This window comes from Oryctolagus cuniculus, chromosome 5, assembly GCF_964237555.1.
Source record: "Oryctolagus cuniculus chromosome 5, mOryCun1.1, whole genome shotgun sequence".
NCBI classification, from domain to species: domain Eukaryota; kingdom Metazoa; phylum Chordata; class Mammalia; order Lagomorpha; family Leporidae; genus Oryctolagus; species Oryctolagus cuniculus.
In genome coordinates, this window is record NC_091436.1 from 82,139,421 (window position 1) to 82,211,509 (window position 72,089).

Genomic DNA, 72,089 nt, shown 5'->3' on the forward strand with positions numbered 1-72,089 from the left:
GTCTCATTCTCAGTTACAGATGAATCAGACACATTTTGAGCAGCTTTAAGATTTGCTTTTCATCCGAAGCCAAGTAGGCAAATGGCAGTGAATTCACAAGCTTTTCCAAATGATCTCATAGGCTGCTCTGGCTCCACTTTGGGGCCGTTTGCACTCTGCGATGCTGTTATCTTAAACACGCCCCGCCTGCTTGTGTCCGAGTGGGGGGCAAGGCGCGGCGCTCCACTTTCTAGAAGGCAAGTTTGAGCCCCTTCACATGTGCCCACGGCAGCTGGGAATCAGAGAAGGAGAACAAAAAGCGCACATGAAAGAGCTGGAGCCAGAAAGGTGGGCCTGGCGGAGGCTGGGGGAGGGGAGCGAGCCTCCAAGATGGATGCTCTTGTCCTTAGATCCTTGGCAGGAGTTTTGTCACCTCCCCAGGCACCGGACACCTTCTCATTAAGTCGCCCAGGCTGAAAACAAGTGACCCAAGCTCCCCTTCCATCCATTTGAGCTTGGCCTTGACAGCGAGTGGCCTTTCAATTATTGATATGAAATTCTGTCATTGCATGGAGCAGCCCGGCCCAGGGCTCGGGTGCTCAGGGCGACTGGGCGGCGCCACTCAGGTGCCTGCGATTTCCCCACTGAAGTTTGCCCTTCCCTGTTCTTTAGTCTCTGCCTTTTGTTTCAAGTCTTTGTGCCTTGGTGCTAAGGAGCCCTTTCATCTCATCTCAGGAACCTGAAGCTGTGCTATTGAATTACATTTCTTCGCTTACTATTTATGTTTGATGCAAAAAATAAGAAACTGGGTAGACGCAGAAGATGCTGTCACTTACTTCAGAAAATATGTGTCGATCATCCCTGCGCCCCATCCATATTTCACACTTCTCAAAGGCGATGCTTCTGTGTAGACTCTTGAGCTTGGCTCCGTGGGGTGATCTTAAAATCCAGGAGCAGCTTTCCCTGCCCAAAGGCCTCTGCCTTTTGACTTGAGACAAGTGAGCGACGGAGGAGGGGGCCAGGCCTCTTGGAAATTGTCCCCACCACCTAGGACTAGCTGATGGCTATAATACACTTTCCTATTAAGACCTCTTCCCAAGGTCATGCTGATTCTGTAGTAGCAGCTGCAAGAAATACACTTAATTATTTTGTGGTGCGTGTCACTGGACTAAAAAAAAAAAAAACCTTCATATCAAAGAAAATATTGGAGGTAGAACAGTTTTTTAATTCAAGCCAGGTGAATTTCCAAGATATTTGGCTGATTTATTGCACCATGGGTATGCCTGTCTTTACATTGTTTTACCCTGTCGTAAGATATCAGACATCTATTTATCACCGTTATGTCCTTCATGTTATTAAAAATAATCAGGTTTATGAGTTACCTCCTTCCCCAACTGCCAAGGACATGCTCCAAAACTTCGGGTTTGCTCTTCTGATGAGCTGGAGAGAGAAATATCATTACCCTCGCTTTACAGATAGAGAAATCTGAAACCCAGGGAGGCTGTTTTGCCTAAAGGTGAAAGTGTTGTTTTAATCCTAGACTTTTATTTTTATCTCTTCAGATTTCTTCCTGAGGGTGGTAATGAGCTCAGAGGATTCATCAGGACGAGACCTTGTCTGAAGGCTTGTTTATAAAATTATTTCAATAAAATCTACAATCAGATTGGCTGGGGCGGGTCTTCAACCCGAGTTGCTTCCCTAATGAGCGCAGGCTCATCAGGGCGGCAAAGCCTCGTTACCAGCCGGCGGCTCCCACACTTTGTCAAGACTGGGCGGCGGGGGCTGGTGGAAACTTATTAGTAATACAGAGCAAGGCCTTAGGAGCTTTATACTAGGATCTGGGTTCTTTCTTCATTTGTTTAATTATTTAAGAAGTGAGGGTGGAAAATGTTTGTGGAGCAGCTAATAATGTGACTTCACAGAGGGACGGCATTGGCACATCCTGCTCATTAGCTCCCAAGTCCACTTGAAGTTGGACTTGCCTCATCTCGCCGCTGTCCCTAATTTCCCTTCCTTCTGGGGGCTCTATTTCACCCTCCCCCCGGTTTCTTCCTCTCTCCCCTCCCCCATCCACGTACTTACCCTACACAGAAAAGTGACTTTTCAAAGTCACAAGGAATCCACACAGAGAATGTGTACATTTTAAAGCCCAGGGTTTCTGGGTCACCAGGACCCTGGGTGCCACCCAGTGTATCCAGGTACCATATGGGTGTAACATAGGAACTTAGGATATTGATAGCAGGCCAGCGCCGCTGGCTGCATGAGCGATTTGTGAGGCTTAATCGTCAGGAGGGCTTTATCACTCAAAGGTGGGAAAGTGCTTTTCGGCCCTAAAGATCCACCGTTGTACAGAATACACACACACACACGCCCTGCCTCAAGTTCACTTCATTGTCTCGTGTCTGCTGCAATGGAATGAAGGCACATCAAGTTACACTTTACCATCACCATCGACTGCCTGGCCTAACTGCCCAACGGAAGCTCAGCTCCTCGTGATTGTCATTCAGACATTCTGCTTCCTGTCTGAAAACTGCATTTGGCTGAGATGGAGAGGTAGTTCACCTCTATTTGATTTGTGCCGCTTTAATTAACACTCTAGTTTTCCAATAAACTTCTGATTTGCAGATGGTAAAGCATTACATGTTCATCGGTTCAGTGTCAAGAATGTAGACAAATGGTAAGCAAAAAGTATCAGGAAGAAATTTACATTATCCACAATTACATCACCCGGTTAATGGGAGCAAACGTTTGCTCTAGGCTCTTCCACGCATAAAAGATATCTTTTTTTTCCTATTTAAGATTAGTATGAATGCACAGTTTAGAACCTACTTTCCTTTCCCATTCAACTTTTTTTTCTATTGTTGTCTCATGTCATTAGTCTTTGGAAAATATTTTTATCAGCTGTTCAAATCCTACTGTATGATGTACCATGGTTTATGTATTCAGCTCTATAATGTTGGGCATTTAAGTTGCTCTACTTTGTACTTATCACAAAGAATTCTGTAATGCACAACCCTTTACAGCAATTTTTGCCTACCTATCTATTTTTGAAAGGATAGATTTTTTCAAATGGAACTAATGAGTCTAAGCCTGTTAACATTTTGAAAATCTTTCATATCTGTTTTCAACTTGCTTTCTAAAATCATCACAATGTATTACAGTAACCATCATTCTGAATCTCTGATACACTATTTTTTTAATCTTACCAATTGGTTAGATGTTTAGCTGGTAAATGGCATCTTATTGCTATTAATTTTTATTCCTTTGATAATGAGCTGTTTAATAGCTCCATTGAAGTGCAAGTTATATACCATCTAATCACAATTCAAAGATTTTTAGTAAATTTATAGAGTTATAAAATCATCACCAATATTAAAACAATTTTAGGACATTGTCATTTTAGAATGATTTCCATGATCCCACAAAATTCCCTTGAGCCCAGTGATCATTCAGTCCCCTGTTACTCCAATCCTTGGGCAGCTAGTAATCTGCTTTCTCTCTGTATAAGATTTCTCTTTTGGACATTTCATAGAGAAGGAATAATATATAGCATTTGGCATCTACTTTTTTTTTCCTTTAGCGCATTCTTGAGGTTCTCCCATGTTTTAGATGTTGTAATAGCATGTATTCATATGTAATTTATATTTTATTGCTGAATAGTATTCACTAGAATGGAGGTATGCCTTTTGTTTCTCTTTCACCAGGTAATGGGGATTTGGATTTTGTTCTTTTGGGGGCTATTATAAACAATGTGGCTATGATTGTAGCATGATATGCTACATTGGCATACAAGTTTTCGTGTGGATATGTATTTTCCATTCTCTTGGTAGATTCCTAGGAGTGGAACAGCTGGGCTCTCTAGCTTTTAAAATGTTCATCAACTGGTGATTGGATAAACAAAATTTGGAAGATTTCACACTTCACTTTTTTTCCTGGATAGTTTACAAAACATGGAAACTCCTCGTTTTCTGAAACTTTGAAGAATTCCTCAGTAAACCACACGGCCCTGGAAATTTTTTGATGAGATATTTTTGATGACTTTGTCAATTCCTTCTCAAAATTATCAATCTGTTCATAAACACATTTAATTTAACCAGTTTTAGCAGTTTTGTCTAGAAAATCACCCACCTCATCAATATTTTCAAATTATTGACATGGAATGTTATTCCATTTAAATCACCTCTGTAATATGTTCATATTCCCCCTTCTCATGTCTAATATTATATGTCTGTAATTTCTGAGTTTCCAGATTGATAGATGAAAAGTATTTCCATTTTTAAGCCTAAAAATTTAAGCACACTTGGATTTGTAAATTACATTTTATTTCCTGTCATAATTACTGTATTTGCCTTTTATTAGTTCTATTACTTTTTATTCTTCCATTTCTCCCTTTTTAGTCACATGCTTATTCATTTGCATTGTCTCTGGTTTAATAATGAGATGTAGGTCCCTTAGCACACCTCTGTGTGATGTTCTGGCTACAATTCAAAAATGATTATAAATAACATGATTTGAATTATTTTCTAAATAGTTTGTGACTAGGGTTTTGTTTTTCTTTTTGATGCAAACAATTTTTTTCACTTACAAGTGGTTGTTTTTTTATAATTTCAATCAGCTTTTCCAATTTTTTTCTAGTTTTGTTGCAATTTGGAAAAAAGTTTTCTCTGTGGCCTTAAATTATTTTTATTACTTAGTGTTTCAAATAATATCTCAAGAAAGGATTGCTATTTGTTGTGCTAGGGAAAAAATTTCAACATTTGCCTATTAATGAACTTTAATAATTATAGTATTTACACTTTGGTATCCTTTTTATTTCTTTATTGATTGTCAAATCTGGTGCTAAGGTGTCTTATAACAATTTTTTCTCTGTCATTTCCTCCTTTTATTTGTCAATTTTTTTTAGATTTTATTTATTTGAGAAGTACAGTTACAGACAGCGAGAGGTGAGAGGGAGAGACAGAAAGAAATCATCCATCTGCTGGTTCACTCCCCAAATGGCCGCAATGGCCAATCTGATCTGAAGCCAGGAGCCAGGAGCTTCTTCCAGGTCTCCCATGTGAGTGCAGGGATCCAAGCACTTGGGCCATCTTCTACTGCTTTCCCAGGCTATAGTAGAGAGCTGGATCAGAAAAGAAGCATCCAGGACTCGAACCGGTGCCCAAAAGGGTTGCCAGCACCACAGGGAGAGGCTTAGCTCATTATACCACAGCGCCGGCCCCCTGTTTCTTATATTTAGTATTGTGCTTTCATCACATGACTTTCACCACTGTCAAATCCTGGTTCTGCATTGTACCTTCTTTCAACATGAAATGCCAAGTATTACATTATGTAAATTCTTCATCTGATTATTACTGCCATTCTTTTCTGTTTGTTTGCATTTGCTTGAAAAATATTTGGCTGTCATTTTATACATTTGATTATATAGAAAGGACTTCAGTATTTATTGGTGTTTTTCCTGATTTCAAAGTGAATGCACATTCACCAAGAAATTCCAGCTCCCGGAGAAAAGCACACACGTATCTGGGACCCAGAGTGTTGGCCTTCCCTTCCCCCTTTCTTTTTATGCTTTCCTGGATGTGCTCAAAGAAGAGGGGACACGCCTCCATCAGGTGCTGCAGATCTCAGTCCAATTAAACCCTAAACTATGCCATTCCCCAGACTGGATCATAGAGGGCCAAAGTTCTCAGGAAATCAGCCCTCGTTTCTGTTTCATTTCTTGAAATCAAAAACAGCAAATTGCATTCCTCTCTTGTCTACAGTGGAGGCACAGAAATAAAGTGATTGGCTTGCCAGGGATTTTGAAGCAAGAATGACTTGCACTTGCTATGGCCGAGGGGACAAAGCCAGGAGGTCAGGGAAGGTGACTCCTGTGGCCACCGCTGAGAAACAAAACCGGAGCTCCAGCAAGGGCCCGGGGAGTGTGTGGCTGTGCGTGTGTGTTTGCACGCAGGGGCTGAGCCAGGAGGTCACCGCGGTGGAGAGGGTTGGCAGCAGCCCCAAGGTCTGCTGAGGGGAAGCAGACTGTCAACAGCTGAGTCCACTTCCTTCCAGACGTCTCTGGAGGCCACAGAAATGTTGGGTCTGAGAGCTGCCTCGAGTCATGTTCTGGCGGGAAAGTGAAATCCAGAGCTCGAGCGAAAAACGCGTCTTCTGCCAAAGGCTCTGAAAATAGGCTCAGCGAGGGAAAGTTCGAGAAATGAATGCCTTTAACATAAAAGGAGAAAAGCCTAAGTGGCTATGTAACTGCTCTCATCAAGTCCATGAAGGCTTGCTTTTTCTTTCTTTTTTTTTTAAATGGTGGGGGCACTTTTTGTCAATGCTTATTTATTTTATTCTCACATACTTAAAAGGCAGAGCAGAGAAAGAGAGAGAGAGAGAGAGGTCTTCCATCTACTGGTTCACTTCCCAAATGCTCACAACAGCCATGGCTGGATCAGGCCAAGCCAGGAGCCCAGAACTCCATCCAGGTTTTCTATGTGGGTGACAGGGGCCCAAGCATTTGAGCCATCACCTGCAGCTTTCCAGGATACAATGGCAGGAATCTGGAGCAGAATTGGAGTAGCCAAGACTCAAACCCAGCACTTTGTCCAAGGCAAGGACAGAAGACGGGAGAACTTATGAATGTAGACGCATTCTCAGTTTTTGCCTCATGCCTTTCCAAGAGTGACTTAGATCAGCAGGCAGGTGCCCTCCATTGTGTAGTCAGGTAATGGGGACATGAAGCAACATCTGAGCAGTAAGTTGATCTATATAAAGAAGGGCTTAAGAGATGAGCAAAGGAGAGAGACGGAAAAGCTGAGTGTCGGTGCTTGAGAGCTTGAAATTTGACACGGAAAAAGGGAGAAATCCTTCAGCAGCTGTGGCCACATAGGTGGAAAAAGCTGCCAGTGATAGTGGTAGGCAATGAGGGCTTCTGTGCTTTCTTGAGGGGAAAATCAAAGCCTTGGGCTATGCCTCATAATTCCCATTTCATTTCCAGATTGCAGGTGCTGGGAGTGACCCTCATTAGGAGGAAGACCTTGAGGTGATACCTTGGGAAGAAGAGTAGGATTGGCTGGTAGTGAGGAAGGGGAGGAGCATTTTGTGTTCAGCTTAAGGGAAGCCCATGATGGGTTTGCACAGCTCATGTGGAACCAGAAAAGAAAACAAGTGCAGGTATGCCAAAACACGGGACAGTTTCCTCCAGAAGTTAAACACCGAGTTATCTGAAAGAAGGAACTTGGTGTTTGCATAATAGCATGTTTTAGCAGCACTATCCCCAATAGCTAAAATGTGAAAACAAACCAAATGTGCACCTGCCGATGCCTGGGTAAGCACACTGTGGCTGCTACCATGGAATATTATTGATCCTTCACAAGGAATGAGCTTCTCAGGCATGCCGCAGCATGAATGAACCTTGAAAACATTATGCTCAGTCAAAACCAAGGACAAATATGGTGTGATTCCACTGACACGAGGGTCCTAGAATGGGCAAATTTGTAGAGATAAGAAGTATGACAGAGATGGTCGGGCTGGGGCGGAGGGTGAGTGGGGAGTTATTGTTTAAGGAGTACCAAGTTTCTGGTTGGCAGAATGCAAAAGCCGGGGAGATAGATGGTAGTGATGGTTCCCCGACATTGTAAATGCATTTATGTTACTGAATCATGCCCTTGAAATTGCTAACATGAGAATTGTTATGAAAGTTTGACGGCAATTTTCCAAACCACCTGTGATGTACAGTTACTGATGCTAAACTGTGGAGTGGAGATTTGCCTTGTGCCCCCTCACTCCGCAGACATGTCCTGCTCAGAAGGGAGGACTATCAAAATGTTGTTCTAAGTCTGATCAATAGCTAGGCGGCAAAGAAACTTGGGCCGGTGCCAAGCGCCAGGTTAGCGTGTGAACTCTCGAATCAGAGAGGAGGTGTTAACTTCAGGAGCCAGGCGAAGAAGAATCAGGGGGATTTGTGATTATTGGATGGAGAGAGAGGTGTTGAGGAAACTGAACAGTTTTCACAATTTTTGCTTTTTCTTCTCCCTTGCAAAATATTTGCTACAGTGTTTAGTTTCTGTTTTTTGACAAGCCAAGTGTTTCCACCTTAATATGACCTAACATTACCTTCCTCAATTGCTGCCATAAATAGAACTCATCAGCCTCAAAGTCTGTAAATGTCAACCTCAGCCAATAAACAATACTCAACATATGGAAAGAAGTGGGCTGTCATGACTCGGGCAGAGTGGCTGCTCTTCTGAATGGAAAAAACATTCCCCGTTTTGATCTTGACCGAGAGCAGCACTGAATGCAACCCTGAGGTCTGTAAATAAACATTTCGTCGGGGTATGCAGCGTTTCCTATTGCATCATATACGCTCTGACAAAGAGCAAACGTCAGACTCTCAGCTGATCAATATAAAAGCCCATTTCCAACTGTTTTTCAGGATTTCCTGAGTCTTACCTTTTATGTTTCCATAGCCTCAATGTTCCACTAGTGTTTTCAAAACCTCAAGTTAAATCTTGAGTCAAAAATCCAAAGCCAAGTACATATGTATACACAGGCTCAAAATGATCCGCTGCTGTTCTCTGCAAGCCTTAGTTAGTTTCAAGGTGTTTTGTTATCAAAGAGGCTCTGGTTCTTCTTAACCACAAATTAACTTGCTTACCCTCCTTACTCACCCACCATCACACAGCTGCCGGGACTTCAGAGACTGGGAAAAGGGGGCCGCCCTTTAAATGATGAGGAGAGAGGTCTCAGCTCCAGCTAGGTCACAGCTGAAGAGATCGGCCTGATTAGGTGCGACAGGCAGACGTTGGTCAGCCCCACAGAGGCGGAAAGACAGAGAGAGAGGCGATGACAAGATGGTTGAGCTGATACCAGAGGTGAGATTTAATAAGCTCCACCTTGGTTTTCGGTGGCCCACGTATTACGTGTCAGAGAGCACTTCAAAAAGTCCCTGGAAAGTTTAATTGAAAGATACATTTATCTGGGTAGAAAAAATATGTGAAATCCATAATTAATCTGCATTTTCATGATATGCGTTTTCCAAGGGCTTTTTGCAAATTCCCTCCACTAGAAGGGAAGTTCTGCCTGCTTTCAGACTAGTCGGCACTGGCAGCCAGACACAGGTGATATTCCTCCTGAGACCATCTCCTGGCAACCACTGATCCATGTGGAACTTTCAGGGCCTTAAAGGAAAAATGCTTGAACTTGTCCGCCTCAAGCACACGCGCATTCATGCAATCATTGCACAACTTCAACCAAGCTGTATCGAGTGCTTCCTACTATGCCTGGCGTTGTAGAAAGTGCTAGCGTGGGGCAGTGAAGACAGGGCTGTCAAGGAGCTGTGACCTTTGTGGAGGAAACAACAGCAATAGAATAACAGGCGTGGACATCTGGCCTACCAGGGACACTGCTTCAAGTGGCGGTGTCCCGTACTGGAATGCCTAGCTTTGATATCTGGTTCCGATCCTCTTTCCAGCTTCTTGTTAATGCAGGCTCTGGGAGGAAGCAGTGATGATGGCTCACATAGCTGGGTCCCTGCCACCCACATGGGAAACCTGGATTGAGTTCCTGGCTTCAGCCTGGCCCAGGCCTGGCTATTGCAGGCATTTTGCTTGCTTGTTGTCCCCCAAGTAAAAAAAATTTAATTTTTAATTAATAGGATAAAAAGCAAGATACTTAGTATTGTGATAGTAAAATGAAAAGAAAATGCAAGAGTGAGGAAGTAAAAGAGAAACTGCAGTCCAGTTTCTTTCAGGATATTCAAGGATGGCCTGGGAGGAGGGTAGCATTTGATTTTCATCATGCAGGATGAGAAAGAACCAGCCAGTCTCCCCCAAGAAGACAAGCATTCCAGAGAAAGTCAAGTGCAAGGGCCAGGGGGCACACACTCAGTGTGGAGAACAGACGGTGGAGTAGACAGAGGGGGTAACCAGATGGGTTTGCAGAGCTAGCAGAAGCTCAATCTCACGGGGCCCTGTGGACAATGGTGACGGGTGGTTGGAAGCCACGAAAGAGTTGACATGATTTGATTCACTTGGGCTGCTGTGAGGGGCATGGGTGTAAAAGTGCAAGTAGATTAGTTAGGAAGCTACAGGGACTGTCCTGCTACTGATAATGCTGACTTGGACCAGGAAAGTGGTTCTCAAAGTGAGGCTCCTGGCCCAGCAGCGGCACCCAGCAACTTATTAGAAAGGCAGATTCTCAGGCCCTACACCAGACCCACTGAGTCACAAACTCTGAGCATGAGGCCCAGTGGAATGTAGACTAACAACTCCTGCAGGTGGGTCTCATGAGCACTGAAATTTGAGGACCTCTGGATTAGGCATATGGAAGAATAGAAGGGCAGACATGAACTCCAGTGAACGTAAATTTTGAAGGTAGAACTAGGTCGGGTGTTGAATCTGAAGGTGAGCCTACAGGGTCACCACCAATCCATAGCTGTAGATTGCTGCTTACCCAGCCATGAGAGGATGGGATAACATACACTAACTCTAGGTACATGTAAGCATCCATATTGGGACTCCCAGAAATACGAAGAAGGAACATAATGGAAATTCTCCTTGCTGTCTAGCATCTAACCCTCCTTCTTCATTGAGGGTATCACCTAATATGTGGATCCTAGTGGGAGACACAGCCTCATTTCCCTCTATGAAAGTTATGGAGTTGGAGGGCAGCATAATGGTATAGTGGGTTAAGCCACCGCCAGCAATGCTGGCATGCCATACAGGCCTTGGTTCAAGTCCCAGCTGCTCTACTTCCAATGCAGCTCCCTAGTAATGTGCCTGGGAAACAGTAGAAGATGGCTCAAGTACTTGGGGAGGCCCAGATGAAACTTCTGGCTCCTGCCTTTGGTCTGACCCAGCCCTGGCTATTGTGGCCATTTGGGGAGTTAACCAGAAGATGGAAGATCAATATCTGTGTGTGTGTGTATGTGTGTGTGTAAGTGTAACTCTGCCTTTCAAATAGAAGATGGGGCTGGCACTGTGGCATATTGGGTAAAGCAGCTGCCTGAAGTGCCAGCATCCCATATGGGTGCCGGTTCAAGTCCCGGCTATTCTACTTCCGATCCAACTCTCTGCTGTGGCCTAGGAAAGCAGTAGAAGATGGCCCAAGTCCTTGGGCCCCTGCACCTACATGGGAGACCTGGAGGAAGCTCCTGGCTCCTGGCTTCGGATCGACACAGATCTGGCTGTTGTAGTCAATTAGGGAGTGAACCAGCATATGTAAGACCCCTCTCCCTCTCCCTCTCCCTCTCCCTCTCCCTCTCCCTCTCCCTCTCCCTCTCCCTCTCCCTCTCCCTCTCCCTCTCCCTCTCCCTCTCCCTCTCCCCCCTCCCCCTCTCCCCCTCTCCCCCTCTCCCCCTCCCTCTCCCTTTCGCTCCCTCCCTCCCTCCCTCTCGTTCTTTCTCTTTGTGTAACTCTGACTTTCAAATAAATAAATAAATCTTTTTAAAAAATGAAAAAAAAGAAGAAAAGAAAGTTACAAGAGGGCTGACTTCTCTCTTAACTCACCTCAGTCCAGGATTTGGGAAGATGACCTAGGCTCAGCCAATCAGATGTGCACTGAGACTGGCTTTCGAAGAAGTTCATTCATGGCTGTGACACTGGAGTCAGGGGTTCGTTGGGCAGGAAGGATGACATGAACTTGGCTGTTGTCTCAGCTGATTTTTCCCACCCTTTCCATCCATTTATCAGCAACAAGAAATGCCTCTAATAAACTCCTTTTCTGTCCAAGTCAACTCGAGTTTTCATCTAAGTTCTCTGACTGTGTGTTCACGGAGTTCAGATATCTTAGCATCTCGGCACTGATCTTAACATGGTCAGATTTGTCCTCAAAGCCTGCAGCAGCCAGAAATATTTGGGCTGCAGATGGCTGAAGGCAACAGCGTCAGGCAGTTGCTTCCATGGACTTGTGTCTCTGTGTGTAAGTATGCAGTCAACAGGCGGCTGAGACTTTAAATAACAGATTCCATCGCCTTTCTCAAATCTTTTGATGCCATCTCTTCATCCTTCAGCCTGCTGCCCTCTCTCACTGGAGATGCTATAAGGGACTCCTGATGATCTCTGGCTTGCTGCCCTGCAGGGGGTCATCTTGGAGCAATGCCCTGGTTTTGCCACGCCCCGAGCAAACAACATTCATAGAATGTTCCAAATAAAAACTATTTAGCTAGGCATTCAACATTCTCATGTCTATGTTTCTAACTTGCCTTCCTATAGTTTCCAATGCACATTGTATCCTCAAATAAGTTGGCCTAGTCATTGTGCCCTGGACATGTGTCAAGTATTCCCACTCTCCTCTCCTCTCTTTTCCCTCCAAATCCTGCCCATCCCTCAAGACACACTTCTAGTCTCTCAATTGGGAAAAACCTCCTGGAGCTCCCTGATGCACAAGGAGCTCTCCTTCCTCCAAACTTTTAAATCCTTTACATCTGTGCTGGTCATCAGAAGTTCATTGTACACTGCCTGGCTTGACTCATTTCCTTCTCTTGCGTTTTTGCTTTATGGCATCAAGCAGATTATAATCCCATATAAAGGAGATGGCACACTCAACACAGGGATTCCCTGCTGTGAATTCCTGACCTCAGTCACATCCTGACTGGATCATGGAGCAGTAGGCAGAACAAGCTGCAAACATAGATGAACAAGGATGAAATAAACAGATCTCATTGTCTGCCCTATCCCTGGCCCCTTCTAGAGAATCTATTCTGTCTAGGTTACCTGGAAGGAACACCTCTCTCTAGCCCATGACCATCCTGCCCTCTGCCTCCATTGAGGTCTATTACACCTGGAATGGATATCTGAACCCCTCAAAGCAGCTCTCCTATACGACAATAATCCCTAAAAGACACAGGAACTGTTGTCAGCTGATGGTAATGACTGGAGTTGGCACTCATGATGTTAAGGGTAGACTGGCAGCTGTGTTGGATGAAATGAGCAAGAATACCATGCAGAGGAATCTGGGTTAGGAGACAGGGCAATGGCGATGATTTTCAAAGACAGAGATTTCTGTAGCTCCTGGTAGCTTGTTGGTTCTCAGAGCCAACTCTGCTAAGCTGGGTCTGGTTGTATTTCTTGTCTGTGAGATCCCTTTTTAACATTGCAGAAAATTGGAGCTGGCTTGAGTGACTTTCTAGGTTTTTGTTTTGTGTTGTGTCTTGCCATCAAAGGAACCCTGATTAGGAAAGAGGCCACATGAGCTAATAACAATTCTCACCCTCCGTCCTTAAACTTCTTCCAGGCAGGCCTCCTGCAAGGGTCCTGCCCCTGCCCTTCACCCAGGATGTCGCAACAAAGTGTGACTACTAAATTCTTGATGTGGAGAACCAGGGATCAATTGTTCAAATGCTGTCAAAAAGTGATATTGAGTGACAATGGTGTCTCTGGTGCTGTCCCTATCCACTTCTCTATTTTTAGTTCTGCTCCTGCTGTCTGAAATCCCAATGCCTGGTGTTCAAGCAGTTGCCAGGAGTTATTTAACAGGAACCTCACTCCTCTTTGAAGATGATGCTTTGATCCTGAGCTTAGATCCCTCTCTCAGTGACAGGGATGGTGAAATGTGCTATTTCACAAAACACCAAAAGAGATTTCGAGGGAAGGGGTTGAACCCATCAGTTGGTAATAGAAATGAGAGCTTGTCAGAAGAAATTTCTTACAGCCTACTGTCTTCAGCAAGTTACTCTCCATCTAGAAAAATGGGACTAACATCATCAGACCTTCTCAAGGATACCAGGAAATAAATTAAAATATTGGGTGGAAACTGCTTTGGAAACAAATTCCCAGTAGTAGTATTATTGTCAAAGCCCATTTATCTTCAGATATATTATTAAAGGTGTAAATGTCATACACAAAGAACTCTGAACTGCTCAGGGCTTTGTGAAGGTGCAGGGAGCTACTTTAACTCTGGGTAATTATGGCTAATCATTTGATGGGTGCTCAAGCCTGTACAATATTCCTATAATATTTGAACTTTTTGCTTTACACACAAGCTGTATCTTCCATCAGAAAATAAATGCAAAGTTTTTTTTTTTTTTTAAAAACCTATGTTGTAAATTAAGGATCAGTTAATGGTAGAGCATGTGGGGAGGAAAGGATTAGGGAAAAAGTCAAAGCAAATGAGAAAAATGCACCCTTTCCATACTAAAGTTCATATGAATCTTATTCCAAAGTGGAGCTCTATCCTACAGTATCTCTTAGCATTCAGAATGTAATGCTATGAATTAGAGGTCAGGTCCCCAAGAAATAGACTGGGGTAAGGAGGTTTACTGGGGAGTACTCTTGGGGAGCACATCTGTGTAAGGATGGAGGAAGCAAGATTGGGCAGAGGGGTAAATGACCTTGGTCATAACGAAGCCTCACCTCATTCTACAAGGTGCTCTGCAGCTGGAAGGAACCTGTGCTGTTGCCCAAGCGGTGCTGAGAGGCAAGGCCTTGATTCCCTCACAGCAGTCAAAGGATGCAGGTTGGTCCCTGAAAAGGGGGGGGGGGGGGCACATGGCTGTCTTCAGCTGAGGGTAATTGCCAGCAGGGTTCACTCAGCCGTAGGCAGTCAGCCCTAACAGGGGGTCCAAGGGTCTGGGTCACATTGCAGCTTCTACCACACGAGGTCAGAGCTGCCACTGTGCGTGTGTGTGTGTGCGTGTGTGTGTGTGTGTGTGTGAAACAAGTAACAAGGAACTCCACAAAGAAAAGATGCTCTCACACCACTATTCTCGTTATCCCGTTGGCACATAGTTGGGGGGCAGGAACATACCCCACACCAGCTGGTAACTGAGTTTCAGGACAAATTGTCAGGACAGCTCTAGACAATCCTGGTCCATGTATTCCATCCCAGCAACACTGCATCACTGGTTTCTTAAACTATGGACTCACACTCTTTGTCACAGTTATTTTATTCCAAGAATGAGAGCTCAGCCTTAACCTGAGAGAATTATTCCTGTTTTTCAAGCTTGTCATCTGCCTTAACACATACACCCAAGAATTGACAGTATCATTATTTCAAAATGGACTGAAAATTAAACAGGTATTATCAGAAACAACTTGAAGAATTAAAATATCAAAGAACATATAGAATGTTTGCAATACCATCATTAAATAATAATACATGATAAACTTTTTCTACACACAATTTCGTAGGATTAAAATCCTTCTGGGTTGTCTTTAACTTTGTATAAGGGTTCATTCCTTGTACATTTTTATATAACTTACTGAGATATAAGAAATTTTGCTTTGATTTTTATCTAAAAAAGTTTGTACTTTTATGTCTCTTATTTCCTTTTTTGTTTTTTATTAATATAAACAGAACAGATTTCATGTATCTCATAAGCATAATTCTAAGAAAATAACCATACTTCCTTTCTTCCCTCAATCCCACTCCTTCCTTCCTTTTTTTTCTTTAATTTTTGCAAAGACATACATTCAATCCACTCTACAGTCACAGACTTAATTCACTGCTAATCATAATAATCAACAGGTAAAATATAGGAAGACAACAGTTCCATAGGAGTATAAACCGAGCTAAAAACAACAATCATTCCATACGATGTCCATTTCATTCCCACACATTTTTTTGTTCTGTATTAATAGCCACATATCAGAGAAAACATATATTTGATTTTGGGGGACTGCCTTGTTTCACTAAGCATAATCGTTTCCAGTTGCATCCATTTTGTTGCAAATGACAGGATTTCATTCTCTTTTATGGATGAATAATGTTCCATAGTGCATATTTACCACATTTTCTTTATCTAGTCATCAGTTGATGGACATCTGGGTTGATTCTATATCTTAGCTATTGTGGATTGAGCTGCAATAAACATGGGAGTACAGATAACTCTTTCATATGCTGATTTCATTTCCTTTAGGTAAATTCCCAGGAATGGGATGGCTGGGTCATATGGTAGATCTATCTTCAGATTTCTGAGGACTCTCCATACTGTCTCCCATAATAGCTGTATTAGTGTATTTGGTTACCATTTTTCCCACATCCTTGCCAATATTTATTGTTTTTTGATTTTTGGATGATAGCCATTCTAACTGGGGTGAGGTAAAACCCTGATGTGGTTTTTATTTGCATTTCCCAGGTGGCTAGTGGTCCTGAACGTTTTTTCATATGTCTGTTGGTCATTTGAATTTCATACTTTAAAAAATGCCTGTTCATGCCCTTTGCCCATCTCTGAACTGGGTTGTTTTTGTTTTTGTTGTTGTTGAGTTTCTTGTGCATTTTATAGATTCTGGATATTCATCTTTTATCAGTTACGTAGTTTGCAAATATTTTCTGCATTTCGTCAGTTGCCTCTTCATTTTGCTGAGTGCTTCATTTGCAGTGCAGAAGTTTCTTAGTTTGATGTAATTCAATTTGTCCATTTTTCCTTTATTGACTGTGCTACTGGAGTCTTTTCTAAGAAGTTTTTGCCTATGCCAATGTCTTGCAGTTCCCATGGTGTTTTCCTCTAGTAATTGATGGTTATCAGGTCATAGATTTAGATCCTTGATCCATTGTGAGTTGGTTTTTGTATATGGTAGGGGTCTTGTTTCATACTTCTGCATGCATAGGTCCAATTTTCCCAGCAACATTTGTTTTCCCAGCACCATTTCTCCAGGGATTGATTTTGGCTCCTCTGTCAAAATTAGTTGGTTATAGCTGATTGGTTTCTAGGATTTATATTCTGTTCCATTGGTTTGCATGTCTATTTTTGTGTCAGTACCAGGCTGTTTTGATTATAACTACCATGTAGTATGTCTTGAAATCTAATATTGTGCTGCCTCTGGCTTAGTTTTTCTTGTTTAAGATTGCTTTAGCTACTCAGGGTCTCTTACATTTCCATATGAATTTTAGCATCATTTTTTTCTAGATCTCAGAAGAAAGTTGTTGGTATTTTGATTGGGATCATGTTGAATCTGTAAATTGCTTTTGGTAGTATGGACATTTTGATGATATTAATTATTTCAATCCACAAACATGGAAGATTTTTCCATTTTCCATTTTCCATTTTTTTTCTTCTATTTCTTTAATGTTATCTAACTTCCACTGTACAAATCTTTCACAACCTCAGTTAAATTTATTCCAAGGTATTTAATTTTTTTGGTAGCTGTTTTGAATAGGATTGATCTTAGAAGTTCTTTCTCAGCCATGGCATTGTCTGTGTATAAAAGGCTTTTTGTTTTTGTGTGTTGATTTTATATCCTACAACTTTACTCTTATGAGTATCAATAATTTCTTAGTTGGGTCTTTTGGTTTTTGTATATACAGGATCATGGCATCTACACACAGGCAAAATTTAACTACCTTCTTTCCAATTTATATCTCTGTGAATTCTCTTTCTTATCTAGTGTTTCTGGCTAATTTCCAGAATTATATTGAAGAGCAGTTGTGAAAATGGGCATCCTTGTCTGGTTCTGGATGTTACTGGAAATGCTTCCAACTTTTTGTCATTCAATGTGATGCAGGCTGTGGGTTTGTCACATATTGCCTTGATTGCATTGAGGAATATTCCTTCTATACCCAATTTACTTATGATTTTTTATCATGAATAGATGTTTTATTTTATCAAATGTTTTCTCTATTATGTAGATAATCATGGTTTTTATTCTTCAATTTGATGATGTGACATCACATTTATTGATTTGCATGAGTTAAACCATCCCTATATACCAGGGATAAATCCTACTTGGCCCAGGTGAATGACCTTTCTGATGAGCTGTTGGATTTGATTAGGTAGTGTTTTTCTAAGGATTTTTGTATTTATGTTCAGCAAGAAAATTGGTCTATAGTTCTCTTTCTCTGTTGTTTCTTTTTATGGTTTTGAAATTAAGGTGATGCTGGCCTTATAGAAAGAGTTCAGGAGAATTCCCTCCATTTCAATTGTTTTGAATAGCTTCAGAAGAATTAGAATTAGTTCTTTAGAAGCCAGGTAGAATTCAGCAGTGAAGCCATCTGGTCCCAGGCTTTTCTTTGTTGGGAAAGTCTTTATTACTGATTTAATTTCAGTCTTGGTCTGTTTAGGTTTTCTACGTCTTCATGATTCAAATTTGGTAGATTGTATGTGTACAGAAATCTATCTATGTCTTCCAGATTTTCTAATTTGTTAGACTATAGCTGTTTGTAGTAATTCCCAATGGTTCTTTTTATTTATGTGGTATCTGTTGTAATATCTCCTTTCATCTCTGATTTTATTAATTTGAGTCATTTCCCCCTTTTTTTGTAGTTGGACCAATGGTGTATCAATTTTATTTTTTCAAAAACCAGTGCTTCATTTCACTGATCTTTTGTAATTTTTTGGTTTCAATTTTGTTTATTTCTTCTCAGATTTTAGTTATGCCTTTCCTCCTGTTCTTGTTTTTCTCTGACTTTGAGATGCATTGTTAGATCATTTACTTGATGCTTTTCCGACTTCTTGATGCAGGCACCAGTTGCCATAATCTTCCCTCTTAATACTACCTTTGCTATATTCCATAAGTTTTGATATGTTGTGTTGTTATCTTCATTTGTTTCCAGGAATTTTTTGATTTCCCTTTGGATTTCTTCTATGACCCACTGTTCATTCAGGAGCATGTTGCTCAGTCTCTACATGTTCGCATATTTTCTAGAGTTTCTTAAGTTGTTAATTCCCAACTTCATTCCACTGTGGTCAGAAAAGATACAAGATATGATTTCAATTTTTTTTGAATGTTGAGACTTGCTTTATGGCCTGGCATATGATCTATCCTAGAAAAAGTTCAATGGACTGATGAAAAGAATGTATATTCTACAGCTGTGGCATGAAATGTTCTATAAATATCAGTTAGGTCCATTTGATCCATTGTGTAAATAAGCTGTTATTTATATGTTGATTTTTTTGTCTAGTAGATTTGTCTATTGATGAGAGTGGGGTGTTGAATCCCCCATTATTATTATTGTATTTGAGCCTATGTCTCCGTTTAGATCCATTAACATTTGCTTTAAATATCCAGGCACCCTGGCATTGGGTGCATATTCATTTACTACAGTCACATCTTCCTGTTAAATTGACCCCTTAATCATTACATAATGCTCTTCTTTGTTTCTTTTAACAGTTTTTATGTTAAAGTCTAAGTTTCCTGATATTAGTATACCTACTCCTGCTCTTTTTTGCTTTCTGTTAGCATGGAATATCTTTTTTCATTCTTTCACTTTTTACTTTCAGTCTCTGTGTATCTTTGTTGGTAAGGTGTGTTTCTTACAGGCAACAAATAGATGAGTCTTGTTTTTTAATCCATTCAGCCAATCTGTACCTTTTAATTGGAGAATGTATGTCAGTTATATTCAAGATTATTATTGATAAGTAATGACTTGATCCATGAATATTTGCTTTATATTCCCTTTGTACTTTTACTAGGAGATTTTCTTACTTCACATTTGTCGCTCCCCGTCTTCGTGGAGGAACAACACAGGACCCTGCGCTGTTCTTTTGTCTGCTCGGCCCTTCCCGGGTTTGCTGCTGGTTCTTCCCGGGTTGGCTACCATCCCTTCCACCTCCGTGGAAGGGCGGTTCCCCCTGCCACTTTCCCCACTTCTGCGGGGGAGCGGCACACCGCCGGCCGGCTCTCTCGGGGGCTGCACAGGTGTTCCTCAGGTGTTCCTGGTGCATGTTGTCTCTCTCCTCCTTTATAGTCCTCTTCCGCCAATCCCAACTCTGCTACCCACACGCCGAGTACACTGCTCTCCTCCAATCAGGAGCAGGTCCTACAGTTTATTGGCTGAACTGGAGGCAGCTGTGTAGAAGCTGTATCCTCCTCTCCCAGTGCCATATTGTGGGAGAGCAGATGCATAGAATAAGTCTTAATTCCAGTAACTTAGTCTAGTCCGAGTTGCTCCCCACAACATTCTTTCATAAAAATGACTGTCTTTCTCTGTTTCTGTGTGTGGAACATCTTTAAGCATCATTTGTAAGACTGGATGAGTGGTGACAAATTTTTTCAATTACTGTTTGCTTTGGAAGGTCTTTATTTCACCTTCATTTATAAATCAGAACCTTACAGGGTACAGTATTCTGGGTTGACAGTTTTTTTTTTTTTTCTTTTAGGATTGGGACTATGTGTCTCATTCTCTCCTAGTCTGTAGGGTTTCTAATGAGAAATCAGCTATCAATCCAGTTGGAGATCCTATGAAGGTAATCTGGCTTTTCTCTAGAGCACATTTTAGAATCTTTTCTTTATGTTTTACTGTTGAAAGTTTGACTATAAAGTGTGGTGACAAAGATCTTTTCTGGTCAAATCTATTAGGAGTTCGATGTGCCTCATATAGTTGGACTTCCCTTTCTTTCTCCAAACTCAGGAAATTTTCTGCTATCATTTTACTTAATAGGCCTTCTAATCCGTTCTTTTTCCACACCTTCAGGAACACCCAAGACACATATGTCAGGTTGTTTGATGGTATTCCATGAATCACAAACACTCTTTTCAGTTTTTCTAATTTTATCTCTTTTTTTTATGTATGACTGAGAAATTTCCAAAGATTTGTCTTCGAACTTGGATATTCTTTCTTCTGTCTCACCAAGTCTGTTGTTAAGTCTTTCCACTGCAATTTTACTTGACATAGTGAATTCTTCACTTCTTCATTTCTTTTTTTAAAAAGATTTGTTTATTTATTTTAGAGGCAGAGTCACAGAGAAAGAGAGAGAGAGAGAGACAGAGAGGTCTTCGATCCACTGGTTCACTTCCCAAATGGGCCAATCTGAAGTCAGGAGCTTCTTCTGGGTCTCCCATGTGGGTACAGGGGCCCAAGCACTGGAGATGTCTTCCACTGCTTTCCCAGGCCATCAACAGGGAGCTAAATCAGAAGAGGAGCAGCATGGTAATGAACCAGCACCCATTTGGGATGCTTGTGCTGCAGACAGAGGCTTAAACTACTACCCCACAGCACCAGCTCCTGAATTCTACATTTCTAATATTTCAGTTTGATTTCTTGTCAATGTCTCTGTTCCTGGCAAATTTTTTCAGCCATGTCATATATGGATTTTTTTAACTCACACATTTACTTATTGCTTTTGAGTAATCATTTGATCATTCTTTCTAATTGCTTTTCAGGTGTTTCATCAATCACTTCATCTTCACAGTCTAATATTGAAGTGTTGTGTTCCTTTTGGGGAGTCATATTGTCTTTCTTGTTCATATTTCTTGTATTTCTCCATTTATTTTTTTAGGCATTTGTGAAACACTTGTTGGTTCTCTCCCCTGATGGCTTTTGTCTTTAAACTATTCCTCTGTGGCTTAGTGGAGTGGCTATTTCTTCAGTGGATATTCAGAGGTGGGTGCTGGGTGGGGCCAGAGAGCTCCAGTCAGTGCTGAGGAGTAGTGCAAGAGTCCAGGGTAACACTCAGGTTGGGTGTGGTAGATCTCTATTTTCAGCATGGGTGAAGGTATGATCACATCAGCTGGTGTGATCAGAGCCTCATCTCCTCTGTGCCAAGGTGATCCATGCATAGGACAAACCCACAGTGGCAACACACTGCACCCACACAGGCACATGAACCGCACAAAGAATCTATGCAGTCCTCAGTGTGAGCACAGAACCCTTTGCAATGACCCACTCCAGGCACTCATGGAACTCTGATCCTCTGAAGCCAGACACAGTGATTGCTCAGAGACACAGTCACACACCACACCCTATTGTGCAGTCATAGAATTCCCACAGTCACAAGGAGCAGGGTATCTGCTCTCAGCCCCATGAGCCTGCTCCATCCATGGAGAGAGCTGAGTTGTTCCCAGATCCAGCTGCCTGTCAGTGCTCTGCCTTGGCATTTGAGTATGGGCACCCATGAAAGAGTGAGGGAAAGGGAGTATCTCACCAGCCTAAGTGGGTGCCCCACCCCCTGCCATCTCTCCAGGCCAGACTCAAAATCAGTGGAGACTGCTGATTTATCCGTCCAATAAAATCCCCTAGTCACACATGCACTCACAAACCATAGCAGCCTATACTCACCTTATTAAGATGGGGCTTCCTCCCTGCTAGTCATTGGGTGCCTTTGTCAGTGGACTGGAAGCAGGCAACATGCCCTCCCTTTACAGGATTAGATGGGCAGCCTGCTCCCACTAGCACTCCAGGCTGGATTCAAAGTCAGTATGGTTAGTGTGTGCCTGAGTTTCTCCCTCAGGCAATATCACTTCTGATATTGGGCTGCCTCAGACTCCTCTCCCTATCTCTAAGAAATTGGCATCTCCTCCAGCCGCTGGCTGCAAGAGTCATCGGTGGTGTCCCCGCTTGCTGCTGCGTGCTTGTACTGCCCATGCTGTTCCACAGCACCTCTCTTCTTTCTCTAGAATTTCCACTGCAAATTTCTCTCCAACTCTCCCCTGGAAGTACAGTTACTCCACTTCTCTTCTGTTATCTTCTCGTGGTCTAAATCAGCATGTTTTTTCCCTATTCCATCACCTTGGATTCCTCCAGCTTGTAGTTTTCTAGTATGTTCTAAGGAAAGGAACCCTCTCTCACCTAGTGAAATTTTAAAGTTGCGTCTATGAGGGTCTCTTTGTCCCTTCTTGTTGATGACCTCAGCTCAGAAATTTACCATCCAAGAAGATGGATTAATTTCCTGGTTGATTTAAAGATAATAGTGATTTCAGTTCACCTTTAATGGACAGTATGTCCAGGTCACTGTCTACTAAAAGGATCTACATTTATACTTTTCCTGGATGCTCAGTTCTTGTCTATTTTCTAGGGATTTTATCAGGAATTGTTTCCATTGTTTGTACATCATCTTACATTAATGAGTTGTCATTGTTTCTTTTTTTGATGTTCTTAAATTTTATTAAATGACTTTAACAAGTACTTTGGATGATTCTGTTCCTTTCCAACTTATCACTGTCATATTGGTATTGTATCGAATTGAGAAACTAAATACCATTCACTTTATGCTTGTGTATGAAAGCAGTCCCTATCTGTACTCATTGGTATAGGTAGATTCTCACTAGTGTGTAAGGTCATATAAATTACTCACTAGTAGCATGGATTCTTAAGCTACATTCTCTAGCTCCAAATCTCACCTCTACCACTTAACTCTGGAAAAATCACCACCTCTCCATGCCTCCACTTTGTCATCTATAAACATGAGAATATCTGCTTACGGGATTACTGTGACAAGGATTACTATGACAAGGAGTTGAATTATACGCAGTGCTTGATATAGTTTTAAAAAGCAAGTACTATCATCATTATGCCATTTTTAAAAATTAATTCAGTTAAAAGCAGTGCCTGACATATAAATACTATATACATAATAGTACCATATTGCTATGCTATTTTTACCAAAAAAAAAAAAAAAACCACAAATTTAAAACTATTACCTCTTACAGAGGTAAACTATGACATTGATTTTTTTTTAACGACAGCACAAAATCCATTGTGGGGCTTAAACATTCTCTACTGTTACAGTTGAGATCATGTTCTATATCCCATTCATAGACACCAGAAAGATGATATTCAAGCTAATGAAAATATGTGTTCATTGCCTCCTTCAATAGTAGGGTGCCCTCTTTAAGCAATGCACTGGGTTGGGTGTGCTGTCCAGACATGACTGAGCCTAGGCCATGCCCTCTGAACAGCCATGAGCACCATTTCTCCCAGCCACTAACTCCAGCCCTTTGTGGATGTAAATCACCGACTTTCCACCACATTTTCATATCTCACATTTAGTTTCAGGGAATCATTGTTAGCAAATGCCCTCATGTTCTGGGCGTGAAGCGTCCTTTCAGGTAATTGAAAGCTTAAAAGATACACATATTGCATATTAGAGAGTGAGAGAAGATTCCAAGGAAAGGATTTAGCAGATGCCGTGGTATTTTTCTTTTTTTTTTTTTCTTTTTTTTTTATTTTTTGACAGGCAGAGTGGACAGTGAGAGAGAGAGACAGAGAGAAAGGTCTTCCTTTGCCGTTGGTTCACCCTCCAATGGCCGCCGCGGCCGGCGCGCTGCGGCCGGCGCACCGCGCTGATCCCATGGCAGGAGCCAGGAGCCAGGTGCTTTTCCTGGTCTCCCATGGGGTGCAGGGCCCAAGCACCTGGGCCATCCTCCACTGCACTCCCTGGCCACAGCAGAGGGCTGGCCTGGAAGAGGGGCAACCGGGACAGAATCCGGCGCCCCGACCGGGACTAGAACCCGGTGTGCCGGCGCCGCTAGGCGGAGGATTAGCCTAGTGAGCCGCGGCGCCGGCCTCCGTGGTATTTTTCTACAAAATCATAGTGATAGCCCTACCAATACCTATGTCTAGGCAAGTATCCTATTAACATACCACTTGCTACACACCTATAACTAAAAAGAATGGATAGAGTTAGTCTTTCCCTTTCCTTATAATTCCTCAAATGGTATGGGTTTACTTCAGAAAATTGCTTGGCTCATTGGCATCCTTAGCAGCATTTCTTGAGTGTATCCATCACTAATGGAGTCTCGGGCACTGACTGATTACTTGTGTGTTAAACACCCTATGAGTTCTATCTAACACATACATAGTTTAAAATGCCCAAGAAGATAGAAAAGTTTTAAATTCCAAAAAAGAATAAGAAATATTGATCAAGGAAAGCTTAAAGGAGGTGGTTTTATAAGCCAGGAAAGATACTTACATGAATTGATGAGAAAAAAAAAAAAAAGGAGGGGGGTGTTCTGGTATCCACCAAGACACAGAGGAAGAAATTAGAAAATCAGAGAATCTTCCTATGGTAACACCACACACACACACACGTATACCTTACATTTGTATGAGGACAAAAGACAAAGCCGTCTATGAACTTGGTAGATGTTGCAGAATGTCTGCTAGGTGACTGATTGGGAACCACTGGTCCTAGATGATGCATGGCCTTTGCAAGGTTTCCCAGATGACTGGAGTTCATCAGGAACCCCTTGAACCCTGAGGGCCGCTCTCAACCTCAGAGGACAGTTTCAGGTCCTGGAAGTGTCTACCATTGGACCCTGAGTAGTAAATGGTATCCCAGAAACTGTTGGTGGGGGACTATTTTCTATCACAATGTAAGAAATATCCCAGGGCCGCCTAACCCAAAAGTCTGGCTCCCCCAGCTCCTGAAAGGATTTAAAACTGCCCTCCTGTGGCAATAGCATGGGGAAGAAAACAGACACCAGGGAAAGCACATACTTAGCAAACCAGCCTAGAAATTCAGACAGTCAAATCATGCACCTCCAGTGCCTACCATTAGCAAGCAAAGATCAAGGCCGCTGGCAGTGATGAGGAGGTGCCAAGAGACAAATGTCCACACTTGCAGATAAGCCTGGAATGTGAATAGCACAGGCACACACAGTTCCTGCAGGAAGAGAGACTGTGGCCTGACATCAAAATCCATGCTTTAGTGCAGTCTCAGGACAGACAGCAAGGTCAAGTTTTTCAACAAATTCTCTGACCTTCATGAAACCCCGGGGCATTAAGAAACCATTGTAGGTTATTGCTCTCTAAGCATTCCAGGACCCAGTGGGCACTACTTTCAGAGTTCCCAAGACCCAGAGCAAAGCAAACAAATCAGGCATCTTCCCACTGTCTCTACTCTCTATAAGTTGTCCTAAAGCATGGTCTGTTTTGCCTTGTGCCACACAGCTCAAGGGCACTTACCTGGAGATCAAGTGTATGTCAGCACCAGGCTGGCCTGGCCAAAGTTACAGGCACATTCTGGGCACCTGGGCCCTCTTTAATCCTGAACTGTTCCTTCAGGGTTGCTCTGATCAACTTGTTAGGAGAAGGAGAAATCTACTTGCTTTGTACTACCTTAGCTTTCCTACTTTGAAGTAGATACTATATTTGTGTTTGTTTATTTAACAAGCTCTTCTATAGTGCTAACTATGTTCCAGGCACTACATGAAGTAGTTTGTAGAACTGTCCCATTTAATCCCACCGTACTCAATCAATTAGATGCTTTCCTCTACACACATGTTCACACACACACACACACACACACACTTCCCACCCGCTATTCCGTGTGTCTACTTCTCAGTGTATGCTTTGTATTATGTATTTTGCTGTAGTTTATGAATTTGTATCATCTCAACCTGGATTATTGGGTCCTAGCAGGCAAGGATTTTTTTTTTTTTTTTTTTTTTTTTTTTTGGCATTTAGCCAAATGCTGTGACTGCCAGGAACGCCTGCATTTGTTCCCTCGCTGGCAAACCGTTACACAGTGCGCCCCTTGCTGGTGTGGTGACTTCCTCTCAGGAGCATGCCTTCAGGTTTCCTGAAAATAAAATAGCTTGCTTCCTTTATTAGTTGAGGGTCTCCAGAGAATTGGCTCACGCGATTATTGAAGCTAAAAAAACCCCTGATCTGCCATCTGCAAGCGGGAGAAGCAGGAAAGCCTGTTGCGTGATTCAGGCCTGAGAACCAGGCGTACCAGTGTCCAAGGGCAGTAAAAGGGGGTGGGTGTTCCAGGTCAGGAAGAGAGACTGAATGCACCATTCCTCTGCCCTGTGCTGCTCAGACCCTCCACTGGACTGGATGATGCCCACCCACACTGGGGAGGGTCACCACCCTAGTTCACAAATTCCAGTGCTAATCTCTTCTGGAAACACCTTCACAGACACACCCAGAAATCAAGTTTTATCAGCTATCTGGGCATCCCTTAGCCCAATCATGTTGGCACATTGAATTAGCCCTAGTCAGTTTCACACCTATGAGTATATACTCCTCCTTAAATCCAAATTCCAAAGAGAATAATGAAGTTATAGTTCCACCTAATACCGTATAACTATCTTGCATTCAACCAAAAATGCACTAATCCCCTCCCCAGAAAAGGAGGTGAAGTTCCCTTGATATCCTGTAATTATAATGTAAAATTACCAATACTCAAATAAAAATTGATATCAAGTCAATATATCTTTTTTAAAAAGATTTATTTATTCGTTTGAAAGAGGTACAGAGAGAGAAAGGGAGAAACAGAAAGAGAGATAGATCTTTCATCTGCTGTTGCATTTCCCAGAAGGCTGCAACAGCCAGAGGTGAGCCAGACTAAAGCCAAGAGCCAGGAGCTTCCTCCTGATCTCCCATGTGGATGGCAGGGGCCCAAACACTTGAGCCATTTTCTGCTGCTGTTCCCAGGCCATTAGCAGGTACCTAAATCAGAAGCTGAGCAGCCAGGACACAGGCTGCATAACAATGCCAGCTTTGATATATAAAGTCAAAGATACCTTGTGTTACATAAGGGAATGAGAGGAAGGAAAGCACAGCTAATTGATTATATGCATATATACACATAAACATTTATAACAAAATAAGGGCTATGACAATCATAGTCCTCATTTTTGTAAATGGTCATATAGTTATTTATAACCTTTCTCTGCATTCTATCCCATATTCCCATTGCATTCAACAAGCATCTTGTGTGGCCACGATTCTTTACCTGGAAGGATGACCCCGACTTTCACTCCTTATGGGTCTAGACCATTCATTGTCTTGCCCAAAGCAAGTTGTAGTTTTCCACAGACCTTAATCACAGGGCATGAAAACACTAAGGGATCTCTCGAACTCCACACATACTCTTCCTTAGCTCCACTGTGGAATAGGGGCCCCAGTTCCCCTTGGAAATGCTGATCACTCATGCACGCAGCACTAGAACTTTCCTTGCCTATTGACTCAGCAACATGCAGAGCCCAAAGTGGCCAGGTGCGGTCTTAACTTCCAGTTCAAAGGAGTCATTGTTCAGTCTCCTGGTGGAAGCAGGAGGGAAGACTCCTTCAGGGAACAGCTGGAACCCTTAGGACACTTACACAGCACTTCAGCTTGGGATTTGAATCCCCGACCTCATCCTTTCTCTCACTGTTTAGTCTGCTGATAGTAGGAACAATCAATCAGCATTTTTATGATGACAATTTTTTAAAAATGCTCAAAATTATCATATCCAGAATCACTTAGCTCCTTCCTTTAAGTGGTTGATTAGAAGTACCAACACAGATAGTTTACGTATCTCTGTATACAGTTCACATGCCATGAACCATCAATGTTCTCTTTACTTATGGAAATAGATTCATTAGCATCTTTAAACCTAATCGGATGACAGAACCAATTCCAGAAATACAGAAGCAATTCAAAAGACTCATCCTTAAAATTCTGCTCCTTTTGGAATCATTCTTGGTATTGAGTATTAAGGATCTAAAGAGAAACAGAACCAATAAAGTTGATGTGTATGTAGATTTATTATGGGAATTGATTCACATGATTATACTACATAGGCTGAGAAATTCTACCATCTGCCAGTGTTAAGTCCTGGTCTGAGTCTGAAAGCCCAGAGACTAGGGCACCAACATCTGAGGTGAGGAAGAGATGGATGCCTCATCTTTTAATTAAGATATACAAGCTTCATGTATTTCATATATACAGATTTAGAAACATAGTTATACTTCCCACCATACCCTCCCACAACTCTCCAACCCTTCTTCCTCCTCCCTCTCCTATTCCCACTCTTTAATTTTTATAGAGATCTATTTTAAGTTTACTTAATATTTGAAGGTTAACTCTCTGCGTAGAGTTCAACAAATAGCATGAAGAAAAAAAATCACCATTCCTTAACAGAAGAAACAAGGTCTGTAAAAAATAATCAAATCTCAAAATGTCCATTTCACTCCAATACATTACATTTTAGGTTATACTATTAGTTACCCTAGATCAGGGAAAACACATGATATCTGACTTTTTGGGACTGGCTTATTTCACTAAGTATAATGCTTTACAGTTGCATACATTTTGTTATAAAAGACAGGGTTTCTTTTTTTTAATAGCTGAGTAATACTCCATAGTGTATATACACCATAATTTCTTTATCTAGTCATCAGTTGATAGACATTTGGTTTGATTCCATGTCTTAGCTATTGTGAATTTAGCTGCAGTAAACATGGGGACACAGATAACTCTTGCAATATGCTGATTTCTTTTGGTTTAGGTAAATTCCCAGGAGTGGGATAGCTGGGTCATATGGAAGGTCTGTATTCAGATTTCTGAGGTATCTCCACACTATCTTCCACAGTGGCTGTACAGTTTATATTCTCACCAACAGTGGATTAGTGTACCTTTTTTCCCACATCCCTGCCAGCATTTGTTGTTCATTGATTTCTGTATGACAGCCATTCTAACTGGGGTGAGGTGAAACTTCATTGTGATTTTCATCTGCATTTCCCTGATGGCTAGTAATCCTGAGCATTTTTTTCAAGTGTCTGTTGGCCATTTGAATTTCCTCTCTTGAAAAATGCCTTTTTAAGTCCTTTGGCCATTTATTAACTGGATTATTTTGCTGTTGTTGAATTTTTTTGAGCTCTTTATAGATTATGGATTTATCAGTTGTATAGTTTCCAATTTTTTTCTCCCGTTATGTCAGTTGCCCCTTCTCTTTGCTGAGTGTTTCTTTTGCAGTGCAGAGGCTTCTCAGCTTGGTGTAATCCTATTTTTCAATTTTGGATTTGATTGCCTGTGCTTCTGGGGTATTTTCCAAGAAGTCTTTGCCTATGCCAATGTCTTGCAGAGTTTCCCCCAATGTTCTGTAGTAATTTGATGGCATCTGGTTGTAGAGTTAAGCCTTTGATTCATTTTTAGTGGATTTTTGTGTAAGGTATAAGGTAGGGGTCTAGGTTCATACTTCTGCATGTGGAGATGCAGTTTTCTCAGCACCGCTTGTTGAAGAAACTGTCCTTGCTCCAGGGATTGATTTTAGTTCTTTTGTTAAAGATGATTTGATTGTAGATGCATGGATTGATTTCTGGGATTTCTATTCTGCTCCACTGGTCTACCTGTCTGTTTTTGTGCCAGAACCAGACTTTTTTTTTATTATAACTGCCCTGTAGTATGTCTTGAAATTTTATAGATATTTTTTTTGACAGGCAGAGTGGATAGTGAGAGAGAGACAGAGAAAGGTCTTCCTTTGCCGTTGGTTCACCCTCCAATGGCTGCCGCGGCCGGCGCACCACGCTGATCCAATGGCAGGAGCCAGGTACTTATCCTGGTCTCCCATGGAGTACAGGGCCCAAGTACTTGGGCCATCCTCCACTGCACTCCCTGGCCACAGCAGAGAGCTGGCCTGGAAGAGGGGCAACCGGGACAGAATCTGGCACCCCGACCGGGACTAGAACCTGGTGTGCCGGCGCCGCTAGGTGGAGGATTAGCCTAGTGAGCTGCGGCGCTGGCGAAATCTTATATTTTGATGCCTCCAGCTTTGTTTTTGTTGTATAATATTGTTTTAGCTATTCATGGTGTCTTGTGTTTCCATATGAATTTTAGCATAATTTTTTCTAGATCTGAGAAGAATATCATTGGTATTTTGATTGGGGTCATGTTGAATCTGTAAATTGCTTTTAATAGTATGGACATTTTGATGATATTGCTTCTTCCAATCCATGAACATGTAAGATTTTTCCATTTTTTTATATCTTCTATTTCTTTCTTTGAGGTTTCATAATTCTTATCGTAGAGATCTTTGACATCCATGGTTAAATTTTTTTCACGGTATTTAATTTTTGGAGCTATTGTGATTGGGTATTTCTGTGGTATATGTTATTACATTTCCTTTTTCATCTCTGATTTTATTGATTTGGGTCTTCTCCCTTTTTTTGTTAGTTGAGCCTGTGGTGCATCAATTTTATTTTTTTAAAAAAAACAGTTCTTCAGTTCACTGATATTTTGTATTTTTTGTTTCAATTTTATTTATTTCTTCTCTAATTTAAATTATTTCTTTCCTCCTATGAATTTTGTGTTTGTTTTGTTGTTTTTCTAGATCCTTGAGATACACTGATAGCTCATTTATTTGGTATATTTCCAATTTCTTCATGTAGACACAAATTGCTATAAACTTCCCTCCTAACACTGTTTTGGCTGCATCCCATAAGGTTTGATATGATATAGTGTTATCTTCATTCATTTCCAGAAATTTTCTTATTTCTTCTATGACCCACTTTTCATTTAGGAGTGTGGTTTTCAGTCTCCATGTGCTTGCATGTATCCTAGAGATTTTTGAGTTGTTGATTCTACTCTCATTCTATTGTCGTCAGAGAAGATGCATACTATGATTTTGATTTTTTTTAACCTGCTGAGACTGGCCTAGCATATGGTCTATCCTAGAGAAAGTTCCATTCCCTGATGAGAAGAATGTATGTTCTGCCACTGTGGGGTGAAAAGTTCTGTAGATATCAATTAGGTCCATTTGGTCCACAGTGTAAATTAATTCTGTTGCTTCTTTGTTGATTTTCTTCTAGTTGATCTGTCCATTGATGAAAGTGGGGTGTTGAAGTCTCCTGTTAACTATTGTGTTGAAGTCAATATCTCCCTTTACATCCATTAACATTTCTTTTAAATAGCCAGGCACCCTGTGATTGGGTACATATACATTTATTATACTCACATATTCCTATTGTATTGATCCCTTAATCATTATGTAGTACCCTTCTTCATCTCTTTTAACAGTTTTTTTTTTTTTTTAGCTAAAGTCTATTTTGTCTGATATTAGGACGGCTGTACCTTCCCCCTTTCTTTCTTTCCATTAGCATGGGTTATCTTTTTCCATCCTTTTTCTTTCAGTATCTGTGTATCTTCTTGGTGAGGTGTGTTTATTGTAGGCAGCTAATAGATGTGTCTTGTTTTTTAATGCATTCAGCCAGTGTGTAACATTTAACAGGAGAGTTGAGGCCATTTACACTCAAGGTTACTATTGATAAGTAATGACAGCTCTGCCATTTTTACATAAATATTCCTATTGTTTTCTTTGGATTTCTTTGTACTTTTACTGGGAGATTTTTCTGCCTTCACATTCTTTCATAATGATGACTATCTTTCTGTGTTTCTGGGTGTAGCACATCCTTAAGCATCTTTTGTAAGGCTGTATGAGTGGTGACAAATTATTTCAATTTTTATTTGTTATGAAAAGTCTTTATTTCACCTTCATTCATAAATGAGAGCTTTATGGGTACAGTATTCTGGGTTGACAGCTTTTTTCTCTTAAGACTTGGACCATAACTCTCTATTTCCTCCTATCTTGTGGAGTTTCTGATGAGAAGTTAGCTGTGAGTCTAACTGGAGATCCTCTGAAAATAATCTGTTGATTCTCTAGTGCACATTTTAGAATCTTTTCTTTATGTTGTAATGTGAAAAGTTTGACTACAATGTGTCATGTTGAAGATCTTTTCTGATCATGTTTATTAGGAGTTCAATGTGCTTCCTGTACTTAGATGTCCCTTTCTTTCTCCAAATTGGGGAAGTTTTTGGTGATTATTTCATTAAGTAGGTCTTCTAGTCCATTTTCTCTTTCCTAAGAGTTCTTGATTTAATAGTATCCCATAAATCTCTAAACTTTTTAAGTTTTCTAATTTCTTCTTTTTTGTTCTGACTAAAAAATTTCCCACGATTTGTCTTTTAGCTTGAATATTCTTTTTTCTACTTCACTGAGTCTGTTGTTAAGGCTTTCCACTGCACCTTTTATTTGATCTATTGAATTCTTCATTTCTAATATTTCACTTTGAGTTCTACTTAAAATCTCAATTTCATGGGAAAAATTTTCATTCATGTCGTGTATGGATTGCTTTAATTTCTTTAATCATATATTTGCTTCTGATTGCTTCTGAGTTATCCTATGATTAATCTTTTGAATTCCATTTCAGGCATTTCATCAATGTCCTCATCTTCACATTCTAATATTGAAATATCGCTGTGTTCATTTGAAGGGGTCATATTATCTTCCTTATTCTTGTTTCTGAAATAATTTCTGCATTTATTTTTAGGCATTTGTGGAGATACTTGTTGATTTTTTCCTCTGATGGCTTTTATCTATGCCTCTGTGGCTTAGTGGAATGTCTGCACTTTCAGTGAATACCCAAAATTATGTGCTGGGTGTGTCCAGTGAGTTCTGGTTAGTGTTCCAGTATGAGACGAGTATCCAGGGTGACACCCACGTTGGACATGGTAGATCTCTTGTTAACAGAAGGGGGGATGGTATGACCAACACTGTTGGTGTGATCACACCCTCTCCTCCTCTCTTCCAAGTGATCAATGCCCAGGTGTTAGCCCCCCAATGGGTATAATACTCATCCGCACCACCATATGAACCGCACAAATGGTCTGTGTGGTCCTTGCTCCAAACACAGATCCCACTGCAATGACCTGCCACAGGTAATAAGGGAGCATTGAGTGTGATACAGTGATTGCCCAGGGACCCAGTTATACCCTGTGCCATCTTGTACAGCCACAGAGTTCCCACAGTCTCAGCACACAAGGCTCCTACAGTCATTGGGTGCAGAGGGTCTGCTCTGCCCCACCAGTCTGTTCCACAAAGAGGCAGACATTCCCAGAGTCAGCTGCCTGTGGGTATTCCATCTAGGTGGCTTGAGCTCTGGAGCCTGTGGTCTGTTGGGAGGCTGGGGGTCCCTCACAGTCAATCCTCCCAGTGAGATTCAAAGTCAGTGGGGGAATGAGAATTTTTCCCTTTGCCAGAATCTCTGGCTCACACTCAAGCATGTGCACCACTGGCTGAATGTGGCCTCTCCCTGTCATTTGCACTGGAGCTGCTGCCACTGGTACTGCTGAGAAGGTGACATCTTGGCTAGTCAGTCTGCGCACGCACAAGGGCTTCTGCAGCTGCCACTGATGCCCAAATGGTGCCTGCCTCTCTCAGCTGGTTGCTGGGTGCTGTTGTTGGGGGGATGGGGTGTGAGAAACATGCTCCATTTTTCTACTGGGTCTATGGGTACCCTCTCCCCATTAGGGCTCCAGGCTAACTCAGGCCATGTTCTCCCACCAGCTATATCACCATGGGTTGCCGCAGTCTGATCTGATCTCATCTCCACCTCCAAAGCTGGCACTTTCTCTGACTCTCAGCTGCTGGAGTCATGTGTTTTGTCTGCATTCATGCTGCACATCTGCACCTTCCACGCAGGTCCATGGCATTCCTCTTCCTTCTGTAGAATTTCCTTTGCAGTTTTCTCTCTAATTCTCCCCTGAGAATATAGTTCCTACATTTTTTTTTTCTCTTTGCTATTTATCCCTAGCCTAGCACATATGTTGTTCCCTATTCTGCCATTTTGGAATCTCAAATGTATTTCTGGATATCTCCTCTTAACAAAACAGCAAATTCTCCATTGCTCCATCTTTTTGTTCTGTCCAAAGACTCATCATGCTAGATGATGCCCCACTACAATGGAGAGGGCCATCTTTTTTTTTTTTTTTTTTTGACAGGCAGAGTTAGTGAGAGAGAAAGACAGAGAAAGGTCTTCCTTCCATTGGTTCACCCCCCAAATGGCTGCTACAGCCGGCGCGCTGCACCGATCCGAAGCCAGGAGCCAGGCTCTTCCTCCTGGTCTCCCATGCGGGTGCAGGGCCCAAGCACTTGGGCCATCCTCCACTGCCTTCCCAGGCCACAGCAGAGAGCTGGCCTGGAAGAGGAGCAACCGGGACTAGAATCCGGCGCCCCAGCCGGGACTAGAACTCGGAGTGCCAGTGCCACAGGCGGAGGATTAGCCCACTGAGCCGCGGCGCCGGCCAGGACCATCTTCTTTATTCAATTTACAAGTTCAAATGCTAGTCTCTTCTTTAAACATCCTTGCAGAACTCACCAAAAGGATGTTTTATCGGCTCCCTGGGCATGTCATGGCACCTAAAATTAACCATCACATTTACCCTTCATCTTCCTTGGAAGGGATTGGGGTGTCTGTCTATGCCATGGCCACTGCTACATATCCTGCTGCTTCCCCATGGCCACTGCCACAACTCAGGTACCTCGGCATGGCTGGAGAGATCTGCACAGACATCATGTTTCTGTCAAAAGTGCAAGAGTCTGTGGGCGAGGGCTACAGCCATAGCAATTTTTCCCACTGTGCCTGTGAAACTCTCTTTATGGAGTGCTTAGTGCAGCACTCTGGGCAATTAGGGGCTTGACAAATGCTTTTTCATGATGCTGAGGCTGAAGATCAGAGGAACAAAAACAGTCCCTGGAACAAAGGAGCGTATTGTGAGTGAATTCACCTTTCAGAATGGGCTGTCTGGCTACCAGGCCCCTCTGGGAAGCAAGATCACGACCATGAGTGCAGGACTGAGCAGGAGGGGATTGGGGCCACTGCTCTTCAACACCAAAATGTCTCTATCACACAAACAGAGGAATAAACAAGATCCTAAATTTAACACCCAAGTTAGGAAAACATCAACTGACATCAAGGATTAGGAACTCACGGACTGGCATGAGAAAAACACCAGAGTCTAAACTCAACAGCAACTGTTTATTCAGAGGCACTAATTAGCAGGCAAAATGCAGGTCCATGAAACCGAGCTCTTAAGGAAGTGAGGAAAGATGGAGAATTTCAAGGGGGAAAAGTCAGACAATTTCCTTAGTGAAAATGATGAGAGAATTGCTTGCTCAAGGGCAAATTTTATAGAAAATCATGATCTAGTGCTAACAGGGAGAAACCTTTCCAAAGAGTTAATGGAGCAGTTAGAGAAATTCAGGTTCAGTAAATCATGAGGACTGGGAGTATTGATCCGAACGTTCTGGTAGATGAAAATACGGAGCTGAGCTGCTGACCCAACTATATAGTACAAGAGCGCTTCAAAAGTGGCTGGGGGTTTCAGTGGCCGAGTTGGTGCTAGAGGCTTGTCTACAGAGCTCTCCCTCCCAAGCAGATGTCTTAAGAAATTCTGCACAGTGTATCCTTAGAGATTGGGCGGTTCTTACACTCATGTAACTGGACTTCTTATCTCCCTGAGGGTTCCCAAATCCATAACCTCTGGCCCAGCCTCTCTTCTGATCTCTAGAGGGTATTTCCAAGGCATTTCTACTTGGGCAATTCACCGGCTCAGCTAATTAGACCCTCATCACCCACAGTGTCCTCACTACTGCAACCAATGAAAAAGCAGCATAGCAAGTGAACAAGCCAGAAAGCCATCCCAGTTGTGATCCCCTGCCCTCACCTGCAGCTCCTCCCACTTCTCCAGCTCCTCTTCACAACCTGCCAGTAATATTAGCATTGGACTTCACAGAGCTGCTCAGCCTTTCTCTGGTTCAGTCTTACCTGGAGAATATAACAAAGGGTCAATGTGAGGAGTGTACAAGACCATGTGTAGGCGGGCGCTGCGGCTCAACAGGCAAATCCTCCACCTAGCGGCGCCGGCACACCAGGTTCTAGTCCTGGTCGGGGCGCTGGATTCTGTCCCAGTTGCCCCTCTTCCAGGCCAGCTCTCTGCTGTGGCCCGGGAGTGCAGTGGAGGATGGCCCAAGTGCTTGGGCCCTGCACCCGCATGGGAGACCAGGAGAAACACCTGGCTCCTGGCTTCGGATCAGTGCGGTGTGCCTGCCGCAGCGCGCCAACCGCGGCGGCCATTGGAGGGTGAACCAATGGCAAAAGAAAGACCTTTCTCTCTGTCTCTCTCTCTCTCTCACTGTCCACTCTGCCTGTCAAAAAAATAAAAATAAAATAAAATAAAAGACCATGTGTGCACCATGCTTACTATATTTAGCCTGTGGTTACACAGGAGCTATTATTTTTAAGATTTTATTTATTTATTTATTTGAGAGGTAGAGTTACAGACAGTGAAAGAGAGGCAGAAACGTCTTCCTTCCCTTGGTTCACTCCCCAAATGGCCACCATGGCCGGAGCTGCGCCGGTCCGAAGCCAGGAGCTGGGTGCTTCTTCCTGGTCTCCCATGTGGGTGCAGAGGCCCAAGCACTTGAGCCATCCTCCACTGCCTTCTCAGGCCACAGCAGAGAACTAGATTGGGGAGCAGCCGGGACTAGAACCAGTGCCCCTATGGGATATGGGTGCCACAGGCAGAGGATTAACCCACTGTGCCACAGCGCTGGCCCAGGGAACCATTGTTTTTTAAAGATTTATATTATTTGTTTGAAAGACAGAATTACAGAGAGAGGTAGAGCCAGACAGAGAGAGGTCTTCCATTCTGCTGGTTCACTCCCCAAATGACCACAATGGCCAGAGCTGAGCCGATCCGCAGCCAGGAGCCAGCAGCTTCCTCAAGGTCTCTCACACGGGTTCAGGGGCCCAAGGACTTGGGCCATCTTCCACTGCTTTCCCAGGGTTTAGCAGAGAGCTGAATCGGAAGAGGAGCAGCTGGGACTCGAACCAGCACCTATATGGGATACCGGTGCTGCAGGCTGGGGCTTTAACCCACTGTGCCACAGTGCCGGCCCCCAGGAGCCATTGTTTTTACCAGCACTATTAAAACATTTCTTTGAGATAGTATTATGGTGTAGTGGGTTAAGCCGCTGCTTCAGCACCAGCATCCTATATGGGCACCAGTTCAAGTCTCTGCTGCTCCTCTTCTGATCCAGCTCCCTGCCAATGCCTGGGAAAGTAGTGGAAGATGGCCCCAGGTGCCTGGGCCCCTACACCCACGTGGTAGACCTAGATGAAGCTCCTGGCGGCTCCTGCATGTCCCAGTCCTGGCTATTGCAGCCACATGGAGAATAAATCAGCAGATAGAACATTCTCTCTCTCTCTCTCTCTCTCTCTCTCTCTCTCTCTCTCCCCCCTTGTCTCTCTCCCTCCCCCCTCCCTCTGTCTCTCCCTTTCCTCTCTCTCTGTAACTCTGTCTTTCAGATAAATAAATCTTTGAAAAAATATTTCTTCACTTCTTTCCTCAACGGACTCACTAGCATCTGTTAGAGGACTTTATCGCCTCGGTCTCGTGTTTGAGATCCAAGCTGTTAGATCCTGGAGGCTCCCCAGCAAGGACCACTCCTTGCTGCCCACCAAAATCTGCTTGGAGCTTTTTAAAAATTCAAACCTCCAAGCCAAGCCCTAGAACCTCATGAATCTGGAACTTGAGGAAAGGAATGCCTGGGAAGTAATATTGTTTGCTTTCCCAACAGCTTTTCTGTGTTTTTTGATACAAACTCAGATTTGGGAGCCACTGTCTAAGACAATCCTATTGTGCTCCGTCCTCTCATAGATAAGGCCCAGAGGGATCAACAAAGACTTGATCAAGGACACAGAGCTGGTTAATGGCAGAGCCAGGATGAGAACTCAGTTTTCATGATTCTCCATTTAGAATAATTTTACTTTCTTGCCTGGCTCTTCCTAATCTCATAATTTTCCATCCACCCTTCAGTTCTGATGGCTCCCCACCACCACCAATTACTTAGTCTACATTAGCCACTGCTCAAGAACCTACAGCAGTCCCAGGGTAGGGCTACCCATGGAGAGTGTGAGTCCAGGCAAAAACATATTGCAAGGCCATGTCTGTAAATTGAATTTGATCATAAAATGGACCCTTGTGAGGTGTGGCCATTTACTGATGAAACTTTAGAATGATGGGTTTTTGCTGATTGCCCAATCTGTACATGTGAAATTCTCCTCTTCTTCATGCCTCATGAGTAAGTTGCCCCAAATCAGCAGGTTGGAGCCATTCTAGAGACCCAGTGTTATACAATCTCAAAAAAAAAAAAAAAACTTATTAATCAGTGTCAGTGGAAACTTGATCACTAGGCTTCTCTCTTGAACCTGGCTCCATCTACACAGCAGGATGGACAATCTCCCAAATGTGAGTTGCACAGCTCCTTTGGATATCTGTTCAACCTCGTGGGATGGGTAGAGAAAAGAACTGTTCCCTGAAGGGGAGAGATGGTATCTGCCTTGACACCCTACCCAAATAACACTGTAGGCCAGGGATTCCTTCAAGGAAAGCCACCCAAGCCATGGGGGTTCCTGGAGTACAGGAGCCCAAAGCAAGAATCTGCCCATAGGGAAGAGCATTACTGTTTCATTAGCTGGTGACCGAATTGGGCTGCTATGGACAAGTACTTTAAAGCCAGTCTGCATAGCTTGATGAGTATGTCTGGCCAATTGAATTGTATGTTAAATAAATAGGAACTTGGATACATTAAAAATTAATAGAAAATTGTATGAATAATAAATCTATTGTGGTGTATAAAATGATCACACATTACCTCCTGGATAGACAATGCATCCTTGAAATGGTATGGGCTATGTGACCTTAAAGTCTTTTCCCTGGTGGGCTGAGAACAGGAACAAAAGACAAAGCAAATAAAATCCGAGCTAGGTGAATAAAATCTAGATGAGGTGAAGGACATTTTGCTGTGCAAGCTACTTACAAAGCCACGTACCTGAGAGTTAAACCCCACCCCTTCAGAGATGTGCTGCACAGCCCTGAGACTCTGAGCCTCAATTGCAGAGAATACAAATCCCTTGAATGAACACAGCCTCCTGGGATTGAGAGACCCCCAAGGATGATAGCAAAGTAGGTGGGGTCAGCCATTTTGGAACCGGGGTCAGCCATCTTGGAATGGGTACCCGCCACACAAGTGGTTGTAATAAACACAGTGATCTGGCCTGGTCCATAGAGGGTTAGGTTGGGGAGAATGGAGAGCAAGTCAGTGTTTACCAAGGTCTCACATCCAACCCACTCTCATCCCCACCCCCACCCCCAGGCCTCCATGTGAATTTCCAGCCTCATGATGCTATTTCCAAAGGTATGGTCATTTCCCTGTGCTCCTTCTTACCCTGCCACTGTCCAGTTACTCTCTCTCTTTCTCTCTCTCTCTCTCTCACACACACACACACACACACATACACACAGAGTGCTGGCACATTTAAGCTTGCAAAGTTTTAGATAATATGTTGGCTCAACAAGAGAACCAAAAGCCAAAATCCAGAAATGAGCATTTCCTGGAAAATTCAAGGCTGGCAGAGCCTGGTAAGGTGATAGGGCAAACCTTTATGAAGTCTGCCTTTCTACACAGCTTCTTTGATGCAATTCTTCTTTGCCCTAAAGGAATTTTGTGGTAATGAAATCTGTACTCAAAAATCAAGCCTTCCTAACTGGAGATACCAGGGGACTGTTTGTTCTCTGCAGTGTAGCTGTGTGTGGCATGACCTATTTCTGGGTGTGTGTGTGTGTGTGTGTGTGTGTGTGTGTTGGGAGGAGGGAATGTCAATATCAGTGTGTGATCCAAGTCTACTCTCCAAGCTGATCCCAAGGGGTAAAAAAAGATATGGATCTAATTTGATGAGACATAAAAATCTTCTGCTCTCTCTTATCTAGCAGAATTCTCGGGCTTGTTTTTCATTCTCAAGATCTGGATAATAACTTTATTTCATACTTGGATTTTCTCCCCATGAGTTGTTAGTGGAAAGTCAAAGATGCTGATTTATAAACAGAGGTTTCTTAAGTACTATTTTTAGAACAATGCTATACCAGATATATGGGGGGGGGGGACTATAGTCACTTTTGAGCAAAGTAGCATTTCACTGCATAATAATGAAGTACTAATTGCTCTTTGTCATCACTTTTTATGCAAATTGCCCTGGAGCATTTGCCCAATATGCATTTTACATTTTAACAAAGAAAGTGGAGTCTTGACAAACAAGAATCCTATACCCAAGCAAAAATAAAAATATCAGCTATAAAATAAACCGCTTAAGGTGCATTCTCTAAGGACATAATTTTTCTATTACACTCTTCCCATTATTAGATCTATTTGACCAATAAGATTCCTTTGAGTCTAAAATAATGGCTATGTGTCAGGCAAAAAAATAATTCTGTGCACAAAACCTGTATATTTTACTCATCCTACAATTTGCCATGGAAGTTTGATGTGAAAATTATATTCCCAGCAAAGTTTAAATAGACCAGGTCAAAACGTAGATTGTCAGAGGATTTAAATTGTGTCAAAGCATTTATCACAGACACAAAGCTCACTATTTCAAAGGTTTCGGTTACTATAATGGATTCTCATTTTCATAGAGACAATCATCGACATTACCCAAAAGAAACAAACATGATTTGAAAATCACAAATAAGTTCAGAGTTTGAAGCATATCTCAAGGGTGTGGGTGGGTTCCAGTTGTGGATGAGAAGTGGTGACCTATCACCATTACACCGACAACGTATAAATGTGTCCTTCAGAGTAGCCTGACTTCAAACCTGGCATTCTAGGTCATTATGAAGATATATTTGTCAAGGTAAGAGGATAGAACATATTTTATTTAACAGTCTGTTAGCCTGATCTATACCATTTAAATATTTAAACCTATGGTATGTGGGACTCTCCATTTGTACTCTTGCCCTAGGCTTCACAAATGTTAGTGGCAGGCCTGCTTCTTGGAACCACTCTCCCACTTCCAACTCACAGGTTTCAATGAAATCTGTACTTGCTTATCCAAAAATGGAAGGCAATTTAAAGGCAGCTGTCTTCAAAGGCCATCACCTATGCTTTCCAGTAAATCCACACTTTGTAAATAGTATGTGACAAAGTGCTGTTTACCAAATAGTAGAGGGTTTCTTCCCAAAGGCACTGCCATCAAGTGTTGCCTTATGTAAATGACCATCATCGAGTGTCATTTTCAAAATGGGCACATTCCTTGGAAAAATCATTCTTACACTGTGAAGCCTACCTGTTTATTTCCAGAGTTCATAGCTATTTACAGAGCTAAAATAGTTAGTCTATAGCCTCTACTTCTAGGGTGGATCTATAAGGTATTATCTCTGCACTTTTAGAAACACCAGCTCCAGATCCTAGAGAGTGTTTGCCTAAGGTCACTGAATGAGTCAGGGGCAAGTGGAGCGCAGAGTTGTCCCTCGTGGTCCCAGACTCCCTCCATTAGACAACCAGATTATGAGATGAAATACTGGTAAACACGAGCTCTGAACCCAGGAAATGTACTGTGAAGGGCATAATGAATTACTTATGCTGTGTAGTGTATGTATAAATCATATTAAAGCATGCTGAAGAGTACATTATCATGCTTCTATTTTGCATTACAAAAGTAACTAATGTAAGCTGCAAAGTGTACTTTTAATCCATTATTCATTTGTAAAAGTAGTCAGACCACTATTCAAGTACCATAAAAAGCTACTAGTATAAGCAAATCTGCTTTTCAATTTATAAAGATGAAACAGCAAGATTTTTAAGTCAATTTGAAATTAATCAAGTTATTTTTAACAAAATTTACATTAAATCTATGCATTCCTAGATGGAGGAATTGTGACAAACCATAACTTTTGCCCTCAAAGAGATTATATTTCTGAAGTCCAAAATCAATGTAATGACTATCATTGTGTGTGTTTCTCTGATACTGTTTGTTTTCCATCACTCGCAGAGTTTATACTGGGCAAAATCTGTTTTTACTTTTCATTGTCATTTGGGTTCAGCCACATACAGTCTAGTTTTCCCCAGGGGCTAGCACCTCTCTCTCCAATGTTTACCCAGTGCAAAAGCCAAGAGTTAGACTATATCTCATACCCTGAACACCCCATCTACCGTGCCCTATAAAGTCCTTTCTAGTCATGACTCAGAATTCGGGTGGGTGCTGTAAAAGAAAAGATTGATACAGGGGCCTGCCCTGTGGCACAGTGGGTAAAGCCACCGACTGCCCTGTCAGCATCCCATTTGGCTGCTGGTTCTAGTCCTGGCTGCTCTACTCCTGATCCAGCTCCCTGCTAATGAGCTTGGGAAAAGCAGCAGAAGATGGCCAAAGTGCTAGGGCCCCTGACACCTACATGGGAGACCCAGATAAAACTCTTGTTTCTTGGTTCCTGTCTGGCCTAGCACGATCATTGTGGCCATCTGGGGAATGAACCAGCAGATGGAAGATTCCCTCTCCCTCTCCCTCTCCCTCTCCCTCTCCCTCTCCCTCTCCCTCTCCCTCTCCCTCTCCCTCTCCCTCTCCCTATCCCTCTACCTCTCCCTCTCCCCTCTCCCTCCTCCGCTCTCCCTCTCCCTCTCTCCCTCTCTCCCTCTCTGTCTCTCTGTTTCTCTGTCTCCCTCTCTGTCTCTCTCCCTCTCTCCCTCTCTGTCTCTCTCCCTCTCTCCCTCTCTGTCTCTCTCCCTCTCTGTCTCTTCCTCTCACTCTAAAACTATGGCTTTCAAGTAAATAAATAATTCTTTTAAAAAAAGATACAAAAACAACAGAAGCACAGAATATAAATGACAAACTAAGAAAAGGTTTGCAAGCCTGCATCACAAAAGAGAAAGCTCTGTAACATTAAAGAGCTTTAGAAATGGAAAAAAAAAAGTCCAAAAACTCAATAGAAACGGAGTAAAGGGCATGAATAGAAAGTACAAGTGGTCCTAAGGCACATGAAAATATTGCAACCTGACTCTTATTGTGAACAATTTGATTAAGGCTAAATGATAATATCATTTCTCACCTATTAAATCAGCAAAATGTTCCCAAAGTTTGCTAATGTAATTAGTTATTGGCAAGACCATGGGGGAAATAACCATTTATATATGCTGATGAGACTGCAAATTAGAATAAACCTCATAGATAGCAATAGGATAATCTGTATCAATTATTTGCTTTGACCCAGTAAATCCCACTTCTGGAAATATATCCTATAGAAGGCTATGCTGCCACATGTATGAAATGATGGATGTGCAAGGTTATTCATTACAATATTATCTATAGTAGCAAAATTTGAAATCTACCCAATTGCCTGTTAGTGGGTGTCAAGGTTAATTTTACATGCCAACTTGACTGGTCCATAAGGTGCCCAGGTATTTGGTCACACATTCTGGTGTTTCTGGACAAGGTTAACATTTAAATCAGTAGCCTGAATATGGCAGACAGCCCTCCCTAATGTGGATGGACTTCATCCAATCCACTGAAGTCCCAAATAGTACAAATATCCTGACCTCCCCCACATAAAGAATTTTTCGTGTAGGAATTCCATCTTCAAAAACTGGGACATTGGCTTTTTCTTGCCTTCAGATTTGAACTCTAAACACATTGGCTCTTCCTGGTCTCAGGCCTGCTGGCCTGCAGACTGTAACCACGCCAGCAGCTCTCCTGAGCCTCCAGCCTGCATGCCCACCCAGCAGATCATGGGACTTGTCAGCTGCCATCATTAAGTGAGCCAGGTCCATGACCTACATCTCACACACGTATGTTCAGCCTATTTGTTCTGTCTCTCTGGAGAAAACAGTAGGGAACGGATTAAATAAACCATAATACACATTAGGAAGAGTACTCAGCTATAGAACAGCAAATGGTGGTAGAGGGGTATTTCTATCTACTGATATGAAAAGATGTCCAGGACACATTAAGTAAGGAATAGATACATTTGCTTAAAAGGTGTGGGGGGGATAAGGATACATATTTGTAATTGCTTAAATTTGCATTAAGAAACATTAAGAATAAACACAAATATATGAAAGTAAAATTATGCTATTGGGGTCAAAATGAATAAGAATGTATATTTCTAAATTAATAATTTCTCAGGGCTTTTGATTATTTTAATCATGTGAATATGGGGGTAATTCAAAAAGTTTGTGGAAAATACAATTAAAAGATAAATTTATTTTGGCACAAAAATTTTGAAATTCATGCATAGTGTTCCATAGTATGCATTCCCATGAACTTTTGAACATTGTTTGGATATTACTAAAAAAATTTAAAAACAATAGTGTTTACTTATATCAGCCTAATTTATTTCTTTAATAAAACATCTCACTACTTTGATGTTTTCTTGTATAATTATTTGTTTCCTTAATTCCTCCAGCTCTAGAACAGAGGTCAGCAAACTGTGACCAGTGCGCTAGTTTCAATCCACCTCTTATTTTGTAAATAAAGTTTTATTTGAACATGGCCATGCTCATTGACTCACATATATAACTAGGGCTTCTTTTACACAACAGTAGCAAAGTTAAGTAGCAACCCCCCCAGTCTTTAATTCCTGGGGGAGGGAGGGCACAGCATCCTTAACAAGCATAGACTGAATAAGTGAGCACCTGTGTGAGTGTCCTTGTATGCTTCTGTTCCAGTACTAATTCCAACTTTTTTGGAAATACCACTCAATAGATGTCATTTTCATCAAGTTTCCTTGGACTTTTTGATATGGGTCCAAGTTAGTGTTCTCAGTCACAACCCCTTAATGTTGGCCATTGTTACACAAAAGCAGCTCTAGAATTATGTAAGTGAATGGGCGTGGCTGAGTTTCAATAAAACTTTATTCACAAAAATAAGAGGTGAACTGAAAATTGACCCACTAGATCTCTGTTCTAGAAAGGAGGAAATAAGGAAACAAATGATTACAGAAAAAAATATCGGACAGTGATAAGTGCCATCCAATAAATTAGGGGGATAGGATTAAAAAAACCTGCTTAGTTCTGAGGACAAATCAAGGATCAGAACTGATGGAATTAACAACAATGGTACTTTTTCTACCCAGTCCAAACCATTGGTTTGATTTAAAGTTAAGAGCCAACACCTGCTATGGAAAGGTTCTCTATTTAAATTCTCTAGGGTAGGTTGATATAAAAACCCATTTCCGTTGCTCCCCTCTCTAACAAGAAAACCAAACTACCAGCTTAGTTTCATCAAACAGCATGAGTAGGCCTGCCCTTCCTAATAACTCCTCTGCTCCAAGAGTGGCTTACCAGTATTTGGCTTCACCTTTGCTCTCTCTCCTTTGTGTATCACCATCAACACAGGGAAGCAGCACCCAGAACTTTTTCACCCTTTCAAGAGAGTGTAACCACATGGCCATGCTTTTCACATCAGAGGGTAGTCATCATGTTTTTCCAGGAAGGGTGATATATTTCCCATCTCAAACTTAAGTTTTCATTCCTTGAACCAGAGATTCTGTATTTCTCATCGTAAACCAATGGTTCTTATGGGAGCAAAGTATCAGTTTCTATTAGCAACCACTGCAGCGTTTACAACATTTATAACTTGATTTTCAATACAAAACTACCTTCAGTAGGTATTCTCACTGTAAAACCAAGCTTATCATAGTAAAAGTTGAAAGTTTTTTTCTAAGAAGGATACAAAATTACATAGAAATTAATATAACTATGTAAAAAAATCTAAGTACAAGACACAAAAATACTTCGAAGAAGCACACTAAAATAGTCACTTTCTTTGTGTTCACATTTTCCAGTTTTATTTGGTGCATAAAATGACTATAGTATATAAAAAGATAACCATGCACTACAGAATTGCATTTTAAGTTCGAGATGGAGGATGAGGGTGTTGTTTATGCAATTCAAGGTGAGCTGGGCAGCACAGCACCTCGTCCTCATTCTGACTTCATGACTGAGTTTCTGGGTGGCAAGGTCCAAATCACTCATTCACTGGCTTCAGGGTCTTCCCATGAAAAATTCTGTCTGAATTTCATATGGACTCTAAAACTCAATGCTACTGTAGTTTTAGTTTCCCACAATAATTTTGTATGGGGTGTTGACCCAATATTGAAGCAGTTCTCAGATGTTGGAGAGCAAGAAAATTACTAAGATGCCTGATGCAACCTCAGATTCTCCATCAGTGGTGCAAACCGTTACCCAAGGCTCCCAGGGGAATCTAATGCAGCCGCATTTCTGTTACGGCACATTAGATGTGCAAGTCTTGAAGACTTATCTAATAAAAGAAACCACTTGGCACAAGACAAACTTCCTTGAGGTCATCCAACTTCAATGGGACAATGAGAACTTGAGACAATTTTGGTACTAAAATGTCTAACTGACACTCATCTACTCACCCCCATTCATGTTGGTGAGTTCCATTTCAGCGCCATCAGTTATTTTTCTCCCATCTCTGAATCGTCGCTCTGAGCCATCTGTACCATCCTCAGTGACTCATCTCTGAAACACAGCAGACCCTCTTCACGTGAGGAGCCTGGCTCTTGGAACATGCGTGTTTGACTGTCGGCTCTGGAGGCCTGCCTCCCTTTGTCTCACAGAAGCGAAGCTCGCTTTGTCACATGCGACAGCAGCAGATCTTCCACTGGCAACAGGAAAGCGAACCATAATGCATGGAGACAAAAGTAGAACAGTGTTTAAACTACATTTGATATCCCTATTCAGGAATCAGCATCCTATATATTGACAAGTCAGAGAACAGAACCAGCAGGCTTTGGGCCATTTTTGCTCCCATGAATATGAACTTAGACCCACTGGTAAACTACAGGACAAGTCCTTATAGAGGAGGTGCTTCTTAAATTTTAAAAACATAAATGTCTGTAATATCTGCTTATCATAAAAGGACACATTGTAATTTAACAGCCAACAGAAAGCAGTCCCTGGATTGTACGAGGCGGATTTGGGTGTGGGGTGTGGGGTTTGGGTGGAGGAGGCATTCATAGCTTGATGCTTACAATGTTCAGCATAGGTTCTCTTTAAATGCATCAAAGGTTTAAGAAACAATAAGGTCAATGGGAGCAGGCATTTGGCCGAGCAGCTAAGACGACAGGTTAGAATGCTCATGTTCCGTATCTGAGTGTCTGGGTTTCAATCCCGTCTCTGATCCCAATCCCAGCTTCTTGCTAAGGCAAAACCCAGGTGGCATGGGTGATGGTTCAAGTTGCTGGATTTCTGCCACCCATGTGGGAAACATGGATTGAGTTCTCAGCTTCCAGCTGCAGCCCCACCATTGTGGGTATTTGGGGAGTGGATGGGATTCTCTCTCTCTCTCTCTCTGCCTCTGAAATAAAAGAAAACACAAGGTATGAAAAATCAGAATACATAAAACCTAAAGTGTGGAATAATGAAGCACATTTCAAATACATTCTTACCTTTTCAAAAGAGTATGCACATAAACTTTGAAATCGGAACAGTCTATCCAGCATTTAAAACACCATTGAGTTTACTCACAATATTCTGTTTCTTGATCTGCTGCTAGTTATATGAGTGTATTCACCTTGAGAAATCTCACTGAACTGTAAGCTTATGATTTGCGCTCTGGTCATAAAGGTGTTTTTTTTTTAGTTAAAAAGTTTACCTAAAAATCTGTTAGATTTATAATCATGGAAATAAAACACTATGTCTTTTGTAGATGGTTTGTTAGAAAATCAAACAAGAGAAGAAAAAAGGGACAGGACAGATCCAGTTTCTGAAACGAATGAAGCCACATGGGGTAAGAAGAGAGAACCAAGTTGGAGTGAAGTGTAACATATCAATAAGGACATATGGCCAATTTTAGGGTAAATGTTAGAGAGAACCACTGACTGTTATTAGTCTCCAATTCAAAGAAGACATACAGATCTGGGACATGAAACATTGCAATTTCTCCCATAGCATTTCCAAGAGAAGTAGCATGAAATCATAGAAGCAGTTGTTTGATTTTTTTTTTTTTTTTATTTTGAGTGACAAAGCAGACGGGATGGCGGGGGGGGGGGGGGTACATCAGCTCTCTCTAGTCTGCTGACTCACTCCCCAAATACCCACAATGGCCAGGGCTGTGGTAGGATGAAGCTGGGAAATGGGAACTCAATCCAGGTCACCCACGGGGTGGCAAGAACCCATTTACTTGATCCATTACTGCTGCCTCCCAGGATGCACATTAACAGGAAGATGGTCAGGAGCCAGAGCCAGGACTCAGACTCAGGTATTCTGATGTGGGACATGGGCATCTTAGCTGCTAAGCTAAACACCTGCCTCCAGAAGCCTGGATTTGAATACTGAACTGGTCACTTATTAGCTGTTGTGACATTGGGCCTATTTAATCTATCTGAGTGCTAATTCATCCATCTATCAAAGGGAGTTAACACCTATTTTGTGGTGGTGTTATGAAGATTCAGCAAATAATACATTGGAAGTATGTTGGTCCAGTTTTCAGTACAACTAACAGTGATTTTTTTTTTAATTGCTGTTCCTGCCTTGTATATAAAAAACTGACGAAAAGTTGTGTTCCCATTTGGAATTAGATACATTTGCTTAAAGGCAAAATTGAATATTTTGGCCAAAAACCTTTTAGTTTTTTTACCCCATGGTAGCACTAAAAACATGTTTAGGAGCAGTCAATGATTTCTACATGCTGAAAACATGTGATCTGGCATTTTTCCCTTGTAGATTTTGAGTAAAGCATAGAACAAGTAACTCAAAGGCGGCCAGCACCGCGGCTCACTAGGCTAATCCTCTGCCTTGCGGCGCCGGCACTCCGGGTTCTAGTCCCGGTCGGGGCGCCGGATTCTGTCCTGGTTGCCCCTCTTCCAGGCCAGCTCTCTGCTGTGGCCAGGGAGTGCAGTGGAGGATGGCCCAAGTCCTTGGGAGACCAGGAGAAGCACCTGGCTCCTGCCATTGGATCAGCGCAGTGTGCCGGCCGCGGTGCGCCGGCCCCAATGCGGTGGCCATTGGAGGGTGAACCAACGGCAAAGGAAGACCTTTCTCTCTGTCTCTCTCACTGTCCACTCTGCCTGTCAAAAAATAAAAGAAAATAAATAAAAATTAAAATTAAAAAAAAAGTAACTCAAAGGCTTCTTGGTGGGTGCTGGCTGTCAGCACCTTGGCCCTTCGTGCTCAGGATAAACCCTGGATTTACATGGCTTGCGATGTCCTTTGCAGCAGTTACATGACTTGGCTTTATCACCCCGTCCTGGTACACCCAGGAGGACACACAAGGTGAAAAGAACAGCAGCGCTGGTCAGACTGTGTTCATGTGAAACTGTTTTTGTGCAAGTACCAGTTTTCATTTTCCCACCCAAATCAGACGTGACGAAGTTGGATTTAGACAGGGCTTGGATCTCAATCTCAACTTCGCTTGTGCATACTTATCTAAATAGCTAAGTCTTTGGTGGGTGGGGTGTTTCCTGTGAATGACTTCTGCAGCCATCATATGCCGCTTGGTTTGCATCAAATAGATCTATATCTACAAAAAGCATTGTGAATATAAGCAGAAATCTGTTAACATTAAACTCTTTAAAATAACCCGAGCCCACATGAAACCCACAGAGGCCAGGAAGTCCCGGGCTTGCGCCGTGCGCTCCCCTTCACGTGTCCTGCCGCTCTGATAGCTGGGACTTGGTGAACCGGAACCGAATTCACGAGGGGGGCTGCGTTTGCCCTTTCAAGTTCTACAGGTTACATTGAAGCCTTGTTTTTAATTTCATTTCCTTTTTTATTTAAAAAAAGAACTTGTTATTCACTTTTCGAAGTTATGCTCACATTTAACTGTCCCAGTGCCGTCCGTCCGCCGGGCTGTTCACTGGATAAAGCACACGCCTATGGGTTGAAGTGGCCTCGAGAGGCGGCTCAGCGCAGCCTACCCAGGGCTACTCAGAAAAATCGTCGAGATTTTTATTCTCAAGTCCATTTCAGCTCCTGGAAAAGAATGGCAGGAGTTTCATCTCTGTTTTCTAGAGGAAATCGCTAGAAAATGAATTCGGTTTTGATGTGAGCCAAGTTCCAGTGCTGACAATGTTCTGGTCTCTACCTTTGATGTTCTCCCTGATGGTCTTTGCCATTCCTAGTGAATGTTTGTGTCTTGACCTTATCACCTGTGATTCGACAGTGACACAAGCATGCTTTTCCTTCTGTAATCCATGCACTATTCAAAACGCGTGGGAACTGACTGGTGGAAAATAAAATGACAAGATTTCAGTCTGTTAGAAAAAAAATATTTTAAGAAACTTCAAGATGAACCCTTTTCCAAATGAAGAATTCTTTGTACTTTTAAAAAACAAATTTAAGTGTCACATTCTTTAAAACGGAACACATTTCATTTAACTTTTAAATGATTTATGGATTTATTTGAAAGAGTTACAGAGGGAGAGGGGGAAAGAGAGCGAGAGAGCGCTTCCAACTGCTGGTTCACTCCCTTGATGGCCACAACAGCTAGGAGCCAGGAACTGCTTCTGGGTCTCCCACATAGGTGCAGTGGTCCAAGCACTGGAGCCATCCTCTGCTGCCCTTCCCAGGCCACCAGCAGGGAGCTGGATCAGAAGTGAACCCTATGGAATGCTGGTATTGCCGGCGGCAGCTTGACCTGCTATGCCACCACGCCAGCCCCTGGAGCACATTTTAAAAGGGAAAGTACAATGATTGTTGTGGGCATTGTGACTGCAGGGTTCCCTACAGCTTGCCCTGTGAGCTTTTAAGTTCTAAGTTTTTCTTTCTTTAAATTTTATTTATTTTTATTTGAAAGGCAAGGAAGGAGAGGGAGAGGAAGAGAGACAAAGAGCCTGCAAGAGAGCTCCAATCTGCTGGTTCACTGCCCAAATGCCTGCAAGAGCCTACACTGGACCAGGCTGAAGCTGGGAACTGGAAACTCAATTTGGAAGCTGAGCAGCTCAACCCCAGGCACTGCGATATGGGATGGGGACATCTTAACTGCTGCACCACACACCTTCCCCGGGGAGGTTTCTGAATGCTTGTCTTGTTCCTGCTCGGCTCCTTGCTACAGTACTAAGGTGCGAGGTAGGTGTTGGCTATGGAGGGGTCGATCATTGCAGGCCAAATAATCAGGCATTCAAAACATTCTGTTAGCGGGGAAAGTTGGGCAATGGGGAGTAGAAGCCGGCCCTGGCAAGGTGGAAGATAAGGAGAGGGGCAGAGCAAGGCTGTGAGGTTCTTTAGGGCATAACTGCTAGACAGACTGAAAGCTGAGTGTGAATGAGGAAGGGGAAAATGACATACGGATGAGAGGGAGGCAAGGACCAGGTCCCAGCAGGTCTTGCAGACCATGGGTAGGATCCTGGAACTGTAGTCCACCCTCAGTGTGATGCTACTAAGGGATTTTGAACAGAGGGGTGACACAATAACATTCACATTTCAAGAAATTCTTTTCACTGCTAGGCGAGGGTGGATTGGAGGTAGGAAGAAGTGGAAGCCACCATTTAGGAGCCACTGCACTTGCTGTGGCCCAGGCAGGAGAGGCCTTCTGCTGAACTAAGGTGCTGGAAGTACACATGGGCAGTAGTGGACAGATGCAAAAAGAGATTTGAAGGTAGGATTTCAGGTGTAGCTGCAAGATGAAACAGAGGGGCAGGGGAGGACTCAAGGGTGACTCTCAGGCTCCTAGACAGAGTGAGCTCTTTCCTCACTTCTCTGCAGTCTTCCATGTATACGCTCACTGTCCCTGCTACATCTGTTATAAATCTACTCTGGTTCTTTCTCTCCAGCTCTGACCTCCCCCTCTAACCGTCCCATAGAGTTCTGGATCCGTATTTTCAGCTGCCTCCTGCACATCAAATGCACTCTCTCCTTCTTCTTCTTGCTCAATTCTAAAACTTGAGAACTCCAGTAAAAAAAAATTGACTTCTTCTCTCTCTGTTGCTCCTCAACATCAATCCATTTGGAAGAACCGTAAGACTTTGCCTCCAGAAGTGTCATCAGTTCTAGCTCCCTCTCTTTCCTTTCTGCCCCCTCTTCCTTCACCCCTACCCTCCTTCATTCCCTCACCACCTGCCTCTGCTCACTCAGTCCATCCTGCACCCTTCCAGACTGATCTCCCTGGGAAAAGTCCTGTCATTTCATCCCTATGCTCAGAAACTATCAGTGTTTCCCAACCGGTGAATGCACTCAGTATAAACGTCTGGCATTTGTCTGCCAAGAAAACACCAGCACGTCTTAGGACCACTGCCCACAGAAGCAGCATGATATGGTGGCTACTGGGAAAGAAGAGCCAGAGGGGGTGGGGATTTGGGTTGGGTGTGGACTGAGTGATGATGGAGCTATGTCTGGGCTATCCACTTCTATAAAGAGCTGGTGCTCTTCAAGAGTCTTCACAAAAACACCATTCATGCCAGAAATAGAACCATCCCAGCTTAGGATAAATGCCTGAAGGAGACTGTAGTTCTCATTGGCTGCTTCTGTCTACCAAGTACCTCTTTGGGTTTTTTAAAGATTTTATTTATTTATTTATTTATTTGAGAGGTAGAGTTACAGACAGTAAGAGGGAGAGACAGAGAGAAAGGTCTTCCTTCCGCTGCTTCACTCCCCAAATGGCCACAACAGCCAGAGCTGCACCGATCTGAAGCCAGGAGCCAAGTGCTTCCCCCTAGTCTCACATGTGGGTGCAGGGGACCAAGGACGTGGGCCATCCTCCACTGCTTTCCTAGGCCATAGCAGAGAGTTGGATTGGAAGAGGGGCAGCCAGGACCAGAACTGGTGCCCACATTGGATGCTGGTGCCACAGACAGAGGATTAACCTACTGCACCATGGCGCCGGCCCCACCCAGCACTTCTTTTTTCTTCAAGATGGGATATGCCAGTCATGGTTTCTACCCCCTTTCCCTAATGGTGGGTCCCCACCACCACCACCAATGTGCACCCATGATGTAACAGGGCCAAGCCAAGAGCCTCCAGAGGTTTGATGTATGGACCCCAAAAGAGAAATGTTGTTGCTCCTCCTCAGACATGTTGAAAAAGAAGGACCAGCTCGGAGCTCCTGTGGCTGTCTTCCCTTCACACAGCCAGCTCGAGGAGGAGAAGGAGGAGCTGGGAGAGTTTCAGAGTCCCTGAACATTGCAGTTACACACCCAAAGGATGATGCAAGGGTGGGGCTTAGGAGGGGAATGTACAGCATCCAACCCCCTGTCCTTATCAGGGAATGAATGCTGCTTTCCACGTAAACCTGCCCTGTGCCCTTGGAGTTCTTCTAAACCAACTGCATCTACCCAGCTCTACCTTCTCAGCCAGGGGAGGGCCTGCTGTGGTTTCCATATATCCCCCTCCTGGCAGGGCAGCATCTGTGTAGGCAGCAGACCTGGCTCCTCCCTGCCCACCCCATCCCTGCCACCTTGGAGCTTTGGGAAGCGCACATGGCTACTTCACTGCCTCCACCCTCTCAGTCATCAGACTGCTGCTCACCCAGTGATCCTCTGTGGGTTATTTCAAATCTAAGTAGACGTCCTTAACTGTAAAACATTTTGAGCCCTGTTCGAGGAAAATTATGGCACTAGTACACGAAAGAGTTGGGTAGAAAATGTAACCTCATTTATTTGAGATCAAAGCAGGAGCATGGGGCCAGCAGGTTGAACTGCCACTTGTGATGCAGGCGTCTGATATCAAAGTGCCAGTGTGAGCCCTGGCTGCTCCACTTCTGATCCAGCTCCCTGCTAATGTGTCTGGGAAAGCAGCAGAGAATGGCCAAAATGCATGTGCCCCTGCCTGACATGTGTGAGACCCGAATTCATTTCCCAGATCTTGTCTTTGGTCTGGCGCAACCTTGGCCATTGCAGCTATCTGGGGAATGAAGCAGTGGATAGAAGATTCTCTCTCTCTCTCTTTCTCTCTCTCTCTCTCTATCTCTCTATCTCTATCTCTTTCTGACTCTGTCTCCTCATCTCTATATAAAACCCTGCCTTTCAAATAAATAAGTAATTTTTTTAAAAAAAGCAAGAGCATTGGGGCAGGCATTTGGTACAGAGGTTAAGCTGCTGCTTGGGATGCCCACATCCCGAACTGGAGGGCCTGGGTTTGAATACTACCTCTGTTCTCCCTTCTATCTTCCTGCTAATGTGCACCTTGGAAGGCAGCAGGTGATGGCTCAAGCAGTTGAGTCCCTGCCACCCACATGAGAAACCCAGATTGAGTTCTTAGTGCCTACCTTTGGCCTGGCCCACCCCTGGTTATTGCAGGCACTTGGGAAGTAAACCAGCAAATGTCTGCACATTCTCTCTCTCTCGCTCTAAATATTTATTTATTTTATTTGAAAGTCAGAGTTATACAGAAAGAGAATGAGAGGCAGAGAGAGAGGGAGAGAGGGAGAGGTCTTCCATCCACTGGTTCACCCCACAATTGGCCGCAATGCCCAGAGCTGCGCCAATCCGAAGCCAGGAGCCAGGAGCTTCTTCCAGATCTCCCACATGAGTGCAGGGGCCCAAGACCTTGGGCCATCTTCTACTGCTTTCCCAGGCCACAGCAGAGAGCTGAATTGGAAGTGAAGCAGCTGGGACTCAAACTGGCGCCCATATGGGATGCCAGCACTGCAGGTGGTGGCTTTTCCCCCTACCCCATAGCGCCAGCCTCTTTCTCTCTCTCTTTCTCTCTCTCTGCTTTTCAAATAAATAAAAATGACATTTAAAAAAGTTTTTAGAAAAAGGAGCATTGTGTCACAGAGAGAGAGAGAACCATTCCACAAACATTTAAGTTAGTAATTTTACATTATCTTGGATATAGAATGTGTCTATTTAGTTGAAGAACAGCAATTGCTTTAAGTTACTCATAATGTTAAATAAACTAATAATAGATAGAAGTCCTATGTTTTGCATTTGAGGCTACATCTGAGGTGCGATTCTCTCTGTTCCTTTGTCTTTTGGGGGAACGTAAGATGCCTTTGGTGAGCACTGATTCTCTCAGGCCATTACAGTCACCGTTTAGAATACTAAATGTGACACTAGTGGCCTAGCGGCATTAATGTTCCTTTCTAAAGTGCCCAGTTTTCTCCTTGGAAGTAATTTCAGCCATGGTGGGCTACAACTGAGTAATTTCTGATAAGCAATTAGCATGTATCAAATCAAGGCATATTATTCAAGGTTTTATTCTGTTGGTAGAGATATAGCAGGGGTTAGCCACTAAAAAGCCTCTGTGAAAAACTTCTGCTATTATTATGGAAGCAGTGGGCAATATTCAAATGAAGGCAACTCAACCATTTAAATAAATGTATTTTTAATCACAAAATGTCACTGCGCTGCAGACCTGTTTTTCCTATTAACGTGTCGGAGATAATGTTAATGAGATTTAGTTGGTGTTTTAAGGGCCGCTGAAGTCCTATTATGAAAGGCAACAGGGAAGGACACAGCAGTATTGTGAAGCTGTGAATCATGACTTATCTGTGTGAAATCTGATGGTGCTAAACCTACACGCGAATCATCTGGGCAACAAAAACAGAGACTAGATGACAACACTCAACTTCTCCCGGCCGCTCTAGTACCCTACGGTTCTTTTCATCCCTGAAATGAAAACAAAGCAAAACAAAACCACAACCACAGCAGCATTGCAAATTTTCATGGGGGAGAGAGGGGTCCCCAAGCCAATTAGTTCAAGACAGTTGAGTTTTCAAGTTTGAAGGTATTTGAAATATCAGACTGTGCATTACCCTATGCACAGTGGGTGCCAAAGGGGAAGGCCATAGGAACCAGGATTTGTTCCTGGGGACACCTCTCCCCTCTCACTTGCTTCCCTCTCCTCCCCTCCCCAAAATTGACTACAGTTGATTGGACCAGGGGTGGCCCCTGACCCATCCAAGGCAGCCAGTCCTGGCCTGGCCATCAGCATGGGCAGAGCAATTCCCTGGGGCAGTCAGATTTCTCCTGTCAGCTTTGAACTAAGAAAGACCAAGATGCATGTAGAACTGTCAGGAAGAAGAGGGAAAGCCTCCAAAAGGGCCACCTTGATCTCTGAGGCTTCCGGGAAACAGCAATGATAGGCATGAGTGGATACCTTGATTGGGCCCTGTGCTGAGGCTCCAATCAGCTTGCCTGTGAGGCGGGAGGAAACCTGAGATCCTCGGGACGACCTCAGAAATGCAGGGGATTTGCAATAAGGAGCCAGCGATATTGCCCGGGTTCCTGGTGCTTGACTGTGCACAAATACAACAGCCAGAGCAGAGGAGAGTGATGGGGCTGTGCCGCAGGAGAAACTCAGGACCCTGGAGAAGAAAAAGACCCAGAAGTAATGAGGAAATCCAGTGGGGTGGGCTGGAGGAAGCGGCAGGACCTGGGTTTGGTTGGTGAAGGGTGCTTTGGGATGGAGTCTGTGGCTACATGTGGAAGCCATAGATTTTCCCTCACAATCTCCACCTATAGGGAGGAGGGTGATACAATCAGAAGGACTCTTTGCCACAGGAAGCCCTTATTCCCCAAATATCCCTGGCCACAGGAAACCAGCACAAGAAGCCATTTCCCCAAGAGTCAGAGCAATGTCCCCAGAAATGTCAGAGGTCAGGGCTGACCAGTCCCTACTGGGAAGTGGCATGGGTGTCTATCAGGGAATACCAATAGGCTGCAGTGATAGCCAGAACAGCAGGTGGCAGCGGCTAACAGGGCCTCCTCCCCCCATATACTGAGATGGGGCAGAGTTAAAGTGTTGCCAGTTGGCAAGTGGGGACTCCAGAGACATGTTACTCAGGAGACTTACCCAAGTACCCCAGCTGGTGGTTCTAGAGTTGCATCAGGATTTCCTGAGGAAGCGGGTCAGTAGTGAGAACAGGACAGAGACACTCAGGGAAAAGCAAGACCACACAACCCTTGAGAGAACAGCCTTAAGACTACTGACAGCTGTCAGAGCCCAGTTTCAAACCAAGTCCATACATCTTTTTTTTTTTCTTTTACAATAACTGCCCCCACCCTTTCTTGCAGTGCCTTGAACAGGTCTCTTCTTCTTGTACTTGAACAATAACATTTTAAAAATCCAAGGCAGAAATATTCCATCATTCTTTGATCACCAGCCAATCACCAAGTTGTTGGTGTTGCACCTGTCACTGTGCCCTTGCTTTCTCCTGCCTTGTGCCCCCCACCCATCCTTGGCCTGAGTCAATGACTGTGAACTCTCAGAGGCTGCTCACCTCTGGTCTGCACCAAGTTGACAGACGGGTCCTGGAGCTGAGAAAAGTATATTTGGTTAAGCATCTGCAACGTTCAAAAGGCTCTGCTGGTTTCCGTCACTCTTGTCATCTCCTTGAGTCCTCTGTGACTAGTCTTTTGTGGAATTATAATAGTTAATTTTATCAATGAGCAAACTGAGGTTCAGAGAAGTGAAATGATGTGTGTAGGACGTTATAGAGCAAAGACTGGAATACAGGTCTCTGATCCACAGCTGGCACTCACTGTACCAGGCTGCCCTGAACTTGGAGTGGTGGGATCTGAGCTGAGTATCTTGTATTTACACTTGTGTGGGGTGGATTCCCTGGAGCACTAGCGAAGTAGTGCTCCCGGAAGTGGAAACAGCAGGAGGAAAGGAGACAGTAAGATTGATGGGGACAACTGTTGCATGAAGAGGAAGCATAGAAGTGGAAGAAGATTCAGTCAGGTGGCCATGAGCAGCAATGTTCCGTAGGGATGACAGAGGACATGAAGGATGAAAATGCTTCTGGGAGAACCCGAATCCCACGATGTCTCCCTGCTCCCCACCCCACATTGGAACTGCCTACGACCAAGCTCAATCTAATCCATGTTTCCCAGTCTCAGGTTCACTGAAATAAAAGGCACAACCTAAACTAGAATAAGGCGAGGCACCAAATCTGATAGCCAGTCGAGTCTAGAAAGCAATCCTTGGCATGTTGTCAGCAACGAAATACAAGTTTCCGTTTTTAATTTTGGGAAATTTTGTATTGCACAATTTACTATTTCCCCCACAGCCGCCAGTGCTGTTTGCCATGCATTTGGTATCTGGACCAAGCCCAAGCATTTGCTGGCAGAGGCTGCTTTAACCGGCTTGGGTAGCATTGCATATTGGTTATGAGCACAGGCCCTGGAGCAGAATGTGTGAGTTCAGATCCTGCTTCTGATACTCAGTTGGGGTATGTCTTTAGGAAACCACTTCACTCCTCTGCACCAAGTTCCCTGCTGGCCAGGTGGCTTATGGTGACTGATCTCTCTGCTTTGCCCCTGGTCATTGGCTCATTTCTCCCAAAGTGCTCATGCTGGAAACTTAATCCCCGATGCACAAGTGATGAGAGGTGAGACCTTGAAGAGGTAATCAGGTCATGAGGGCTCTGCCCTCACCAATGGACGCACAGCATTCCAGTAGGGTGGTAGTATGTCGCTGCACGACAGGGTTCATGATTGTGAGAGTGGGTTGTCATAAGAGCAAGTCTGGACCTCTCTTGTTTGCTCACACATATGCTCTCTTGCCCTTGCACCCTCTGTCACGGCATGGTGCAGCAAGAAGGACCTCACCAGATGCAACACCTTGGACCACTCAGTCTCCAGAACTGTGAGAAATCTATTTCTGTTCCCAATAAATTGCCCAACCCCAAGTATTTTCTTATAGCAGCAGGGACCAAACTCAACCCAAGATTGAAGAGCTTTCTGCAACATAGAACTTTCATTGCTACAACTGGGAAAACAATCTCATTAAACAATAGGCAAATTGGGACAGGATAGTCACCCAAAGATAGGCTATCACAGGCAATGTGCTAAGAATACTGAGTGTCCAATACAGGCTAGCTATTCATGTTATGTGAACCTGCCTTCTGCTAACATAACCACCGAAATGGTTATTATTTCCCTTGAACTTGGGGCTCAGGACCTGGTCTTTCCTGAAGGGCATGACCTCTTCCATTCCCAAGAGTTACTGAAAACAGGACAAAGATTACTGAGGGTGTGCCTATACTGACCATGAAGTTGTGAGCAGAGAGAGTCAGAATCCCCCTCCCTCCCCTGAACATCCTCCCCACCCCAGGAGGCTCAACTTGAATCCTGCTAGCCGGCTGGCAGGTCTGTGCTGAAGATCTACATGCAGAGCTTGATGGACCAAGTACAGATATCCATTCTGTGTGGATTCCTGCCAGGACACCCTGACTCCCCTAGGTGTTCCATTTGTTTCTGAGGAATAAAAGGGGCTTGGAAACTCAGGCTGAACCTGCGTGCTCATACCTGGCATCTTGGACAGTTCCATCTTTTGCAGACCCTTTAGCGTTTTCTTACTGCCTGGTCTCAGAGGACAGAATGCCAAATTTTTAGTGTAGGGCATCAGTGCTTCAGTATTCTAGACTGCCTGGTCGTGGTCACGGATGTCTTATCCTATTTTATCCATGGTTCCCACATTTGCAAAAATGAGATCATTGATATTATCTAGCAAGCACTTACTACGTGCTAAGAACCTGACATACAATATCTTAATTAATCCTGAGGACAACCAGAAAGGAATGCATTTTTTGAATCCCATATTACAGGGTCCCAAGGCACAGAGAGATAAAGGAGGGCATCTAAGTTCATATAGCTTACAAGTGATAGAACCAGATTCAAGTTTAGGAAGTCTGATTGCAGAATCCAAACTGATAACAAGGTATATTCTGACTCTATGCCCATCCCACTATGTTGTTGTAAAAAAAAATTAAACAAGGTAACACATACACAAATACTTTGCTAATAGTAAGTACCCAGTAAATATTAGATGCTATTTTTTTTAAGGGAGGAAGGTTGGAAAGAGTCAAGGTAAATCCTTAGCATCATTCGTTGTAAGAATAGATGGTGAATCTACCAAACCAGCCTGACACTGTCAGAAAAACTTTGCAAGCATTTATTGAGAATGTACTCAGTGACAAGTGCTGTACAAAGAACATAGGGTACATCTATGAGCAAACCTTCCTGAATCTCGTAGCCCTAAGAAAGCTGTAAAAAAAAAAAAAATTGACCAAATCATCCCACTCAAAAAGGGAGAAATAAATGAACAATCCAAAAAAAGGAAATTAAAAGAAATAGCTACAATAATCTCAAAGGAAGAAAATACTTGGGAGTAAACTTAACCATGGGGACAGAAAACTTGAGAAACTACAAAGCATTACTAAAAGAAATTAAAGAAGAGACAAGATAAATGAAAAGATAGCTCATGTTCATATATCTGGGGACTTACCATTACTGCCATCCAAGAAAATCTACAGCATTAATGCAATCTCCAGAAAAATCTCAATGGTCACTTTGGAAGAAATAGAAGAATATATCATAAAATCTAGAGATCCAAAATAACTAACTCAGTCTTGAAAGAGAAGCCTAATTTTGTAGGTCTCATATTCCTGCTTTTTAAACTTATTACAAACCTACAGCAGTGAACATTTCACTGTATCAGCATAAAGACAAACATACACAGACAAAGAAAACCTAGAAATAAATCCTGCATAGGTGGCCGGATGGCTTTTGACAAGGCTATCAAGACCATTTAATAGAGGAAGAGACAGCCTTTTCAACAAATGGTGTCAGGAAAACTGGATGGGCACGTGCAAAAGAAGGAAGTTGGCCCTTTAACTCGCAATATATGTGAGAATTAGCGCAAAGTGGTCAAAGGCCTATAGACAACAGCCAAAGCTGTGAAACTCCTAGAAGAAAATATGAGAGAAAAGTTCCTGAACATAAAGTCTGGCAATGATTTCTTAGATATGACATCAAAAGCAAAAATAGATAAACTGGACTACGTCAAAATTTAAAACTTCTGTACCTCAAAGGGCACAGTCAACAAAAGGAAAAAGAAACCTATGGAGTAGCAGAAAATATTTGCACGTCTTCTATCTGCTGGATGATTGATATTCAGAATGTATAGAGAATTCTTACAATTCAACAATAAAATAACAACCCATGTAATAAGTGAACAAAAGATTTCAATAGGAATTTCTCCAAAGAAGATATACAAATGGCCACCAAGCACATGTAAGAATGCTCAATATTATTAATCATTAGGGGAATGCAAATCGAAACCACAATGAGCTAATACCTCATACCCAATTACGATGGTTATTATGAAAACACACACACACAAATAGCAAGCACTGGTTACCTGGCATGGGTCAAATTCATAAAGACAGGAAGTGAAAGCGTCATTGCCGGTGGTTGGCAGGGAGGAGCGGGGAGTTGTTTGATGGGCACAGAGTTTGAATTCTGCCGTGTGAAAGGGGTTTGGGAGGTTGGCTGCACAATGATGTGACTGTGCTTAACACTACTGAACTGGACACTTAACAATGGCTAAGATGGCAAATTAGAGGTCATGTGTTTTTTAAAGTTTTTAATTTATTGGACAGGCAATGAAACAGAGGTCTCCCATCTGCTGTTCCACTCCTCGAGTATCTGCAACAGCTGAGGCTGGGCCAGGCTGAAAGCCAGGAGCCCCAAACCTAGTTTTGATCTCCCATGTGGGGGGCAGAAACCCAACTACCTGAGCCATCCCCTGCTACCTGCCAGGATGTTAATTAGCAGAAAACCGGAATGGGAAGTGGAGCTGGGACTTGGACCCCGGGGCTCTGACATGAGACACAGGTGTCCTAACTGGTGTCTTAACTGCTACACCAAACATTTGTCTCTGTGTTAACTGTATTTTATCAAAATTTAAAAAGTGAGCTTTTACACAAGGAGGGTGTATGCAATTGTAACAAATGCCATAAAGGATTCTGGTCCAAGGTACCTCTGAAGAGGATCTGAGCTGGGCAGATGTAAGGGAAGCGTCCCGTGGCTGAGAGAGGATGAGTAGGAGTTTGTGGGGAAGAAAAGAGGTAGAATGAACAGCATGTAAAAAGTCCTCAGGAGGTCCAGTTCTTCAATGCTTTGTTAGGCATTGACTAAATTCCAACACTTGTTTTCACCGGATTTTTTTTTTAAGATTTATTTATTTATTTGAAAGTCAGAGTTGTAGAGAGATAGGAAGAGACAGAGAGAGAGAAAGAAAAAATCTTCCAACCACTGGTGCACTCCCCAAATGGCTGCAATGGACAAGGCTGGGCCAAATCATTGCCAGGAGCTAGGAACTTCTTCTAGGTCTCCCACATGGGTACCAGGGGCCCAAGGACCTGGTCCATCTTCCGCTGCTTTCCTGGGCACATTAGTAGGGAGCTGGGTTGGAAGTGGAACAGCCTAGACTTGAACTGACATCCATCTGGGATGCTGGCATTGCAGGCATCAGCTTTACCTGCTCTGCCACAATGCCAGTCCGATGCTGTGTTTGTTTGTTTGTTTTATTGAGACATAACTTATAAACATAGGTAACACAGATTGTAAGTGAAGGACTCAATAAGTGCAACACTTTGAATCTGGAAATAGTCGACAGAGGTGCTGCTGTGTTTCTTTACCCCCAGGAAGCAGCGGTGGGTGCCCGGGCTGAGAAGACATCAGCAGGGCCTGTTCTGCATTGAAGGAGACTAAAAATGACGGGTGACTGTGACCCAGGTGCCGGCGCCAGGTCGTGCCCCAGAAAGGAAAAGGGATTGTTGAGGCAGTTGGTGAAAGGTGAACAGGGTCTCTGGATGCGTGAGTAGCGTTCCCTCTGTGCTCACTTTCTGATTTGGATATTGTATTGTGGTTAGGTAGTGGCACTGCCTCTCAGATATGTGCACTGATGCCTGTAGCGGTGATGGAAGAGCATCGTGTTGACAACTTACTTTAAAAGTATTCAGAAAAAGAGTCATGGGAGTGGGTGTATACACACACACACACACACACACACCCCACGACACATGAAAAGTGTCCAGAAAATCTATGAAGGATGCGTGCTATGGAAAAAATATGCATGAATTGCAAAATATTTCTGCACCAAAATACTTAAAATTTAATTCTACTTCTCTATGAACTTTTTAAAGCACACGTGTGTGTGTGTGTGTGTGTGTGTGTGTAGAGAGAGAGAGAGAGAGAACGAATGTGTTAAAATGTTAACAATTAGGCTATCTGGCTGAAGGAGATATGTGAGTTCTGTTGCAACTTTTCCAAAAATTTGACATTTTAAGATCATTTATTTTTCAAAGCTATTATCTAGAGCTGACTTGAACCTACAGGTGAGATAACAGCTGACAGAGATGAGACCAGAAATGAAGATAAACATTTTATCCATCACTGAATCTGAAAAAAACAAGTCTAAAAGGAAAGACGTTTTAGTGTTGATTTAGCTCTCTCCAGAATAAAGTAGGAAATCCTGCAAATAACTACTCAGAGTCTAGTAGATTGATAAAAATTTGGATTCTGCATCTGCCTATCACTGGATTTGGAGAGGTACTCGTGGGTTCCTCTGGACAGTGCCCAGCAGCCGTCCTAAGACACAGGGTACACCAATCCCCTCCCCACGCCCACCCTCCAATCCCAGAAATTAAGGACAGAGCAAACTCCCAACAGGATCCTGCCCGTCGACAAGACGTGGGCAAAGCTGTAAATCCAGATGGTGCTGAAGTGAACCTGGAACAAACACAGAGCACCTCAATGTTTTCATCTACCTGCGAAATCACCAAAGGCCCCGTGCAAGTCTGGACACGAGATGTGAATTTGCACATGCACCCAACAACTGAATGCATCGTGTGGCACTGTAGGAGAACTTGGGAGCATGGGGAGACACCTGAGACCCAAATTGCTGTCATTCACACAGGCACAGGGCTGGAGGGACACATGCTGACCAGCGCTTAGCTGTTACCCCTGTTCAGGTTGGCTGCCCTTGTGTAATTATATCACATAAACAGTTTTTTAAAAATAGATCAGAAACTGTAAGTACAGCCTTGCATATTCTTTGGGGAAATTGCTACTGGGTTAGTGGACTCAACTTTCTGCCCCTCTCAAAAAATCCTACACTGGCTGGAGGAGAAATCAATTTCAAGGAGTTGCTTTTTTTTTTTTTTTTAATATTAGAGGAAAATCATCCAGGCTTTCTTTGTATAGTATTGTGATAATGTCACATGACTTTTGTCAACAGCCAAACTTTCTCAAGTTTTTTTAGGCAATGATGCTGAAAATTGGTTTATTGATCAAAAACATCTTTTTGAGGGGTCAGTGTTGTGGTAAAGTGGCTTAGCTTGTCACTCATGATGCTGGCACCCCATACCTCAGCACAGGTTTGAGTCCTGGCTACTCTGCTTCCTTTGAAGCTTCATATTAATGCACCTGGGAAAGTAGCAGATGACGGCCCAAGAGCCTGGACCTCTGCCACTGACGTGGGAAACCCAGAGGGTGTTCCAGACTCCTGGCTTCCGCCTGGCCCAGCCCCAGCTCTTGCAGCCATTTGAAGAGTGAACCAGTGCATGGAAGATGTCTCTCTGTATGTGTGTCTCCTCTCTCTGTCTCTGTCACCCTGCCTTTCAAATAAACAAATCTTTAAAAGATAAACATCTTTTTGAAGTGGGCAGAATGAAGAGAGACATTTAGTTAATTTATTAGTTTAGAAAAAGCTGGGAGTCCTACACTTTGAAGAGGAAAAAGGAAACATTGTTGCAGTTATTGGGGGGGGGGCGTGATCTTGTGATGCTGCTGCTGCTGCTGTTTACCTGAGCCTGAATCCATCGCTTCCTTCCCTGACTCTCCTGTGAAAAACAAACAGAACTCCAGTGCTTACGCCAAACTCCCTACCTCTTGTCCCTCACTGTCATCCTAAAGCCTCGCAGACGTCACAGCCACCCGATTGGTTTCCAAGTTTCACCTTACAGAGATGAGGCCCAGATGTTTCTCCTGAGTCCTACAGTTATGTTTAATGCTCACATTCTACCTTCCTCCCACCCACCCCTGTCCACCCAGCGTTCTGGATTCTCCTCTACATCCTGGGCTCCTCTACTTATCCATCCCTTGCCTTCAGCTCCAGCTCATGCTGCACTCACTTTCCTACCTCCCAGCCTCTCTCCACACCTTTCAATCATTCTCTTCTCCCCCAGTCCCCTGCCTCCCTGCTCTCACAACCAGCAGCCACTTCCCACTGCACCTTCCTTTGCCATGGGATGCTGTTCCCAGGCCCCTCGTTGAAATGCCCTCTTCCTTGCCTTCCTCAAATTTCCAGTCTCTGGAGCCTCTACCTTCCTGATTGCTCCATTCCTGTCTCTTTTTCCCCCCAAAACTTTTCACATCTTTATACTGAGCCAGCCCACTAGTCACACGCCCCATTTAAACATGCCCAGCTGCCCAGATAACGGTGACATCTTCAGTTGACATGGTTAAGAAGACAGCGACCTGGAGACAGCATAAACATGTGTGCCATCTCAGGTGCAGTTTCTAACAGAACCATCTTGCTTCTTCTCCACTATCTCCTGATTTTGTTACCAGTTTCCATCTGAATCTGCTGGGTAAGGGGGCAATTTGGTTTTTGCCTTTTGCCCCAGAATCTCTTAATTCAGAAAGTCTTGTGAGAAGACGTGATGAGGAAGAGTCATGTGTAGAGAAAAGAAGGGCTCCATTCCTGTTTTCTTCATCACTCTTCGTCTTCTGCCCATGCCTATCTGCAGCCCAGCTATTGCTCAAATTTCCAGCCTTGGCCCTTTTTCCATTTGACTCTATCTTTACCAGGACTGGTGAGCACCAATCTGGTCACTCGAGCTGGAAGTCCCCTATCCCCCTTCCCTCTGCTGTGCCTCCTTCCTGTTCATCTCCCACCTGCAAATGATCTCTAACCCACAGACAGCTCTCAACCCATCCCCCCTTGGTCTCTAGCCCCACTCGCTGCCTGGGTGTGGCTCCAGGATTTCAGCTCTTGCCTCCAGACTGGTTCCTCCCTTCAGCTGATACTGTGCCTTTTCCAAAATCAGATCTGACTCAACTTACCCCCTTTGACAACTAGAAATCAGTCACTACTGACTTTCCACCCATCCAAATAGGTGTCTTTGGGGGAATTTTAAAGATTCAATGGGGCCAGTGTTGTGGTGCAGTAGGGTAAGCCACCACCTGTGACACTGGCATCCCATACCAGAGCACTGGTTCAAGTCCCATCTGCATTGCTTCTGATCCAGCTCCCTGCTAATGTGCCTTGGAAGGCAACAGAAGATGGCTAAGAGCTTGTACCACTGCCACCCACATAGGAGACCTGAATGGAATTCTTAGCTCCTGGCTTTGGCCTGGCTCAGCCTTGGCTATTGTGGCCATCTAGGGATTGAACGAGTGGATGGAAGTACTCTCCTCTCCTCTCTCTCTCTCTCTCTCTCTCTGCCTCCCTCCCTCCCTTCCTCCCTCCCTCCCTCCCTCCTCTGTCATTCTACCTTCCAAATAAATCTCTGAGAAAAAAAAAGGTTTTATAAACTCAGAGAACTTTCCTGCAGCGTGGTAGATGAATTTTTAGTCCGATAGCCATAGATTGCTTTGCAAAATCAACCCATACACATTCTGGAGAACAAGACGAATTTTTAGCATACAACAGGAGAGTGCAAAGGTGTTTTGTGTGTAGAGAAATCCATTTTGAGCTGTCTTATGACCTCAGGGAGGCTAGCATTCCAGCTCCTCTGCCATTATGAACATGTCTTTGGAAAAGTTCAAGGGGAATTTGTCCAGAGTGTAACACTAAATCTTCCTTCTTCTGGTTCATATCCACCCTTCCAGTCCCCAACTCTGCTATTGGCTGTCACTTCTAAGCATCTCAATGCCTGCACTTTCACTATTCCAATTTCCCTGCCTGGAATGACTTTCCAGCATCCTTTCTGACAACCTCTCCTCATCCTTCACAACTCAGCTCAGTGGTCACCTCCTCCAGAAGCCATCCAAAAATGACCTGAGTCAGTGGCCAGATGCCCTTTGGCCTATTTAGGCACCTAGCCCAGTGTGCTATGATGCTTTGTTTATTTATCATTTTCTCCACCAGTGCATGAGCCCCTGACGTGTGCATCCTTGTGTCTGTGAAGGCCAAAATAGTGCTTATACATAGGCTGTGTGTACTCAAGGAATGTTTTATAACAGGAAGACAAGACAGGCCAGGGACTGCTTTCTAAAAGATACCAGGTCTTGCCCAGTGGTAGGGGAAGGAAAGCAAAGCTACCGTCACAATGACCTTTCATCACTGCAGGAGTTCTGTACTCCTTGCTAGCTATGCGAGGAGTTATATTCTCCTGTGCCCCCCACATGTTTCTTTTAAAGATGTATGAATTTATTTGAAAGGCAGAGTTACAGAAAAAGAGAGAGGGAAGTCTTTCCATCCACTGGTTCATTCCCCAAATGACTGCAATGGCCAGGGCTGGGCCAGTACAAAGCCAGGAGCCTGAATCTCCATCTGGGTCTCCCATGTTAGTGGCAGGGGCCCAAGCACTTGGGCCTCTTGTGCTGCTTTCCCAGGTGCATTAACAGGGAGCTGGATTGGAAAAAGAGAAGCCGGGATTCAAACTGGCATTCAAATGGGATGCTGGTGTTGCAGACGGTGGCTTAACCCACTGTGCCACAATGCAGACCCCACCTCCCACTTGTGACCTTTCTTTAAAAAAATATATATATTTCTTTGAGAGGGAGAGAGAGAGAGTGGGAGAGATAGACAGATATTAATGGTCCTCCACATAGGTGGCAAAAAGCCAATACTTGAACATCACCTGCTGCCTCCCAGGTCTGCATTAGCAGGAAGCTGGAGTCAGGACCCAGAGCTGGCATGCAAACCTCAGCACTTGGATGTGGGACTTGGTGTGTCTTACCTGGTAGGCTAAACATCCACCACTGACTGGCCATTCTTGGTGTCATCACATCTCATCATTTCTCAGTACTCTGACATGTGGATGCTTCTATCAAACCAGAGCCAAGCCTCAGAGGATCCTTCTGTGCTGAGTGTCGAGCTGCCCTTCCTCCTGTCTCAATCCTCCTGACCTGGAGCTTCAACTCAGATCCACCTTCTCAGTGAAACCTTCCCCAGTTGTTCCAACTCTCATTTCCGCCCCTCCCCCCCAACACCTATAATACTTAAGTTCTTATTAGAATTTCATTACCCACATCTTGAATTTTATAACTTTCATTGCTTTGCTTTATTAAAGAAGTAATACATTTATATTAGGGAAAGCTAAAAAAATAAGTTAAGCAGAAGAAAAATCTCTTCTAAGAGAGAACTTTAGCAGTATACAGCAATCTTTCCAGACTTTTTTTACACATATATAGGCATTTTGTTCCACAACTAAGATCATATAATAGTGTTTTGTGAATTGTTTTAAATATATTAATAAAATATTAACATGCCAATATACATATTTCTTCTAAATCATTTCTGATGAATCCATGGTATTCAATTTTATATGTAAACCACTATTTAGCCAATCTTCCACTTAAAGGAGGATTTTTTAAATTTTCTTTTTGCTATCATACAAAAACCTTTCTGTGCATTCTTACTTCATTCATATAATTTCCAATAAATACAATTTAAGATATTGATTATGAGTGATATGTTACGACAATTAATAAAATCAGTTAAGAGTAAAGTCATTGCATTTGTCAATTATTCATGCCTATTTGTTTTCTACTTTTTCATGTCTCATTAGCATAACAGATGCTCCTTCATGCATGTTGAAAGATTAGTTGTAAATCACCTAAGTTTATAGATAATAGTGACATTAATTCTTTATTGTAGAAGCAGTCCAAGACTATATTAGTACAGACAGTTATGCTAGTTATTGATTCCTCTTGGGAACTATTTCCAAAACCTTTCTTAGGAACCAAGGTGACCTTTGGGGAGACAGAGATGGAAGAAACAACAGAAATGTATAGTTCCTAGGAAAAAAGGTTGCCAGCCAAATTTAACAATAACTAGATGTGAAAATTTTGCATGATTCTCGTTACCATGGAAAACTCCAGGGCTCTCTAGTTTGGAAGACACCGATCATTTTTCAAACCTGTGTGAGATTTGGTACGATGAGAAGTGACGACTTGGCATAGCATGTCCACCAGGACTCCAGCAGTGACCCTGCCAGGCCCTGTGCTGTCCAGACACCTTGCTGTACCTCCTGACACTCATTCACAGCTAAGCCCTCTCCTCTCTCTCCCAGCTTCCTCCCTCTTCACTTCTCCATCAGCAGGCCATCTTGCTTCTTGCTCCACTACAGAAAGAGAATCTCTCAGGCACTGGCTCCCCATACTTCCCACAACCACATCCCCACCTCGCTGCATAGTCCCTCCTGTGCTGCCTGCCCCTGTGTAGCAGGGATGCAATGGCCCTGTACCATGTATGGCCACATTATCCAACTCAAGAACTGCACTCCAGAAACACTCCTGCTTCCCTTCATGTGCACATCCTCCCTTGATGGGATTAGTCCCACCAGGGAGCTCTACTTTCTCCCATAACCGGCTAGCCGTTTCTCTGCTCTCTGCTTCACAACAAAGCCGCTCTGAAGAGTAGGCTACACTCATCACTTCTACTCTCTTCTACTCTCAAATCCACTCCTGGCCAGGGTTCAGCTCTACTCTCCCCGACCCAGTCAGACATCACTGACCCTGAGCTCACTGATTACAAGTGTCAATGTGGGGACAGGCATTTGGCCTAGAGGTTACAATACTCACTGCCCGTATTAAAGTACCTGGGTTTAAGTTCCACCTCCAGCTCCTGCCTCCGGCTTCCTGCTAATGAGGACCCTAAGAGGCAACAGGTAATGGCCCAGAAACTTGAGTTCCTTCCACCCACATGGGAGACCTGGATGAATTCCCAGCTCCTAGCCTTGGCTTGGCTTGGCTTGGCTTGGCTGTTGTGAGCATTTGGGAAATGAGCCAGTGGGCGGGAGCTAGACTTTTCTCTCTCACTCTCTCGCTTTCTCTGCCCCCAACCCGAAAGAAATAAAAGTAAAAATTTTAATAAGTCAAAGTATTCTCGTTCTATTTGAACCATCCGCAGCATTGGCACAGCTGATGACTCCCTGCTTTGCAAAACACTCTCTCACTTGGTTTCCAGAACGCTGCATCCCCCTACCCCACCCCCACCCCGCTCGCTCTCCCTTTCTCTCACTGGCTGCTGCTTCTCTGCCTCCTCGTTCAAATTGTCCTCTTTCTTCCTCTTCCTGACCTCTAAATGGTGCCCTGCCTAGTCTTCATCCTCGGGCCTCTTTTCCACCTGTTTGCAGATGCTCTCTTGCTGATGACACAGCTTGCTTTCTTTCTTTCTTTCTTTCTTTCTTTCTTTCTTTTTTTTTTTTTGGACAGGCAGAGTTAGTGAGAGAGAGAGAGACAGAGAGAGTTATAGACAGTGAGAGACAGAGAGAAAGGTCTTCCTTCCATTGGTTCACTCCCCAAATGGCCGCCACGGCCGGTGCTGTGTCGATCAGAAGCCAGGAGCCAGGTGCTTCCTCCTGGTCTCCCATGGGGTGCAGGGCCCAAGCACTTGGGCCATCCTCCACTGCCCTCCCGGGCCACAGCAGAGAGCTGGACTGGAAGAGGGGCAACCGGAACAGAACCGGCACCCCAACTGGGACTAGAACCCGGGGTGCCGGTGCTGCAGGTGGAAGACCAGCCCAGTGAGCCACGGTGCCAGCCACACACAGATTTCTAGCTCTAGTTGGGACCTCTCTTCTGAATTCTTGGTTCCTGCATCTAATCAACCTGCTCAACTTTTCCACTTTTACTTGAAAGTCAGAGTTACAGAGAGGGAGAGACAGAGAGATCTTCCATCTGTTGGTTCCCTCCCCAGGTGGCTGTAACAGCCAGATGCTTGCTCTTTCCTCCCATACCTGCTTCTGCTGTAGCCTTCCTCATCTCACTAAATGGACTCTCCATTAACCAGTTGCCAAGGGCTGAAATCCAAATTTCCTTTGACTCCTCCTTGTCTCTGATTCCACATGTGAGTGGTCAATCAATCCCATGCAGTTTTCTTTGAACATACACCTAGATTCCATTTAGGGTTGTTGTTCTAGTCCAGGTTACTACCTTCTCTCCCTTAGTCGAGCTCAGTCTCTTTCTGCCTTGTCTCTCTCTCTGCATTGTCTTCTACACCAAGCAGGCAGAGGGATCCTCAAGCAGTCAAGCTCAGATTATTTCCCTTCTCTACCGAAACCTCTATCAGCACCTTCCCATTTCACCTAAAATTAAAGCCTGCAGGCTGTCCCTCGGGCATCACCTCCCGCCACTCTCCCCTAACTGCTCTTCAGCATCAGTCTCAAAGTTCTCTTTGCCATTTGGTCCGCTCTACCTCAGGGCCTTTGCATTTGCTCTCCTGATGTCTGGAACGCTTTCCTCCTTAGAAATCCTCAGCAAAAGCTTCCTCACCTAACTAATGTCTGGGCTCAAATGTCCCCACATCAAAGATTTCCCTGACCCCACCACTCAGTCCCTCCTGAGCTTCTGGACCTAGGTCACTTGGCTTCACAGCACTCTTTCCCCCAGTCATCTACCATACAATGTGACACATTATACACATGGACGTGGCTCACTCTCTCTCCCTCTCTTACCCTGATGGCATCGCTAGAATGAGAATTCCACGGGGCCACAGGCTATTCGTTTTGGAATAACACCGACCACAGGGGGTTGTTCAAAATTGTTGAACCAACCACCACTCAAAGCTATTCAAATGTCACCAGTTCTCCAAAGTGTCACCTGTGCAGCACAAAGCTGAGGTTTTATGGTTTACATACACTCCAGAATACCTCGTTTTGAGATGATCAACCCTAATCACAATTCTGCAGAATTTGTCCCAGAGAGTAGAAACGCAATCCTTCTCAACAGAACTTCCTTCAGCACACTGGCTGCTCCAGGCTCCTACCACTCAGAATTCACTCTTCCACCAGACTTCACTGGATGTTAACTTTGTCCCGCTGTGTCTCACTCAAGGCAGCACCTTGGAAACTCTGCCTAAAAACAACAACAACAACAACAACAAAAACAAACAAACAAACAAAAAACCAAAACCCACCCATTACATTTTCTCAGCAGTCTCAGATCTTGTACAGGGTGCTAGGGAGCAAGAGAATCAGACTCAAGAGTGGCCCTCGTTTTCTCCTGTCTTCCTTGCACATTTTATTTTTTTCCTGTTTTATTTTGTAAATCAAGACTTCTAGAATTAAGGCTTATTAGTTTCCCTGACCTAAGCATAATGCAGACTAGACCCACCTCAACCACGCCTGAGTACACAGGTTATTGTCCCTGGAAACCCTCTCTTGCTTAGAAAAGTATCGCGGGTGAACTCATGATTCTAAAACAACCCACACAAGTAGTTATGCAGAACAAGT